The sequence below is a fragment of the Netta rufina genome (assembly GCF_964035555.1).
Source record: "Netta rufina genome assembly, chromosome: 18".
NCBI classification, from domain to species: domain Eukaryota; kingdom Metazoa; phylum Chordata; class Aves; order Anseriformes; family Anatidae; genus Netta; species Netta rufina.
In genome coordinates this window covers 4,899,771-4,965,291 of record NC_140142.1, presented here as the reverse complement: position 1 = coordinate 4,965,291, position 65,521 = coordinate 4,899,771, and the positions used below count along the sequence as shown (strand labels likewise).

Genomic DNA, 65,521 nt, shown 5'->3' with positions numbered 1-65,521 from the left:
TGGCTTTAGGAACAGTGGTGGAGATGGAGCCAAGGTCGAGGAGGGCAAGGTTGAGGAGGAAGAAGTACATGGGGGTGTGGAGGCGGTGGTGGCAGGCTACGGCGCTGAGGATGAGGCCGTTGCCCAGGAGGGCAGCCAGGTAGATGCCCAGGAAGAGCGCGAAGTGCAGGAGCTGCAGCTCGCGTGTGTCTGCAAATGCCTGCAGGAGGAACTCACTCACAGAGCTGCTGTTGGGCATTCTCTGACCTAGAAAATGGCTGTCTGTTGAAGAGGAGAAGGCAGAGCAAAGTTAGAACAGACTATTAAACTAAAACCTCTTGCAAGCTGTCGTGGTTTAACCCGACAGCTAAACTCCATGCGGCCGTTCGCTCACCCTCCCCCCTCCCTCTCTGGGACGGGGGAGAGAAATGGAAAGTGAAGCCCGTGAGTTGAGATAAAGACAGTTTAATAAGACAAGAAAATAATAATAACAAAAATAATAATAACAATAATAATAATAATAATACAATGGTGATAATAGGAACGTAATAATAATATGTACAAACAAGTGATGCACAATGCAATTGCTCACCACCCGCTGACCGATGCCCAGCCTAACCCCGAGCAGTCCGGCCCCCTCCCCCCGGCTAGCCACCCCTATCTATTGTTTAGCATGACGTCAGATGGTATGGAATACCCCTTTGGCTAGTTTGGGTCACCTGTCCTGGGTCTGTCCCCTCCCAGCTCTTACTGCACCCCCAGCCTGCCTGTTGGCAGGACAGAGCAAGAAGCTGAGATGTCCTTGGCTTGGTATAAGCACTGCTCTGCAACAATTAAAACATCGGGGTGTTATCAGCACTCTTCTCATCCTAAGCTAAAACACAGCATTCTACCAGCTCCTAGGAAGAAAATTAATTCTGTTCTAACTGAAACCAGGACACAAGCCTAAGAGCACCCCCAGCCCAAGCCCCTCTTTTTGCAGCAGAACCTCAAAACTCTCAAAGCCTACTGCATTGCCCACTGCCCTCCCAAAAACAAGACCCAGGAGGGGACCCTTTCAGGACCTGCAGCTGCATGGCCCTGCAGCCAGGCACTTACCTTGTCAAGGGCTGTGCAGGTTTCTCCTGCAGGCAGCTCTCAGCATCCTCCCACTGCCAACTGCCTCCAAGCCCTCTCTCCTTCTCTCCTCTGTGTGTGCCAGCTGCAGTCAGAGCCCCCAGCCCTGCTGCGCTGTGCAGAGGAGCTGCTCCTGGGCACAGCTCTCTCTCTGCTTCATGGGAATTTTAAAAAGTGTTTTCTCTGTCCCACGAGCCCGGCCCAGCTCAGCAGCACAGCACCAGCCCAAGGCACTGCAATCACCCCTCTGGGGGTTTTGCTGATGAACCCACAAACCTCAGGCACTCAGAGACAATTGAAGACATTTTGACAGAAGTCCAAGTCAGAGGCAAGTTTCCTGCAGTGTCCCCCTGAGGGCCAGCACTGACACAGCCTCCCTTGGAGCTCGTTAGAGCAGAACCCTGGAGGCAGTGAGGACAAGGAGACAAAGGCAATATGAAGGTGACACTAATGTGTAAAAAAACTGGATGTGTGTCACCAAGTACAAGGGCCAGGCCTTGACCCCTGTCCTCTGGGAAGGGAGATCCTTACCCTTCAGACACTACTCAGGGATCTTTGTGGGGCAGTAGGAGATGGAGATGTGCATGGCCAAGTGTGGAAGAATGGTCCGACCCCTGCCTGGTTCATGGGAGGGGGTGAGCAGGCAATGAGGCCCTGGAGCTTTAACGATCAGCTGTCTCCTCATAGGCCTCAGTGGCAGAGACAACAGCCATAGCCATGGACACAAAGACCTGGGTTCTTTTTGGACTTTGAGCCTTCCCACAGCACTTGATCCTCTCCACACCTGGCTGCACTAGGGAATCCCAGACCTGTACCTCTTTCCCTGTACCTGTATACAATTTTGGGGGGGTTGTCTCACTGAATATGAACTGAGTATGACAACTCAGATCTTCTTGGTGGCCATGTTGCTCATAAGGCAGCTCTGTAGGAAGCTGGCCTTGCTTCTGGTTAGCAGACACCACTGCTCGTATGGCATCCCTCGTGGTGCCCAGGCCCTCCTCCTCCTGGCCACTGCTCACTCAGCAGGGTCCCAGTCTGCCCTGATGTGTGGGGTTCCTCTTCTTCTGGTGCAGGACTGGGCTCTTCAGTTTGAATAATACAGCAGTTACTAGTTGAATGGAGATACAGCACAGAATAACTGAAGGGTAGGGGATTGGAGGCTGCCGGATTCCACTTTTTCTGTTCTTCCTTCTCATGTATGCTGTTATTTTGTCTGGAACTGCATCCTATATACAAAACAATGCACTGTACCAGCTAATAGCAAGAAAACTAAGGCTGTCCTAGCCAAAACGTGGACAATATCCAGCCCATATTCCATACCATCTGCATCATGCTCAGCTCCAGTACTTTCCAATTAAGCACAACCACCTTTTCTCTTTTGATATACACAGAGGGATATCATGCCCTTAGACTATGGGTGTCCTGGAGTTGGCTAGGATAGAGTTAATTTTCCTCCTAGGGGCTTTTATGATGATGTTTTTTTGGATTCAGCATGAAAAGAATGCTGATTACACACTGATGGCTTAGTTGTTGCCCAGTAGTGGAGGGCTGGGGGTGCCTTCAAAGCTGGTGGGGACAGAAGCAGGACAGCTGACTCCAACCCCAAGTGGCCAAAGGGATATTCCAGACCACACGACGTCATACTGAACAATCAATATGGGGTGGCTGGCCAGGGTAGGGGGTACCACTACTGTGGGACAGGCAATCACCATCATGATCATCATCATCATTGCTCGTATTATTTCTCTTCCCTTTCTGTCCTATTAAACTATCTTTATCTCAATCCAAGATTTATTTATTTATTTATCTATCTTATCTTATCTTTTTTTTTCCCCTCCTCATTCTCTCCTGCATCTGCTCGGGGTGTAGCAGGGTGTGTGTGTGAGGGAATGGCTGTGTGGTGCTGTTCTGTGCTGCCTCCCGGGTCAAACCACACCCTTTTGGTGCCCAACATGGAGCCCAAATTTTGAGCAAATGACAGATCTGACCACAACATGTTAAAAGAAAGCTATTATAAGCATTAGTTGATTTTAATAGTTGGTGATCACAAAGTTAATTTCCTTCCTTCCTTCCTTCCTTCCTTCCTTCCTTCCTTCCTTCCTTCCTTCCTTCCTTCCTTCCTTCCTTCCTTCCTTCCTTCCTTCCTTCCTTCCTTCCTTCCTTCCCTTCTCTCTTTCTCTCTTTCTCTCTTTCTCTCTTTCTTCTTTCTCTCATTCCGTCTTTCTCTCTTCCTATTTCTTTCTTTCTTTCTTTCTTTCTTTCTTTCTTTCTTTCTTTCTTTCTTTCTTTCTTTCTTTCTTTCTTTCTTTCTTTCTTTCTTTCTTTCTTTCCTTCCTTCCTTCCTTCCTTCCTTCCTTCCTTCCTTCCTTCCTTCCTTCCTTCCTTCCTTCCTTCCTTCCTTCCTTCCTTCCTTCTTTCTTTCTTTCTTTCTTTCTTTCTTTCTTTCTTTCTTTCTTTCTTTCTTTCTTTCTTTCTTTCTTTCTTTCTTTCTCTCTTTCTCTCTTTCTCTCTTTCTCTCTTTCTCTCTTTCTTTTTCTTTTAAGCTCAGATATGTTGTGCTAAATTTCAGAATTGTGTTGTATTGATGATTACTTACTGTATGTCTCCCCTGTCATGATGTTTATCTTTTCTGATGGCTGCGTCAAGATTATTCTTTTGATGTATTGTTTAACACTGGTTTATGATATGGAAAAATTCCTCGTCATGAGACTAATCTAGTACTTGTAGTCTGCATTGCCATTACCTCCAAACCTTGGGAGCCATCTCTCAGAAACTATTAAGAATTACACTCTGGACCTTTTCTCCTCAGGAAACCAAGCCATGGGGGACACAGGGGAGGTCACTTTTCCCCACTTGTTCACTCTCCCTTTCTCTTTCACCTCACCCTTCTCCTCAAGGATATTTACACTGGCTCTTCAAAGTTTTGAATATCCTTGGGATGGTCAAACCAGCACGCTCCTATTGTTTTGTCTCCTGAATGTGTTTCAGGACTACTTAAGAATACCATTCAGATTTCTGTCTGGTGGCAGGAGAGTTTGGAGTGGCAGGGAGTGAGGGAGGATCTGGGCGGGCATCTACAGCAGTGGGCACCTCCAGAACTTTGGAACTTCACCCCAAGCAAATGCAGAATCCTAAAAAAAAAATGGTTAAATGCTTGAAAAGGAGGTGTTATCACTCTGGCATTTCCAAAGAGACACATGCCACTGCAGTGTTCTGGGTCTTGGCCTGTGCTTACAGAGCCACAATCAATGCCACTCCAGCCTCTGTGAAAAGCCCTGCAGTCACTCCAACCCCTCTGACAGACCCTGCAGCTACTACAGCATCTGCAAAATGCCCTGCAGCAACTCCAGCTCTTTTTCTGGGCCCTGTGTCTGAGCCAGAAAACCAAGCTCTGTCTGTATCACTTGCTCCTATATGCAAGAAAAAACAATGGATATGAAAGTCAGTTAGTCAGAAGTTGAGGCAGGCTTCAGAAAAGCTGGGCCATCCTGTGAGTAGGAGGATGAAGAGAAAGAAGCCATAAGAGCATCAGTAATCACGCGATCCCCATCCCTATGCTGCTCTGGTGCTGGGAGAAATGGGGCCCCTCCCTGGAATTAGAGGACATGAAAGCGGATATGGTGGGCACACACTATGTGCCACCCTGTGGTTTTACCGGTGTGACCATGGAGAGCACATGAGAAAGTGGGATGGACAATCTAGAGGCACGGGTATGTGAGTGGCAAGGAAAAACAATCACTAAAAGGGGTTCTTAGAGAACTGCTGCTCCAATTTGCAGCGGGCTGTCCTGCAGACACAGTACTGAATACTATGAGCAGGACTAGAGGGGCTGTGCCTCCAGCCAGGGGGAGGAAGGGGACAGTCGGGTTTGTTGGACTGTGGGGATTCCATGGCCTTGCACATCAGACCCACAGAAGTATCAGGAGCTAGTGGGCACCACTGCACAGTGAACCCTAATGCCATCAAGCTAAGAGGGTCGAACCCATTTGTATGTCTGCAGTGACAGGGGGATCCCAACTCTGAACTGTACTGGAGGCTGAAGTGTCTAAGTGGGAAGGAGTGGCAAAAGCACCCCATTAGCACTGGCCAAGAGACACTGTGCATCCTTGGAAGAGACTGCTTCAGGAGAGGATAGGTATCTCAGGGACCCAAAAGGGTATCGGTTGGCTTGAGGCATAGCTGCCTTGGAGACAGAGGACATTATACTGTTGTCTGCCTTGCCTTGGTCTCTCACAGGACCCTTCTGTTGTGGGGTTGGTGAGGGCTGAAGGACAGCTGGTGCCAATCCCTACCACAGCTGTGCACCTGAGTCAGTATAGCACCAACCGAGTGCACTAACAGAGGCCTATCGTGGCCTGAATGAAGTCCCACAATGCTGAGTGCTGCCATGCCAGCAGCATGATTAAGACTGCCCTGGAAGAGGAGGAAGCTCCTGAGCACCTGCACTACGTCGATGGCATCACTGGGTGGGGTGACACAGCAGAGGGAGTATTAGAGAAAGGGAAGAAAATACTCCAAATTCCTCCGAGAGCTGATTTTGCACGAAAAGAAATTAAGGTCAAGGGACATGCACAAGAGATCCCGATGCCGGCTGGCCAGGGTCAGTGGGACCAATGCTCAGGGATAGGTTGAGCATCGGTGAGGGGTTTCTCAACAATTGCATGGTGCATCACTTGCCTTGTACATATTATTATTAATATTATTATAGTTATTGTTATTATTAATATTTTATCTTCATTTTCTGTCTTTTAAAATATTAAATCATTCATTATTGTCTGCGCCCTTGTGCTTGGTGACACACATCCACTTTTCCTACACATCAGTGTCACCTTCACATTGCCTTTGTCTCCTTGTCCTCACTGCCTCCAGGGTTCTGCTCTAACGAGCTCCAAGGGAGGCTGTGTCAGTGCTGGCCCTCAGGGGGACACTGCAGGAAACTTGCCTCTGACTTGGGCTTCTGCAGAGATGTCTTCAATTGTCTCTGAGTGCCTGAGGTTTGTGGGCTCATCAGCAAAGCCCCCAGAGGGGTGATTGCAGTGCCTTGGGCTGGTGCTGTGCTGCTGAGCTGGGCCGGGCTTGTGGGACAGAGAGAGCTCGTGGCAAGAGGGTCCTGGTGCAGAGAGACAGCTGTGCCCAGGAGCAGCTCCTCTGCACAGCGCAGCAGGGCTGGGGGCACTGCCTGCAGAGACACAGTGCTTAAAGGCAGGCAGAAGTGGCAGGATGCACAGAGCTCACTGGGGGAGAACATTTCCCAGCCCTGAACACAGTAAGTCTCTGGATGGAGGGCAATGCAGTGGCAGGTCCTGGAGGAAGGAGAAGCCGGGGGTGCAGGCAGGGGTGCGCAGGGCTGCGGTGCAGAGCAGGGTCCCTGCTGTGCCCCAGGGGATGTGTGCCAGGGCAGGGCCTGTGCTGCTTGCCAGGCTCAGCACTCAGCCTGCCTGGGGAGCTGCCCAGGGGCTTGGGCAGAAGAAGGGAAGGGCAGGAGCTGCCTGCAAAGAGAAGGCACTTTCTGCACTCTCTGCCTGCCTCTTCCTGCTCTGATTGTGGGGTAGGCTCTATATTAACAGGGTAGTGGGGCAGCCTCTATGCTATCGGCGTAGTTGGATTTGCACTGGTGACTGAGCTTCCTATTCCATTGAATTGAGACACAAACAAGTTAGTGATGCACCTGAGAATATCCCTTCTCTTCTCTCTGCTTACAGACTGCACCAGGGCTTTTCTGAGCTGTTCTTTAGGACTTGCAGACAAGGGGATGTGGTTTTTCAGCACAACCTCTGTGTGCATCCATCCCGCAGGTGAGTGCTGCAAGCAGCCAGCAGCTGGGTACCAGGGAATGGACAGAGCAGCCCTCCTGGATGTGCCCTCTGGTTTAGGTGTGCCTCCACAGCAATGACATTAACCATTTCACTAGATTAGAGATGTCCCACTGGGGACTGATGGGCAGAAGTGGTTGCTGTGTACAGGACGCTCAGCAAGCAGAAAGCAGGACTCCAGACAAGGAGATAGACAAAGGTCCTCTTGGAAACGGGTAATGTAAGGCTTTTACTGGGAATTTTAGTCAGAGACTTTACTCATAAGAGTTTATACTTTATATTTTCTTTCATTTCGCAGGCTCTATGTCCAAAGTCAGCAAATGCCCAACATCAGCTCTGTGAGCGAGTTCCTCCTGCTGGCATTCGCAGACACGCGCGAGCTGCAGCTCCTGCACTTCGCGCTCTTCCTGGGCATCTACCTGGCTGCCCTCCTGGGCAACGGCCTCATCCTCAGTGCCGTAGCCTGTGACCACCGCCTCCACACCCCCATGTACTTCTTCCTCCTCAACCTCGCCCTCCTCGACCTGGGATCCATCTCCACCACTCTGCCCAAAGCCATGGCCAATGCCCTCTGGGACAACAGGGCCATCTCCTATCAAGGGTGTGCTGCCCAACTCTTTCTCTTTGCTTTCCTGGTTGGAGCAGAGTATTCCCTTCTCACTGTCATGGCCTATGACCGCTACGTTGCCATCTGCAAGCCCCTGCACTATGGGAGCCTCGTGGGCAGCAGAGCTTGTGCCCAGATGGCAGCAGCTGCCTGGGGCAGTGGCTTTCTCAGTGCTGTCCTGCACACGGCCAACACATTTTCCCTGCCCCTCTGCCAAGGCAATGCTGTGGACCAGTTCTTCTGTGAAATCCCCCAGATCCTCAAGCTCTCCTGCTCAGATGCCTACCTCAGGGAAGCTGGGGCACTTGTTCTTACTGTTTCTTTATGCTTTGGTTGTTTTGTTTTCATTGTTTTCTCCTATGTGCAGATCTTCAGGGCTGTGCTGAGGATGCCCTCTTCTCAGGGCCGGCACAAAGCCTTTTCCATGTGCCTCCCTCACCTGGCTGTGGTCTCCCTCTTTGTCAGCACTGCCATGTTTGCCTATCTGAAGCCCCCCTCCCTCTCTTCCCCATCCATGGATCTTATTGTGTCAGTTCTCTACTCAGTTGTTCCTTCATCAGTGAACCCCCTCATCTACAGCATGAGGAACCAGGAGTTCAAGGATGCAGTAAGGAAACTCTTTGGATACATGCTTCTTTGCAATCAATAATGTTTGTGAGTTCCATGATTATTTCAGGAACTGTGAGGAAAATTTTTGTTACTATATTTCTCTATAAATATTTTCTACATTTTTTTTCTTTTGATTTATATTATGTTATCCTTAACCTGCTACCTGATTTTCTTATTTCTATTTTTTCATTTATAGTGACCCAGTCATCTAATTATTGAAAGAAGCAGGTTATGTAGAGAAACATAATAAATTAAAAACAAAAACAAAACAAAACAAAAAAAACCATCAGAACTACATTTTATCAGCTGCCATCTCTTTCCATCCCCTCTGGAGCTGGGGTAGCAGCCCCAGCACACAGGAGGGGCTCAGGGCCAAGAGCCCAGCTGCTACATGGAGTTTGGGTGGGGGCTGTTGCTTCTCTGGAGCCATGGCCATGGCCAGCAGCAGGACGTGGCCTTGTCACTGCTGCTGTCTTTTGGCTTTCAGTGTGTTCTCCTGTGCTCTTTTATTCGGATAAGCTGTCAGATCTCATAGGCCTTGGTGACAGTCCTGTTCTCTCTGCAGTGGCATCCCTGTGACTGCAGGAAGCAGCAGGCACTGTGCAGCCCTGGGTTACAGCTGGCCTCCCGGATAGCACCACAGTAACAGGAGGGTCTTGCTCTGGGCAAACCCAGAAGCCTGGACGCCTCTCCAAAGCTGCTGCCAGGAACATAGCCAAGAGGTTGCTCCCTGCTCTTCTGTTTTCTGGGGTTCTAGTGCCAGGTTTTTCACCTGGGGCTCAACAACCCCAAGCAGAGCTACAGGCTGGGAGATGAGTAGTTGGAGAGCTGCCTGGCAGAGAAGGACATGGGAGTACTGGTTGATAGTCGGATGAATATGGGCCAGTAGTGTGCTCAGGTGGCCAAGAAGACCAACAGCATCCTGGCTTGCATAAGAAGCAGTGTGGCCAGCAGGTCCAGGGAAGTGATTGTCCCCCTGTACTCAGTTGAGGTACTGAGAGGAGAGTGATGTAACCACTTGAGAAGCTAAAGTCAGAAGGAAAAGCTGAAGTGACTTGGAGTATTAATGGGCCCCACTGAGGGCTGTTACTAACAAAGCCTCCCCAGGGCCTTGTTAGGGCAGAAAATTGGAGGCCATGGTTACAGACAGGCAAAGCACTGTGCTGAGAAAAATCTTGGTTGGTTTTAATGAAGCTGAAGGGCCAAGGCCTGACCACGGCCACTGGGAGAGGAGACCCTGCACACCCATGTCTGGCTCAGGGCTAGTCTTGGGGTCTGTGGGATGTGGTGGGTACTGTGATGCTACTAGAAGAACTTCATTTTGACACCTCCGCAGCCCTGCACAGTGTTGCAAGGAAGCAATGCCAACTGTCAGCATGCCAAGCAGGTGCCTTCTGCTGGCCTAGCAGGGCCACTGCCAGATGTCAGCCCAAAAGTGGAGATCCCAGGGAGAAGGCAAGGCTGACCTGCCACCTCCAGACACAAGTGACCTCCCAGTCCCTTTCTGTGACACGTTCCTGCTGCTGCCATATCAAGTGCAGAGACAGAAGTGACCTCACAGTCCCTGCCACAGTTATGATCCTCCTCCTAGGGCAGGAGATGCTGAGGCAGAGCTGAGCTCCTCAGAGCATTCCCACCAATCTCCTCCTTGTGGCCCACAAGCTGATCAGATCAGGATGAGCAAGAGAGTAAAGATAAGGAAAAGGGGCTATGGGCTGAGTTTTGGCTTGAAGGGATACTTTGACATCAGGCATAAGAGTAGTGGATTCCTGTCAGGGTGTGGAGTAGCATTTAGAATTGACAATTAATGTCAGTGATTAAAGTAGTGCAAGGGCTTTACATGACTATTTTAAGTCAGCGTTACAGCAAAATTAACATTGCCTGAATGTTCGAACCTCACAGAAATCATTCATTTCTGCTGGCCAAACTCCTTTTCCCTCCCTCAAATCTCACATCTCTCCTGGCCAGGCTTCTCCTGACTTCCCCATATCAGTCATTTTCTTAGGGGCAGCTTTCTGATGGCTTTCATGATCTCAGAGTATCTGTCTCATATCTGTTGGTTACTCCTTTCTTGAGATTGACGTGGCACCTAAGTCAGGATGGAAAAGAACACAAAGGCTGTAGGTAAACCGTGCACAATGTGCCCAGCAGCTCTTGTACCACCCCAAAATTTTGTTTCCTGCCTCCAACTTTTGGATATGGAATGGCTTCCTTGCACCCAGGCTATCTTTTTCCAAACCCTCATGCATGGTTCAGTTTGCCGCAAGCGTCTTGGAGGCAGTGGCCCCCTCTGTGTCAAAAACTGAAAGCAGTCCTAAAGGATGACTTCAGGCAAAAGCTGACACCTCTGACATGACAACCCCTACCCAAGACTTATTCCACTATGGGGCCTACCAGGTACTTAGAAGGAGCCGATCTCAGAAACTACATGCACAGCAAGTGCCTTCTGCTGCCCAAACCATGGACACTGGCAGATGTGAGCCTAAAGGCACAGATCCCAGCCAGGAGTCAAGGGTGACCTGTCAGCTACTTCAGAAAGCAGTCACCTCACATGCCATTTAACAGCCATTCACTTCCTGCTGGACTTAGTGTTTCTGAGGCACCACTGAGCTTATAATACCACACCTACAAAACACCCCCTTTTTGGGCCAGGACCTGCCCAGGTAGAAGTGATCTGGTTGTGATCCTCCAAGCTCATGGCACACCTGCTGGGCTCCCAGCCTCTCTGACACTCAGAAGCCAGTTCCGTGCCAGTCGTGGGAGGTGCTAGGGCAGGAGGGACCTTGCAGGCAATGTTCCAGCCTCATGCCTGTTGGCAGTCTCTCAGCTCCTTGGGCACAGTGAAGATCATGTTTTTATCCAGAAGCCATGAGACTGAAGCTGACATTCAGGGGAAGCACCCTCCAAGCCCCAGCCCCAGTCCCAGCTGGCAGTGGTGCTCTGCTGAGCGAGGGGGCTGTGGTGCCCAGAGCATGGGGACACTCTGCAGGGCCATGCTGGGCAGGCTGGGAGGCAGACCCAGCTCATGGGGTCACTGCCATTGCCCCAGGGCTGCAAGGAATCCCTCACCAGGCTTCTTTGCTGGGGCTTTTGTGTGCCCTGGGGCTGCAGAGCTCTCCTCTGCCTGCTCACACCAGATTGAGCACTTGAGCTCTGCTCAGTCCACCTCAGACAGGCTCACGCTCCGTGGGCTCCATTCACTGCTCTCTCCTGGGCTCACACAGCCCCAGAAAAGAAGTCTGGTGAGTGATTTTTTGCAGGCCTGGGGCAATGGCAGTGATATTTCCTTGTTTCTCATGGTCTTCTCACATGTCTTTCTCATAGCCTTTCCCACTGCCCAGCACTGCCTCCCAGGTGGGAATAAGCCAACCTTCAGATGGGCCTTGGTCTTCTTCAGTCTTCCTGCTGCTTCTTAGGACCTTCCAGACTCCCCACAGAGCTCAGAGGGAGCCTTCTTGTCCAGTGTGTGGCCCTGCACTGGCTCTGACTGTGACGAAGTAATTCTCTGCAGAGCAGCCCCTGTGGTGCTGTGTTTTCAATATGTGAGCGTACTGGGCCTGGCTGGGATGGAGTTAACTTTTCCTGTAGAAGCCCACACAGTGCTGTGCTCTGCTTGAGTAGCTAGAACAGCACTGGTATCACGGTTGTGTTTTGTCTACTGCTGAGCAGTACTGTCATAGCATCAGGAATCCCTCTAATCCTCCCTCCCCAAAGAGCCAGCAGGCTGCGGGTGCACAAGAGACAGGGAGGGGACATCACCAGGGCAGCTAACCTAAACCAACCACGGAGATATTCCATACCATATGATGTCACACTCAGCAATAGAAGGTGGAAAATGGAAGGAGAGGGGAGAGGTGGGCTCCCGTTGTGAAAACGTCTGTCCTCCTAAAAATCTGCTGCATCTATTGAGGCCCCGTTTCAAGGAAGTGGTCAAGCATCACTGTCACAAACAGTTTTGCTATGCTTTTGTTTTTAAATAGCTTCTTTGCTAGTTCACAGGAGATGGGAATGCACTGCAGCTGAGACCTATGAATTTCTGCTTGCTTCTTTATTGTCTATAGCTACACAGAAAGCCTGGCTTTAGATATACATGAGATAATTATGAAAAGTAAAGAGATAAATGAACAGGTAGGAGGCTAACATGACATTAATTAAATCGACACCACAACTTGGAGAACATATTTATCAAGAAAAATAAAACCAAATTGCTTTCCTAACTGTTTCTGAGATAAACTCAGAACGTAAAGGCACATAATTTTTTTTTTTAACAAATATGTATTCAAACAATTTCCTCAGTGCATCCTTGAGTTCCTGGTTCCTCATGCTGTAGATGAGGGGGTTCACTGCTGGAGGTAACATGGAGTACAGAAAAGATACTGCAAGGTCCAGGGATGGGGAGGAGAATGAGGGGGGCTTCAGGTAGGCAAACATGATAGTGCTGACAAACAGGGAGACCACGGCCAGGTGAGGAAGGCACATGGAAAAGGTTTTGTGCCAGCCCTGCTCAGAGGGCATCCTCAGCACTGCCCTGAAGATCTGCACATAGGACACCACAATAAAAACAAAACAACCAAAGCCTAAACAAAAGCTAAAAGCAATAAATACAACTTCCCTGAGGTAGGCATCTGAGCAGGAGAGCTTGAGGATCTGGGGGATCTCACAGAAGAACTGTTCAAGGACATTGCCTTGGCAGAAGGGCAGGGAAAATGTGCTGGCCGTGTGCAGGACAACATTGAGAAAGCCACTGCCCCAGGCAGCTGCTGCCATCTGGGCACAAGCTCTGCTGCCCAGGAGGCTCCCGTAGTGCAGGGGCTTGCAGATGGCAATGTAGCGGTCGTAGGCCATGACGGTGAGAAGGGAATACTCTGCTGTGATAAAGAAGACAAACAGAAAGACCTGTGCAGCACATCCTTGATAGGAGATGGCCCTGTTGTCCCAGAGGGCATTGGCCATGGATTTGGGCAGAGTGGTGGAGATGGATCCGAGGTCGAGGAGGGCAAGGTTGAGGAGGAAGAGGTACATGGGGGTGTGGAGGTGGTGGTCACAGGCTACGGCACTGAGGATGAGGCCGTTGCCCAGGAGGGCAGCCAGGTAGATGCCCAGGAAGAGCGCGAAGTCCAGGAGCTGCAGCTCACGCGTGTCTGTGACTGCCAGCAGGAGGAACTCGCTCACTGAGCTGATGTTGGGCATTTGCTGGTTGTGGCCATGGGTTTCTTCCAAGGAGGGAAAAGGCAGTAAGAAAATACAACAAAATTATCTGTTGATATCTGATTCAATTTCAACCTATTAAGCAGACTTTAGTCAGGTCCATTTCATGAGCTCTGACTGATGTAGCCTGAGGGTGTCCCTGGGAGCAGGAGACTCTGTTGTGGGCAGTGTAGTTAACAGTCCTTACTTATAAAAAAAAGTAAAGAGGAACATGGGGTATTCTCAGATTATTTCAACTCTTGATATGAACAAATTGCTGCTCCCAAGTCCCCTAGCAGCAAAGAAGCTCTGTGGCAATTTCTTTTTTCCATACTGTCATTCCTGGTGCAGTAGAAGTGAAACCTTGTGGACCCTCAGAGTCGCAGATACTATTCCTCTAGTGCAGAGTGTACTACAGAGAGCACAGCCAGTCCGTCCATCCGTTCTGGTCTCAGTTGCCCTGTGCTGGTGGGAGAGAAGAGCAGCGATTGTCCCAGGGAAGTGCCTGAGCCCTCCTTCACACAGCATTTCTGGCAGGAGCTGCCTCTCACTGCCTGCCCATGTCCTTGCTGGGAACTGGTTCTCTGTCCCCACATCTCTTCCCTGTTCATGCTAACAGACCCCATCGCACAAGCTGTGTGCTCAGACTCACTCAGATTCCACTCCACTGCAAGAATCTTAAAGCAGAGAATCCAAAAAAGCCTTCGTCTTCAGACTAACCAAGCCACAGTCTTCCTCTTCAAACGCCCATTCATAAATGCCATTCTCTAAAGTATCTCCTAGTCCAAATTACAAGTACAGTGAGGCCCACCCTGACAGATACTATCAGCCATTGGATGTGCCAGCTGTAGAAGACCCCTCTTGCAACCCCACCTGCAGTGCCCTGCTGCCAGAGCCTCACGGTGTCAAGAGCCTGCAGATGTGTCCTGCCACACGCTGCCCTCTGTTGTTGCGCTCCTCAGTGCCTCCAAGCCCTCTCTCCTTCTCTCCTGTCTGTGTGCCAGCTGCTGTCAGAGCCCCCAGCCCTGCTGCACTGTGCAGAGGAGCTGCTCCTGGGCACAGCTGTCTCTCTGCAGCGCTTGCCAGGAGCTCCCCTTGTGCCCAGGAGCCCAGCCCAGCTCAGCAGCACAGCACCCGACCATGGCATCACTTGCTCTGTGCCCTTGGGCTCCCTCGAGGTGTCCCCAAGGCCTCAGGGCTGACAGCTCCCGAAGGCAGCAGGGTCTCTGCTGAGGTGTGGTGTTTGAAGCACACTGAACACATCACCAACTGCCCTTCTCTGAACACAGGGGAAATGACTTTTGAAAGGGTGATTAGTGCTTTTAAACTGTGGTTGTCAAACATGATGTGCTTTAACCTGGCAGGCAGCTCGGCACCACATGGCTGTTATCTCACAACCACCCCTAAAAAGACAATGGGTTGAAATGCAATACAAGCTTTCAGAAGGATTCGGAACATTTGCTTCCCTTTCTCAAATACTTCTTCTGCTGTGGTGCCCCATGTGATTATGACACCAGCATGCTGGAGTTGTTCAGGAGCTTCCCTGTGTTCTTGAGCACTCTGGGTCAGCCCATGGCAAATGGTAGGGCTGTGTTTCCAGCCCTGGCGCAGTTGATTACAGGTGGACAGGACACCCCTCCATGTGAAAGCAAAGTGTGGCTTGTGTACTGCTGTGAAAGGGATGGACAAAAATGCATTAGGAATATTAATTGTGGCATAGCACTTGACTGCCTTTGACTCCAGTTCATACTGAATGAAGTTCTAGCATACCCGGCACAGCAGCAGCCAGTGGTGGTGGGACTTGATTCAGGCCACAGAAGTCCATCGTTATCTTTGACTCACCATTAGAATTTTGCACTGTCCATATGGGACTATTAAAGGGTGAGAGAGTCTTATTGATCAGTCCTTGGCTCTCCAGTTGATGAACCAGCTCATGCAGGGGAATCAGGGAGTCTCTGTTAGTGTAATACTGCCTCAGGTGCACGGCTGGTAGTGATTGGCACCTGCTGCTCATTGGCCATCAGCACCTCCAGAGCAGAAGGGTCCTGTGAAAGAGTGGGCAAGGTAGACACAACTGGTTAATGTCCTCCATCTCCCAGGCAGCTATGCCAAAAACCCACCAGTGAAATTTGGATCTTGCTCTTTGAAGCAGTCTATGCCAAGGATGCACAAAGGCTCCAGGATAGTCTCAGTGGGATGCTTTTGCCACTCTTTCCCTGTGAGACTCACTTCAGCCTCCAGCACTGTTAACTGCTGGGATCCCCCTGTCACTCCAGAAATACAAATGGCTTCTGGCCCTTGATGACATCACAGTACACTGTGCACCGCTGTCCACTAGAGCCTGATTCTGCTGTGGGCCTGATGTGCCAGCCATTAAATCCTTAAAGTCGAATAGCACACAATTGTCTGTTTTCTCCCCCTGGCTTGAGGCAGGATCTCTCTAGTCCTGCTCATAGTATTCATTAGTGTGTCTGGAGGACTATCTGCTGGAAACTGGAGAAACAATATTCTCAGAACACCTTTTTGCCAATATTTTTCCTTTCACTTCTTGTAGCTGTGCCTCTAGAATGGCGGTAGATTTTTCCATCCCTTTTTCTTAGGGCTTATAGGGTTATCATCATGGGGGACTCCCTTCTGAAAGGGACAGAGGGCCCAATATGACAACTGGGCCCAACCCACAGACTTCTCACGGAGAAGAGACATTGCTAAGAAAGTTAAGTGCATGGTACAGCCCACCGGCTACTACCTGTTACTGGTCTTTCAGGCTGGAAATGAAAAGGTAGCAAAGAGAAGCCTGAGAGCAATCAAAAGGGACTTTGGGGCTTTGGGGAGACTACTTAAAGGATCAAGGGCACAGGTTGTGTTTGCCTCTGTCCTTCCGATAAGGGGGGATCAATGCTGACAAACAGACTCATCACATTAATACATGGCTTCGGGACTGGTGCATTCAACAGAACTTTTTTTTCGATCACAGGAAAGTCTATGTGACACCGGTTCCACTGGCACCAGATGGGATGCACCTCTCTCAGAGAGGGGTAAGGATTTTGGCTCAGGAGTTGCCAGGGCTGATAGATAGGGCTTTAAACTAGAGTCGAAGGGGGAAAGGGATAAAACCAGGCATGCTGGTGATGAGCTGGTGATGGTGCACTAGAATCAGAGGGACTGTGTGCCAGTGAGGCCTTTCGGTCAGCTCCACAAGGTGCTGCATGCAATGAAGTGCATTTGAAGTGCTTCTACACAGATGCATGCAGTATGAGGAATAAAATGGATGAGTTAGAAGTCTTGGCCCAGTCCCACAGCTACGACATCATTGGCATAAGCAAAACCTGGGGGGATGAGTCCTATGGCTGGTGTGCTGCAATAGATGGCTCCAGGCTCTTCAGGAGGGACAGGCAGGGCAGGTGAGGAGGTGGGGGTGGTGGTGATGTATGTGAAGGAGGGGCTAGACTGTAGGGAGCTTCAAGTTGGGGATGGCAAAGTTGAGAGCCTCTGAGTAAGGATTAAGGGATGAACAAATGAAGGGGATGTCATCGTGGGAGTCTATTACAGACCACCCAACCAGGATGATGACACCGATGAATTATTCTTTGAGGAACTAAGACATACCTTGAGATCAACTACCCTTGTCCTTATGGGGGAATTCAACTTGTCAGAAGTTAATTGGGTATATCACACAGCCAACACGAGCAGGTCCAGAAGGTTCTTAAAGCACCTAGATGATAACTTCTTGGTGCAGGTGCTAAGAAAGCCAACCAGGAAAGGTGCCTTCCTTGATCTGTTGCTGGAAAACAGAGAGGGTCCTGTGGGAGACATGGCAATTGGCGGCCGTCTTAGTCATAGAGACCATGAAGCAGTTGAGTTTAAACTTTTTTGGTGACAGAAGGAAAACTGCCACCAAAACTTCAGCCCTGGATGTGGGGAAAGCAGACTTCAGGCTGCTCAGGGAACTAGTCAGCAAGGCCCCTGGGAAGCTGCTTTTGAAGGTTTTGGCATCCATCAGTGTTGGACAGCCTTTAAGCACTGCCTCCTAAAAGCACATGATCAGGGAATTCCAAAATATTGGAGGTCAAGCAGGCAGTGCAGAAGGCCGGCCTGGCTGACCAGGGATCTTCTTCTGGAGCTTAGGCATAACAAGAAATTGTATGGCTGCTGGAAGCAGGGTCAGGCAATGTGGAAGGAATCCAGGGACACTGTTCGCGTTCGTAGGGAAAAAAATTGTGTGGCCAAAGCTCAACTAGAGTTGAAGCTGGCCACATCTGTGGGAGACAATTCAAGATGTTTTTTTAGATATGTGAACAAAAAAAAGGAGAACCAAAGAAAACATAGGTCCTTTACTTGACGGGCAAGGTCTCCTCACAGACGAGGACATAGGCAAAGCAGAGACGTTTAATGCTTTCTTCACCTCTGCCTTCAATGCTGATGATGGGCTTTGGGACCCTGGGTGCCCTGAACTGGAGAACCATGCCAATGTGAATGACAAACTCCCAACAGACCTTGAGCGTGTGCAGAATTTCCTGCTCCACCCGGATCCATACAAGTCCATGGGTCCAGATGGGATCCATCCCAGGGTGCTTAAAGAGCTGGCTGATGTCATCGCATGACCTCTCTCAATAATTTTTCAATGGTCTTGGGAATCTGGAGAGGTCCCAGTAGATTGGAAGCTGGCAAACGTTGTCCCAGTTTTCAAGAAGGGCAAGAAAGAAGACCCTGTCAACTACAGGCCTGTCAGTCTCACATCAGTTCCTTGTAAAATTATGGAGATTATCCTAGGAGTTATTGAAGCGCACCTGGGAGACAAAGCAGTCACTGGTCCCAGCCAACATGGGTTCATGAGGGGTAGGTCCTGTTTGACAAATTTGATTTCCTTTTATGAGAATATCACCCATCTAGTCGATCAAGGGAAACCAGCTGATGTGATCTTTTTGGATTTCAGTAAGGCTTTTGACACAGTTTCTCAAAGGACCCTACTGGACAAAACGTCCAGCATACAACTTAACAAAAACATCATGCAACGGGTGAGCAATTGGCTGAAGGGTAGGGCACAAAGAGTTGTGGTAAATAGGGCCACATCAGGCTGGTGGATCGTCACCAGTGGGGTCCCCCAAGACTCCATTTTAGTGCTAGTCCTCTTCAATGTCTTTATAAATGATTTGGAGGTAGGACTAGAAGGTGTTCTGAGCAAATTTGCTGACGACACCAGACTTGGAGAAATTGCAGATTCTGCTGAGGGTAGAAAGGCCTTGCAGAGAGACCTGGACTGATTGGAGAGCTGGGCAATCACCAACCGCATGAAGTTTAACAAAGACAAGTGCTGGGTCCTGCACCTGGGATGGGGCAACCCTGGCTATACATACAGACTGGGTGATGAGATGCTGGAGAACATCCCCACAGAGAGGGATCTATGGGTTGTGGTTGAAAGGAGGTTGAATATGAGCCAGCAGTGTGCCCTGGCATCCAGGAGGACCAATCGTATCCTGGGGTGCATCAAGCACGGCATTGCTAGTCGGTCGAGGGAGGAGATTGTATTGCTCTACTTTGCCCTGGTGTGACCTCACCTTGAGTACTGTGTGTAGTTCTGGGCACCACAGTACAAGAAGGACATTAAACTGTTGGAGAGTGTCCAGGGGAGGGCGATGAAGATGGTGAAGGGCCTAGAGGGGAAGACGTATGAGGAGCGGCTGAGGGCACTGGGCCTGTTCAGCCTGGAGAAGAGGAGGCTGAGGGGGGACCTCATTGCAGTCTACAACTTCCTCATGAGGAGGAGCAGAGGGGCAGGAGCCGATCTATTCTCCGTAATCAACAGTGATGGAACCCAAGGGAATGACATCAAGCTGAGGCAGGGGAAATTTAGGGTGGACATCAGGAAGAAGTTCTTCACTTATAGGGTGGTCGCACACTGGAACAGGCTCCCCAGGGACGTAGTCACTACACCAAGCCTGTCAGAGTTTAATAAGCATGTGGACTGTGCCCTTAGTCATATGGTTTGAATTTTTGGGTAGACCTGTGTGGTGCCAGGAGCTGGACTTGATGATCCTTATGAGTCCCTTCCAACTCAGGATATTCTATGATTCTATGGCTTTTTTTTTTTTTTGTGACTTTTTCCCATTGTAACAGAAGAGCTGTAGCTAACTGCTTCTGGAAGACAACTGGAATAGCTTCTTCAGTGCATGCTTGAGTTCCTGGTTCCTCATGCTATAGATGAGTGGGTTCACTGCTGGAGGTATCACCGAGTAAAGAACTGTCACCACCACGTCCACGTGTGTGGAGTAGATGGAGGGGGGCTTCAGGTGGGCAAATGTGGCAGTGCTGATAGACAGGGAGACCACGGCCAGGTGAGGGAGGCACGTGGAAAAGGCCTTGTGCTTGCCCTGCTCAGAGGGCATCATCAACACAGTCCTGAAGATCTGCACATAGGACAGCACAATGAAAATGAAACAACCAACACCTAAAAAGAAGCTAAAGGCAATGAGCCCAACTTCCCTGAAATAGTCTGAGTCTGAGCAAGAGAGCTTGAGGATGTGGGGGACTTCACAGAAGAACTGGTCCACAGCATTGCCTTGGCAGAGGGGCAAGGAAAATGTAGTGGCCGTGTGCAGGACAGCATTGAGAAAGCCACTGCCCCAGGCAGCTGCTGCCATCTGGGCACAAGCTCTGCTGCCCACGAGGCTCCCGTAGTGCAGGGGCTTGCAGATGGCAACGTAGCGGTCGTAGGCCATGATGGTGAGAATATAAAATTCTGACCCAATCAAGAAAACAAACAGAAAAACCTGTGCAGCACATCCTTGATAGGAGATGGCCCTGGTGTCCCAGAGGGCATTGGCCATGGCTTTGGGCAGAGTGGTGGAGATGCAGCCCATGTCGAGGAGGGCGAGGTTGAGGAGGAAGAAGTACATGGGGGTGTGGAGGCGGTGGTGGCAGGCTACGGCGCTGAGGATGAGGCCGTTGCCCAGGAGGGCAGCCAGGTAGATGCCCAGGAAGAGCGCGAAGTGCAGGAGCTGCAGCTCGCGCGTGTCTGCGAATGCCAGCAGGAGGAACTCGCTCACACAGCTGATGTTGGGCATTTGCTGACTTTGGTCAAGGAGACTGCGAAATGAGAAACAAAACATATATAGAGAGTGAGACGGTGTGTTATGAGTAATGACTGTGAGCAAAAATCAGTTAATACCCAATTAAAATCTCACATTCCCTCTTTCTAAGAGGATCTTTGTGTCTCTCCCTGTCTGGAGCCCTGCTTTCTGCTTGCTGAGCGTCCTGTACACTGCAGCCTCCTCTGCCCAGCAGCTCCCAATGAGCCTACTCTGCTCCATTCGAGGTTCCAAGAGGGAAGGTTCCTGGGCAGTGGCTCCCTCTGCTGAGTGAGGGGTGTTTGGCTGTGTGCCTCTGTGTGCATCTTCCCTGTTCAATACCCAGGAGACAAAACCAGCAGGTGGATCATGCGTGTCTGGCTGGAGAAAACAGGGAGCATCTCCTCCTGCTTCACCCGCCGTGCACAGCACTCCCTGTCAGAATCAGGCTCCACCAGCTGGCACCCTGGGCAAGGGAGAGAAGCAGGCATGGGCAGGCAGGGCGGATCCAACCCAGTGCAGAGGCTGCGGTGTCGGTGAGGTAGAGCCTGTTCTCATAGCCCTGTGCCATCTGCCCTGCACAGACAGCAGAGGGACAAGAGCTCTGGAGTTTAAGAAGCATTTGGAATGTGCTTCTGGTCATATGGTAGGAGTTTGGGGGTAAGACCTCTGTGGAGCCAGGAGTTGGACTCGATGATCCCTGTGGGTCCCTTCCAACACAGGGTATTTTATGATTCTCCGATTCTGTGCCTTCTTCCACAGAGGAAGGTAGAGGGGGTCTGCAGCAAATGTGTCTACTGACACAGAGATTTAGGGTTCAGACACCCCATATTCTCAGCCCCCCAGGTTATACATGCCATGACAGAAGCTGTGAGGGGAAGAGAGGAGACCAGGGGCTGCTGCAAGGAAGGCGCCTGCACTTCAGGGGATGGCAGGGAGGGAGCAGCTCCCTCTCACTGCCTGCCCATGTCCCTGCTGCCTGCAGCTGTTCTGCCAGCAGCTCTTTTGCTGTCCCTACGTCTCCTCCCGTCCATGCTCACAGCCCCCATCCCACCTGCTGTGTGCCCAGCTCTGCCCTGCAGAAACCTCCTGGGGATGGGGACAGCTCCGGAGACATCTCCCTGTCTGCAGCTCCTAAAGAACAGCTCAGAAAAGCCCTGGTGCACCCTGTAAGCAGAGAGAACTGAAGGGATATTTTGAGGATCTTCACTAATGTGTTCATGTCTCCGTTCAGTGCAATAGGAAGCTCAGTCACTTGTGCAAATCCAACTACCCCGTTAACATAGAGCCGACACCACAATCAGAGCAAGATGAGGCGGGCAGAGAGTGCAGAAAGTGCCTTCTCTTTGCAGGCAGCCCTTGCACTGCCCTTCCTCTGCCCAAACCCCTGGGAAGATCCCCAGGCAGGCTGAGTTCTGAGCCTGGCAAGCAGCAGAGGCTCTGCCCTATCACACAGCCCCTGGGGCACAGCAGGGACCCTGCTCTGCACTACAGCCCTGGGCAACCCAGCCTACACTCCCGTCTTCTCCTTCCTCCAGGACCTGCAGCTGCATTGCCCTCCAGCCAGAGACTTACCGGGTTCAGGGCTGGAAAGTGCTCTCCCCCAGTGAGCTCTGTGCATCCTGCCACTTCTGCCTGCCTTTAAGCACTGTGTCTCTGCAGGCAGTGCCCCCAGCCCTGCTGCGCTGTGCAGAGGAGCTGCTCCTGGCCACAGCTGTCTCTCTGCACCACGGCCCTCTTGCCACGAGCTCTCTCTGTCCCACAAGCCCGGCCCAGCTCAGCAGCACAGCACCAGCCCAAGGCACTGCAATCACCCCTCTGGGGGCTTTGCTGATGAGCCCACAAACCTCAGGCACTCAGAGACAATTGAAGACATCTCTGCAGAAGTCCAAGTCAGAGGCAAGTTTCCTGCAGTGTCCCCCTGAGGGCCAGCACTCACACAGCCTCCCTTGGAGCTCGTTAGAGCAGAACCCTGGAGGCAGTGAGGACAAGGAGACAAAGGCAATGTGAAGGTGACACTGAGGTGTAGGAAAACTGGATGTGTGACACCAAGCACAAGGGCCAGGCCTTGACCCCTGTCCTCTGGGAAGGGAGATCCTTACCCTTCAGACACTGCTCAGGGCTCTTTGTGGGGCAGTAGGAGATGGGGATGTGCATGGCCAAGTGAGGAGAATGGTACAACCCCTGCCTGCTACATGGGTTGGCGAGGAGTTAATTAGGCTTTGTTGCTTTAGTGATTAGCTGTCCCCTCATAAGGCTCAGTGGAAGAGACAACAGCCATGGCCATGGACACAAATATCTCATAAGGCAGCTCTGTAGGAAGCTGGCCTGGTTCCTGGTGAGCAGGCATCACTGCTCCTATGGCATCCCTCGTGGTGCCCAGGCACTCCTCCTCCTGGACACTGCTCACTCAGAAGGGTCCCAGTCTGCCCCGATGTGTGGGGTTCCTTTCCCTCTGCTGCAGGACTGGTTTCTTCTCCTTGCAAATGTCAAGAGGTTTTTGTAGACAAAATTTGCGTTTTCTCTATGTTAGCTCACACTGATGCTCCATTCTGTCAGCTCTTCATGTCTGCAGGCAGACAATTCAACCTTCCTGTGATTGTGCTCTCTCGGACAAGACAGCAGCATCAGGACTCACAGGAAAGTTTGGATAATACAGGAGTAACCAACTGAATGCAATTGCAGCACAGAGCCACAAAAGGGTAGGGGATGGAAGGCTGCCAGGTTCCATCTCTTCTGTGCTTCCTTCTCATGCATGCTGTCAGTTTGTCTGAATCTGGGTCCTGAATGTTACGGGGTTGTGCAGGTGAAAACTGGAAGGGCCAAAGACCAGGTGGAGCTCAATCTCTCTATGACTCTCAAAGACAATAAACACTGCTTATAGAAATACTTTAAATAAAGGAGGATAAAGGAGAGTCATCATCCTTTATTGGATGTGGGGGAAATCTGGTGAAGATCTCAAGATAAGGTGAAGGCTGAGGTACTTAATTTCTTCTTTGTCCCAGTCTGTAGCAGCAAGACCAGTTGTTCTTCTGGACATTTTTTCCTCCTCATGGCCAGTGCCAGCATTCCAACGCACGCTTTGTGGGTGTTTCTCTTCTCCTTCTCTTTCCTAATGCCACAGAAAGCTCCATCAGGGTGGAAACCACTCCTGAAGTAGGCATCCCAACCCAGCAGGCTCCTTGCGGCCTCTCAGCCAACCAGACACAAGTCACCTCAGCAGCAGCTTCCAAGCTAGGGGCCTGCTGCTGGCCTTGCAGCTTCTTGTGGAGACACAGCCAAGCCTTGTGCCTGCTGCTGCCCAGTCATGGACTCAAGCAGAAGGGACAGGACAACCCATATGGGGGTCTTCTTTCTGTCTGGGTCCTCCAGGCTCTGGAGGCAGAGGGGATCCCCCAGTCAGCATGCCAAGCAGGTGCCTTCTGCTGGCCTAGCAGGGCCACTGCCAGATGTCAGCCCAAAAGTGCAGCTCCCAGGGAGAAGGCAAGGGTGACCTGCCACCTCCAGACACAAGTGACCTCACAGTCCCTTTACGTGACACGTTCCTGCTGCTGCCCTATCACGTGCAGAGAGAGAAGTGACCTCACAGTCACATTGCTCCTGCTGGGTCAGGACATCCTGAGGTAGGGCTGACCTCTCTCTAGTCCTTCAGGGACTAGGGCTCACCATTCTAGGTTAGAGGATAAACACAGGTTTAATGGGAATCTTTGGTGTTCTTCTGTGGCTATCAGGTCTGTCTCAAGGGTATGGGCAAGCCCTGTGGTTTAGGCTTTTTTTAGGCCTGCCAACAACTTCTCTAGGGCTAAATAGTGCATTTTAATGATAGTGTTAAAGGAAGTGAATAGGGTAAGGAGGAGAGTAAAGGTAAGGGAAACAGGCTGAGTTTTGCTTCAATGGATACTTTGAGTTCAGGCATTAGAATAGTGCATTCCTCTCAGAGTGGTGGAGTAACATTTAGGTTTAAAGATTAAAATTACCGGTTCAAATAAGGAAAGGGCAATACATGACAGTTTTAAGTCAGTGTTACTGTAGCATCTACATTAAATGACCCCTCTTACCTCTACAGAATCATTAATTTCTGCTGGCCATGCTCCTCTTGCCACCCCAAAATCTCACATCTCTCTTGTTCAGGCTGCTCCTGACCTCCCCATATCTTATTAGGATCAGCTTTCTGATGACGTTTAACATCTCAGTGTATCTGTCTCACCTCTGTTGGCTCCTCCATTTCTGAGAAGGTAGTGGCATTGTAGTCAGGAGGGAAAAGGACACAAAGGTCTTTAGGCGCATCCTGCACAATGTGCCCATCGGCTCTGCACCTCCACAAAATCATGCATCCTACCTACAAGTTTTGTTTCCCAAGTGGCTTCTATGCATCCAACGTTACTATTCCCAAGCCCTCAAGCATGTTTCAGTTAAGGATGTGGACAGATGGGAAAAGGAAAGCAATGCATGGATGGAACTGATCTTGGCAAGGAATGAAAAGAATAACAGGAAGAGATTCTGTAGGCACCTTGCTCAGAAAAGGAAGGCCAAGGACATTGTACCCCCTGTGATGAATGAGAAGGGTGAACTGGAAATGACAGACATGGAAAAGGCTGAGGGACTCAACAACTTCTTTTCTTCAGTCTTCACTGCCAGTACGGCTTCTTAAGTCTTTTATTTCCCTGAACCCATAGTTGGTGGCTGGGGGTGCAAATTCCCACCTGCTGTAAGTGAAGAGCATGTTTGAGACCACCTGCAGAAACCCAACAAGTACAAGTCTATGGGGCTTGATGACATGCAACCCAGGGTCCTGAGGGAACTGGCTGATGTAGTTGTCAAACCTCTCTCCGTCATATTTAAAGAGTCCTGGCAATCAGGTGAACTCCCTGGTGACCTGAAAAGGAAAACATCACTCCCATTTTTAAAAAGGGTAGAAATGAGAAGCCATGGAACTATTGAATTGTGAGCCTCACCTCTTTGCCTGACAAGATCATGGAAAAGATCCTCCTGGAATCAATGTCAAGGCACGTGCAAAACAAAGAGGTGATCTCAGACAGCCAGCATGGCTTCCCCAAAGGCCAAATTGTTCCTGACCAATGTGCTGGCTTTCTACATTGAGTGACCACATCAGACAACAAGAGAAGACAGACCTACGTCATCTACTTGGACTTCTGTAAGACCATTGACACTGTCCCATATGACATCCTGATCTCCAAATTAGAGAGATATGCATTTGATGGGTGCACCATTCAGTGGATAACGAGTTGGCCTGAAGATCACACCCAGAGAGTGATGCTCAACGCCTCTATGTCCTATGGAGGCTGGTGACAAGTGTTGTACCTCAGGGGTCTGTCCTGGGACTGGTGCTGTTTAATATCTTTATCTGTGACATAGACAGTGAGATTGACAGTGAGAGTGCATTCTGTACCGGTCACTTCTATTTCTACTCCTTCTACTCTGCCCCTGTGAGGCTCCACTTGGAGTCCTGCATCCACGACTGGGGCCCGCAGCACAAGAATGATGTGCATCTGTTAGAACAGGTCAAGAGGAGGGCCACAAAGATGATCAAGGGGCTGGAGCACATCTCCTATGAAGAAAGGCTAAGAGAGCTGGGACTACAGCCTGGAGAAAAGAAGGCTCCGGGGTGACCTCTTTGTGGCCTTTCAATACTTCAAGGGGTCTTATAAAAAAGATGGAGATTGACTCTTTGTTCAATTAGATAATGATAGGACAAGGGAATGGTTTTAAATTAAAAGAGGGGAGATTTCGATTAGATGTTAGGAGGAAACTCTTCACTCAGAGGGAGCTGAGGCACTGAAACAGGTTGCCAAGAGACTTTAGAGGTGCCCCATCCCTGGAACTGTTCAAGAGCAGGGTAGATGAGGCCCTGGGCAACCTGATCTCATAGGGGGCATCCCTGCTTATGGCCAGGGGGTTGGAACTAGATGACCTTTAAGGTCCTTTCCAACAGGAGCCATTCTCTGATTCTATGGTCTCAAAATCTGTACCTCAAGCATGACTCCCATCCCATCAGCCTTCCTGTGGTCTATCACATGACCAAAACAGAAGATGCCTCGCCATCATCTTCAATGCATTGTGCATGCTTCTGCCCTTTATGGTCCCTGTCTGTGCCACATTCCTGCTGCTGGTCCATCAGCTCCACAGACAGAAGTGACCTCACAGCCTCCTTCACACCTATATGCATCCTGCAGGCCCAGCACATCCTGAGGCACACCTGACCTCATCCCAGCATTCCCAGCCAGCTCCTCCTTGTGGCCTGTGATCTGATCACATACCTGTCACCTCACATGCCTCTTCCAATGCCATGGGACTGCTGCAGGACCTCACAGTCCCTGCCCTACCCCAAGCATAAAAGCCACACAAGGTAGGGGTAGGAGTGGGGTTGAAGCTGAGATGTGCTGTGTGCATGGTGGAGAGCTTTGGGAGTTAGGTGTTCGGGATAATATTTAGGAATTAGAGGTCACATTCCAGGGTCAAAGGAATGGCAAGGGGTTCAAGGAATTATTTAGTGTTGTGCCTAAGGATCCTGCTCAGGGGTTAGAATAAGGGCAAGCTTTGAGGACTTCAGTTTAGGTCTGGTTTGGGGCCTAAGGCTAAGGCTGGCATTTTACTCCTTGGTTAGGCTTCATCATCCTTCTGGTTGCCCCTCTACTAGAAGATAGGTTTGTCATCTGCTTTTTCCAAGTCCCGAGAAAATTCTTTGATCCATCTGTCCTTTCCAAGGTATTTGAGATAGGTCTTATGACAATGTCAGCATCTCCACTAGCACCTCTCTCACCCTTCCCACACAACCGCTAAGAAACCTGAGGATTCACCAGGGGATGATGAAGGTTTGGAAAGAGCTTGGTTAAGATCTGTGAGGTGGGCTGTTCTGTGCTTCCCACAGAAAATGATGATTGTGCCATAGAAAACTGTGACATTCGTGAGGACAGAAGAGCAGGTGGATAAGACCTTGGGCCTGCCAACACAGGAAACACACACATGAAATCTGCATGATTAGGAATAGGAAGATTGGATTCAAATGCAAATTTTGAAAGCAAAACCAGGAGAATTACTCTGGCACTGCAGGACTGCTCCAGCAATGGGGCAAAACCACACAAGGGGTGCTTGACACAGGGGCCACAGAACTGTAGCTGGGAGGAGGAGAAAGAATTCCTGTACATGAGAGAAATTCACCCGGTTCAGGTACAGCTGCCTTCTGGAGTCAGGCCTTCCACTTCCCAAGCCTTATAGAGAACAGGGATGGCATACAGCCCAGGGCTGACCATAGGACATGGCCCCCAGCAGGAAGCACTGCGGTCATGCAGAAGGTGCAGCTGAGAGTGCTGCCACCTCTGTGAGCAAAGGGGGTGCTGTCTCCAGCCAGGAAGCTGGCCAGCATCTGGCGCAGGGTGGTGGAGCTGTGCAAGGAGGACAAATCTCCCACGGGAAGAAGGCCACGGTCATCTGCAGGTGTTTGGTGTCAGGCACCAGCACAGTGATGAGGGTGTTCCACATTCAAGTCACCGTGCTGGTCAAGCAAGAGAGGAAGAAGAGATTAGTGTATGGGTAGAGGATCTCCCAGATAGGAAATTGATGAGCTGGTTCATCGACGGGAGAGCCGAGATGTAGATATAGAGCTTGGGAGCGTAGTTTAGTGATGTCCTTGTCAGCACTAAGGTAAAGTTGCCTGACCTGGGTGACACGTCCCAGAGTAGTGTCAGGCACAATGCAATTCTTTTTACCTTCTGCATCTAAAGACCAGGAAGTAGTACTCTGCCTTTCTCTATTGACTGGGCAGGTCTTTTCACATTACTCAATTTAGGTTTTCCTGTCTGAAAGGGGCAATTTCCCAAAAGCAGCCAAGCTCATGGGTATAGCTACAGCAACTTAAAGATATATTTTCTTTCGTTTTCATACTGAGTTTTCCACAGAAGACCCAAGAGATACCATGGATATCTAGGTGTCTACTGCGATTCAAACAGAATTTCTCAGGTTCCAAAAGTCACTTAATATTTATTTTACTTTATTTCATTTTAGATTTCATTTTTTTTTTTTTTAATTTTAGGTTTCATTTTATTTTATTTTATTTTATTTTATTTTATTTTATTTTATTTTATTTTATTTTATTTTATTTTATTTCATTTTATTTTTGGTTTTATTTTATTTTATTTGTTCTCAAGGAACCCAAGTTGTCTTAGAAAGGGTTTCATGTGTGGGCTGGGCTGCAGTTACAGGGACAAAGACCACTGCTGGCAGGGAGGGTGTCTGACCTCCAGACTCTGCTTTTCCTCCCGTAGAAGAAGGTCTCCAAAGAAGTTACCCTGGATGAACAGTAATAGGAGAACGATGCTCAAAACTGAACTGCAGCAAAATTCAGCCTTTAAAAACTGAAAATATTTTTTATGAGCTGCGTTTTGAAATTTTCTTCCTTAAGTACGCCATGTAAGCTCTGTAATTAGCTGTAGAAGGCATGAAGGCTTGAAGAAACTATTGAAGAGATGTTAGGAGTTTCTGCATTTTAATGAAGTCCATTTTGGTGCTCAGTCTATGAAGCTCAGGTACTTGGAAGAGAGTGATGCAACCGCTTGAGCAAGAAAAGTCAGGAGGAAAAGCTGAAGTGACTTGGAGTATTAATGGACCCCACTGAGGGCTGTTACTAACAAAGCCTCCCCAGGGCCTTGTTAGGGCAGATAATTGGAGGCCATGGTTACAGACAGGCAAAGCACTGTGCTGAGAAAAGTCTTGATTGGTTTTGGTGAAGCAGAAGAGCCAAGGCCTGACCCCTGGAACTGTGAGAGGAGATCCCGCACCCCCACATCTGGCTCAAGGCTTTTCCTGGGGTCTGTGGGATGTGGTGGTCAGTGTGATGCCATGAGAACAACACTGGTGTGACACCTCCGTGGTACTGCACAGGGTTGCAAGGAATCTATGAGGCCTCATCACAATGAATATAGCTATCTCCTCCTAAGCTCTAGCCAAGAGGACAGAAATTTCAGGGCTGTTGGGCCTGCCATTTCTACCAGCACCCTCTGCCTTGTCCTCTGCAGGCTTTCCTTTGCTGTCCCGTAGTCTGACCTAATTTTTTGAAGTCTGCAGACACCCATCTCTGTTCATCACCTTGCTTTCATCCCTTGCTTTCACCCATGTCTCGTCAGCCCTCACCAGATGTTACATGAAAAAACAAAGCGACGGTCTAATCAGAGGGTGACCTCTGGCACCACAGCAATATACTTTGAGGGACATTTCTTCCTCCTTGTGGCCAATGCTTAACATCCAAGGTGCATTCTGTGGAAGTTTTTTCTTCTGCTCTTTCCTACTGCCAAAGGAAGCTCCATCAGGGTGGAAACGACTCCTGAAGTAGGCATCCCAACCCAGCAGGCTCCTTGCGGCCTCTCAGCCAAGCAGACACAAGTCACCTCAGCAGCAGCTTCCAAGCCAGGGGTCTGCTGCTGGCCTTGCAGCTTCTTGGCTAGACACAGCCAAGCCTTGTGCCTGCTGCTGTGCAGTCATGGACTCAAGCAGAAGGGACAGGACAACCCATGTTGGGGCCTTCTTTCTGCCTGGGTCGTCCTGGGTCTGGAGGCAGAGGGGATCCCCCAGTCAGCATGCCAAGCAGGTGCCTTCTGCTGGCCTAGCAGGGCCATTGACAGATGTCAGTCCTCACTTGGTTTTGAATGCCATGAGACCTCATGGCAACCTCATGGTTCCTGCCCTGCCTCAAGGGGCCAAGCACCTAAAGTTAGAGGGCTTGAAGGTGGGGAGGTTAATGCACAGGAAGAGGGGCTTTAGGTGTTAGATGTTCATGTATGGTGTTAGGGACTAGGGCTCATCTTTCTGAGTTAGAGATTAAGGCAAATTTAGTGGAAGTGTTTGGTCTTCTGTTTAAGGTGTGCTGTCTGTGCTTAGGGTATGGGGAAGCTCTGTGGTTTAAGGTTTTTTTTAGGTCTGTAAAGATGTTGTCTAGGGTTAAACAGAGCATTTCAATGCTAGGACTAAGGGCAGGGATCAAGGTAAACAAAAGAGTAAGGGTAAGGGAAAGAGGCTATGGGCTGAGTTTTGGCTTCAAGGGATACTGTGAGGTCTGGCATTAGAGTAGTGGATTCCTGTCAGGGTGTGGAGTAGCATTTAGGGTTAGGGATTGAGTTTACAGGTTGAGACCTTGGAAGGACCTCACATGAATTTTTGAAGTCAGTGTTAGAACAGCATGAACATTACCTGAACATTTTTTCATCTTCCAAATCATGAATTTCTGCTGCCCTAGCTCCTCTTCCCTCCCCTAAATCCCACATCACTCTTAGCCAGGGTTCAGCTGACCTCCCCATAGCAGTAATCTTGTTGGGATTAGCTTTCTGATGGCTCTCATGATCTCAGAGTATCTGTCTCACCTCTGTTGGCTACTCCATTCCTAAGACAGAAGTGGCGCTTAAGGCAAAATGGAAGAGGACACAAACATGTCTAGGAACACCCTGCACCATGTGCCCAGCAGCTCTGCACAACCACAGAAGTGAGCTTCCTGATGTTAAGTTTTGGTTCCAGAATGGATTCAGGCTAATTTTTTCCAGGCCCTCAGGCATGCTTCATTTTCCCCCAGGGATCTTGGAGGCACTGGCTGCCTCTGTGTAGAAAACTGAAAGCAGCCGTGGAGGATGACTTTAGGCAAAAGCTGAAATCTTTTGATTTTGACATGACAACCAGAGGTGCTGCTCTGCAGAGCGAGGGGGCTGTGCCTGGGGCACGGGGGCACTCTGTAGGGCTGTGCTGGGCAGGCTGGGAGGCAGACCCAGCTCATGAGGTCACTGCCATTCCCCAGGGCTGCAAGGAATCATTCGCCAGGCTCCTTTGCTGGGGCTTATGTGTGCCAAGGGGATGCTGAGCTCTCCTCTGCCTGCTCACACCAGACTGAGCACTTGAGCTCTGCTCAGTCCACCTCAGACATAACATGGTGCTTGGCAGTAAATATTGGGGTCATCTTTCCAAGACAAGGTAGCAGTTTCTCAGAGACTGACAGCACAGCAATCTGCTTGTGAGAACTGATGAGTTACTAAATATTCCTCATGTTTGGGGTTGCAATTCCTCTTTCTTTATTTTTTCTTTTCCTTTCCCTTCCTTATGTGTCTATCTTTCTGTGAGTTTTTATGTCCTTTCACTTCTCTCTCTAGATGTGTTTCCTCCTCTCCCTCTAGAGGGGGAGGAAGCAGGCAGCTCACGCATGTGTAGTTTCTGGTTGAGTAGAGAAACAAGGAGGCTGGCTATGGTGCAGCTGCAGGAGCCCTGCTCTCTTGCCTGGGAGATCCCCAGCACACAGTGTCTGTGCCCCGCAGAGCCAGCCCCGCTCCCCAGGCCAGCACAAGAGGCCTGGCCCAGCCACAGAGCAGCTCCAGAGTCCTCTCCAGGATGCCATTTGCCATCAGACCCAGTAACTGCAGGATATGCCAAGGCCATGCCACTTATCACTGTTTGTTGGGCCATGTGCTACCAAGAAGTCAGATCCCAGTCCAGCCCTTTGTCCTTCAGCTATCACTATGGGACTGATCCATCCTGAAGCCCAGAAAAACAAGAAGCCTGTCCAGGGAGGAGCTCCTTGGGTGTATTTCTGACAACTGCTTTAGAAGAGGTGTACAGAGATGTGGAGGAGATGCCACTCTAGGGACATCAGGAAAGTCACCAAGGTGCATGAGATCTGATGGCTAACCCACGTACAAGAGCACAAGAGAACAATGTGGAGACCAAAAGAGAGTAGCAGTGAAAAGGCCACGTCCAGCTGCTGGCCATGGCCATGGCTCCAGGGAAGCAGCAGCCCTGACCCGAAGGCAGCAGAGAGGCAGAGCCCAGCGGGCAGTGAGGGGCAGCCCCGAGGGCCACTGGGGCTGCTCCTCCATGTAGCAGCTGGGCTTTTGGCCGTGAACCCCTCCTGTGTGTTGGGGCTGCTCCCCCAGCTCCAGAGTACATGGGAAGAGATGGCAGCTGAGACCAGTGAATTTATGCTTTATTGTCTATACCTACAGAGGATGCCTAGTTCAATAGGTTGATTAGAAGATGTACTCAAAGTAAAAAATTACTAAATAAATTCAACCAATATCAGAAGTCATGAAAATAATAAAAAGAAAAGAAAAATGATATGAAAATCTGTCATGTTCGTTTCTCAAATACAATAGTAGTCCTGACAGTATTATTATTAATGTTTATAATATGATAATAATACTAAGGATAAAAATAATATGATAAAAATCACAATAATATTAACAATATTGATGTTTAATAAGCACATACAAAAACAGTTTCCTCACTGCATCCTTGAGCTCCTGGTTCCTCATGCTGTAAATGAGAGGGTTCACTGCTGGAGGCAACACTGAGTACAGAAGTGACACCAATAGATCCAGGGATGGGGAAGAGATTGAGTTGGGCTTCAGGTAGGCAAAAATGCCAGTGCTGACCATCACGGAGACCACGGCAAGGTGAGGGAGGCACGTGGAAAAGGCTTTGTGCCGGCCCTGTTCAAAGGGCATCCTCAGCACTGCCCTGAAGATCTGCACATAGGACAGCACAATGAAAGCAAAACAACCAAATGCTAAAAATGCGCTAAAGACCAGAAGACCAGCTTCCCTGAGGTAGGCATGTGAGCAGGAGAGCTTGAGGATCTGGGGGATTTCACAGAAGAACTGGTCCACAGCATTGCCGTGGCAGAGGGGCACTGAAAATGTGTTGGCTGTGTGTAGGACAGCATTGAGAAAGCCACTGCCCCAGGCAGCTGCTGCCATCTGGGCACAAGCTCTGCTGCCCAGGAGGCTCCCGTAGTGCAGGGGCTTGCAGATGGCAACGTAGCGATCGTAGGCCATGATGGTGAGAAGGAAATACTCCGATGACATCAACAAGACAAAGAGAAAAACCTGTGCAGCACATCCTTGATAGGAGATGGCCCTGGTGTCCCAGAGGGCATTGGCCATGGCTTTGGGCAGAGTGGTGGAGATGCAGCCCAGGTCGAGGAGGGCGAGGTTGAGGAGGAAGAAGTACATGGGGGTGTGGAGGCGGTGGTCACAGGCTACGGCACTGAGGATGAGGCCGTTGCCCAGGAGGGCAGCCAGGTAGATGCCCAGGAAGAGCGCGAAGTGCAGGAGCTGCAGCTCGCGCGTGTCTGCGAATGCCAGCAGGAGGAACTCGCTCACAGAGCTGATGTTGGGCATTTCTTGCCTCTGGCCAAGGTAGTCTGTCTAAAAGAAGCAAAGACTTTGCAAAGTTTAAGGACTTCTCTGACCAAAATCCATTGCATGTCTCAACAAACACCACACATACAACGTACTGCCTCATTCCTTTCAGGAAGATCTTTCTGTCACTCCTTGTCTTTTCTCTGGTTGGTGTTCTGAGGGTGCCACAAGAAGCAGGGAGCTGTGCTGTGGGCTCTGCAGCAGTCAGTCCTAGGATACAGCAACAGGTAAAACCTGGAGTGATCTGTGAAGTCCACGGATCACAGACATGAGGAGAAGGTCAAATAATTCCCTAAGAAACAACAAAGGTGATGTCAGTACTGTCTCTGTGCTGAGGTGTGTAAGGTGCCTCAGAGCAACAGCAATGTTCAAGGAGCCTTAGTCTCTGCTACAGATATTCCAACTCCACGACCATCCTTCTGCCTCAGCACATGGGCAGGAAAATGAAGCAGATTCTAAAAAGTGCACTGCCTTCAGGTAGCTCTTGCCGGGCGGTTCTGCAATGCAGTGCCCTGGGGAGGTGCGGGGCTGTGAGCAGCCTGCCCCAGGCAGCACGCTGTGGGCAGCAGCAGGATCCTGCCCTGCCCTGCTGGGGGGGCTCCTTCCACCCACAGCTTCTCCCTGCAGCCCCTGGGCAGCTCCCCGGGAAGGCTGAGTGCTGAGCCTGGCAGGCAGCAGAGGCCCTGCCCCAGCACACAGCCCCTGGGGCACAGCAGGGACCCTGCTCTGCACCACAGCCCTGGGCACCCCTGCAGCTGCCTTGTAGCACCTTCTCCTCCACACCGCACAAGCCACGAGAGGCATCCTGGCAGCTCCTGGACAGGCAGAGACATCCCGAATCCAGGAGCCGCTTCCAGGAACCTGCCCTGCACCATCCTGCAGCCAGAGACTTACTGTGGACAGAGCTGTGAAGGTTTCTCCTGCACTGAGCTCTCCTTTGCCCACAGCCTCCAGGCTGCCTGGAATCTCTTTCTGCCTGGGTGCCTGCGGTCAGAGCCCCCAGCCCTGCTGCGCTGTGCAGAGGAGCTGCTCCTGGGCACAGCTGTCTCTCTGCACCAGGGCCCTCTTGCCACGAGCTCTCTCTGCCCCAGGAGCCTGGCCCAGCTCAGCAGCACAGCACCAGACCAAGGCACTGCAATCACCCCTCTGGGGGCTATGCTGATGAGCCCACGAACCTCAGGCACTCAGAGACAATTGAAGACAGCTCTCCAGAAGTCCAAGTCAGAGGCAAGTTTCCTGCAGTGTCCCCCTGAGGGCCAGCACTGACACAGGCTCCCTTGGAGCTCGTTAGAGCAGAACCCTGGAGGCAGTGAGGACAAGGAGACAAAGGCAATGTGAAGATGACGCTGATGTGTGGACAAATTGGATGTATTTCACCAAGCACAAGGGCCAGACCTTGACCCATGTCCCCTTGGAAGGGAGATCCTTGCCCTTCACACCTTGCTCAGGGCTCTTCATGGGGCAGTAGGAGATGGGGATGTGCATGGCCAAGTGCAGGAGAATGGTACGACCCCTGCCTGGGTCATGGGTGCATGCACAGAGATAATGAGGACCTTGTGCTCATTATCAAGATGTCTCTTCACAGGCCTCAGTGGCAGTGAGTTTCAGTCAGGCCTCAGTGTTGGGACTTTTAGCCTTGGTAGAACCCTTGCTCCTCTCCACACCAGGCTGTCCTAGGGACTCCCAGACTTTCACGTCTTTACCAGCTAGTTGTAGGCACTTGTCCGTTTGGTGTCACACCGGGTCTGAGCTTAGTCTGATAACTCAGATCTTCTTGGTGGCCATGGTCTTCATAAGGCAGCACTGTAGGAAGCTGGCCTGGTTCCTGGTGAGCAGGCACCACTGCTTGTATGCACCGCACTGATGTTTCATTCTGTCAGGTGTTAATGTCTGTACACAGATGGTTCAACCTTTCTGTGATTGTGCTGTCTCTGACAAGACAACAGCAGCAGGAGTTGCAGGAAAGTTTGGATAACATAGGAGTAACCAGTTGAATGCAATTGCAGCACAGAGTCACAGAAGGGTAGGGGATGGAAGGCTGCCAGGTTCCACCTCTTCTGTGCTTCCTCATCATGCAAGCTGTCAGTTTGTCTGGAGCTGTGTCCTGAATGTTATGGGGCTGTGCAGGTGAAAATTAGAAGGGCCAAAGCCCAGCTGGAGCTCAATCTGTATATTTATGTCAAAGAAACAAGAACTATTTATATATAAACTCCAAATAAAGGAGGATTAAGGAGAATCATCATCCTTTATTGGATGTGGGGGGAAAGCTGGTGACAAGAAAGGAGGTAAAGGCTGAGGTACTTAATTCCTTCTTTGCCTCAGTCTCCATCAGAAAGACCAGCTTTTTCCCCTGGAGATTTCTTCCTCCTCATGGCCAGTGCCAACCTTCCAGGGCATGATTCATGGTAGTTTTTTTCTGCTGCTCTTTCCTACTACCAAAGAACACTCCATCAGGGAGGAAACCACTCCTGAAGTAGGCAGCCCAACCCAGCAGGCTCCTTGTGGCCTCTCAGCCAACCAGACACAAGTCACCTCAGCAGCAGTTTCAAAGCTAGGGGCCTGCTGCTGGCCTTGCAGCTTCTTGTGGAGACACAGCCAAGCCTTGTGCCTGCTGCCGAGTCATGGACTCAAGCAGAAGGGACAGGACAACTCATCTGGGGGTCTTCTTTCTGTCTGGGTCCTCCAGGCTCTGGGGGCAGAGGGGATCCCCCAGTCAGCATGCCAAGCAGGTGCCTTCTGCTGGCCTAGCAGGGCCACTGGCAGCTGTCAGCCCAAAAGTGCAGCTCCCAGGGAGAAGTCAAGGCTGACCTGCCACCTCCAGAAACAAGTGACCTCCCAGTCCCTTTCTGTGACCCATTCCTGCTGCTGCCCTATCAAGTGCAGAGACAGAAGTGACCTCAGAGTCCCTGCCCCAGTCACATTGCTCCTGCTGGGGCAGGAGATCCTGAGGCAGAGCTCACCTCTCTCTTGTCCTCTATGGACTGGGGCTCACCTTTCTGGTTTAGAGAGTAAACAAAGTTTTAGTTGGAAGGTTTGCTGTTCTGTTTGTGGTGTCAGGTCTCTGGTTAGGGTATGGGCAAGCATTATGGTTTAGGGTTTTGTTTAGGTCTGGCAAGAGGTCTAGGGATAAATAGAGCATTTAATGTTAGTGTTAAGGGCAAGGATTAGGGTGAGCAAGAGAGTAAACGCAAGGGAAAGGGGCTATGCGCTGAGTTTTTCTTGAGGTGATATTTTGAGTTCTGCTTTACAATAGTGGATTCCTGTCAGGATGTTGCACTAATGTTTAGGTTGAGAGATTATTGTTATTGTTTACAGGCCTTGGAAGACTGAAGTCAGTGTTACAGCAGCATCAACATTACATGAACCCTCTTACCTCTACAAAGGTAAGCTTCCGAGCTCCTCTTCCCTTCCTCTTCCTTCCCCCAAATCTGACATCTCTCCTGGCCAAGCTACTCCTGACCTCCGCATATCAGTCATCTAACTGGGATCAGTTTACTGATGGTTGTCATTATATCAGAGGGTCTGGGGTCTGTGGGGTAGGGCACGATGCCCTTGATATCATGTGAAGGACAATGATATGACACTTTCCAGTGTTTGCACAGGGATAAAGGAGAAGGCAGCTGACAGAGGTTGCTAAATCATCAGCTCTTGTACTCGTGGGGGACTTCAACTTCCCTGACATATCCTGGAAGCACAACACAGCCCTGAGAAAGCAGTCTAGGAGGTTTCTGGAGAGCGTGGAAGATAGCTTCCTGACGCAGCTGGTTAGTGAACCTACCAGGGGTGGTGCCCCGCTAGACCTTCTCTTCACAAACAGAGAAGGACTGGTGGAGGACGTGATCGTCGGGAGCTGTCTTGGGCAGAGTGACCACGCAATGGTGGAGTTCACTATTCTTGGCGAGGCCAGGAAGGGGACCAGTAAAACCGCTGTATTGGACTTTCGAAGGGCTGACTTTGAGCTGCTCAGGACACTGGTTGGTGGAGTCCCTTGGGAGGTGGTTCTGAAGGGCAGAGGGGTCCAGGAAGGCTGGGCGCTCTTCAAGAGGGAAGTCTTAATGGCGCAGGAACGGTCTGTCCCCACGTGCCCAAAGACGAGCTGGCGGGGAAGAAGACCGGCCTGGCTCAACAGAGAATTGTGGCTTGATCTTAGGAGGAAAAAGAGGGTTTATAAGCTTTGGAAAAGTGGGCAGGCCACTAAGGAGGACTTTAAAGAAGTAGCGAGGCTGTGCAGGGACAAAATTAGGAAGGCCAAAGCTCATCTGGAGCTCAATCTGGCTACTGCCGTTAAAGATAACAAAAAACGTTTCTATAAATACATCAACACAAAAAGGAGGACTAAGGAGAATCTCCATCCTTTACTGGATGCGGGGGGAAACTTAGTTACAAGAGATGAGGAAAAGGCGGAGCTGCTTAATGCCTTCTTTGCCTCAGTCTTTAGCGGCAATACCGGATGTTCTCTGGATACTCAGTACCCTGAGCTGGTGGAAGGCGATGGGGAGCAGGATGTGGCCCTCATTATCCATGAAGAACTGGTTGGTGACCTGCTACGGCACTTAGATGTGCACAAGTCAATGGGGCCGGATGGGATCCACCCAAGGGTACTGAGGGAACTGGCAGAGGAGCTGGCCAAGCCGCTTTCCATCATTTATCAACAGTCCTGGCTATCAGGGGAGGTTCCAATCGACTGGCGGCTAGCAAACGTGACGCCCATCTACAAGAAGGGCCGGAGGGCAGACCCGGGAAACTACAGGCCTGTCAGTTTGACCTCAGTGCCAGGAAAGCTCATGGAGCAGATCCTCCTGAGAGTCATCATGCAGCAATTGCAGGGGAAGCAGGCGATCAGGCCCAGTCAGCATGGCTTTATGAAAGGCAGGTCATGCCTGACGAACCTGATCTCCTTCTATGACAGAGTGACGCGCTGGGTGGATGAGGGAAAGGCTGTGGATGTGGTCTACCTTGACTTCAGCAAGGCTTTTGACACCGTCTCCCACAACATTCTCCTCAAGAAACTGGCTGCTCTTGGCTTGGACTGGCGCACGCTTCGCTGGGTTAGAAACTGGCTGGAGAGCCGGGCCCAAAGAGTCGTGGTGAGTGGAGCCAAGTCCAGTTGGAGGCCAGTCACTAGTGGCGTCCCCCAGGGCTCGGTGCTGGGGCCGGTCCTCTTTAATATCTTCATTGATGATCTGGACGAGGGCATCGAGTGCACCCTCAGTAAGTTCGCAGATGACACCAAGTTAGGTGCGTGTGTCGATCTGCTCGAGGGTAGGAAAGCTCTGCAGGAGGATCTGGATAGGCTGCACCGATGGGCTGAGGTCAACTGCATGAAGTTCAACAAGGCCAAGTGCCGGGTCCTGCACCTGGGGCACAATAACCCCAAGCAGAGCTACAGACTGGGAGAGGAATGGTTGGAGAGCTGCCAGGCAGAGAAGGACCTGGGAGTGATGGTGGATAGTCAGCTGAATATGAGCCAGCAGTGTGCTCAGGTGGCCAAGAAGGCCAACGGCATCCTGGCTTGTATCAGGAACAGCGTGACCAGCAGGGCGAGGGAGGTGATCGTCCCCCTGTACTCAGCTCTGGTGAGGCCGCACCTCGAGTACTGTGTTCAGTTTTGGGCCCCTCGCTACAAGAAGGACATCGAGGTGCTTGAGCGGGTGCAGAGAAGGGCGACGAAGCTGGTGAGGGACCTGGAGAACAAGTCCTATGAGGAGCGGCTGAGGGAGCTGGGCTTGTTCAGCCTGGAGAAGAGGAGGCTCAGGGGTGACCTTATCGCTCTTTTTAGGTACCTCAAGGGAGGCTGTAGCGAGGTGGGGGTTGGCCTGTTCTCCCACGTGCCTGGTGACAGGACGAGGGGGAATGGGCTTAAGTTGAGCCAGGGGAGTTTTAGGTTAGATGTTAGGAAGAACTTCTTCACTGAAAGGGTTGTTAGACATTGGAACAGGCTGCCCAGGGAAGTGGTGGAGTCACCATCCCTGGAAGTCTTCAAAAGACGTTTAGATGTAGAGCTTAGGGATATGGTTTAGTGGAGGGCTGTTAGCGTTAGGTTGGAGGTTGGACTCGATGACCTTGAGGTCTCTTCCAACCTAGAAATTCTGTGTGATTCTGTGTGTGTGATATGACACTTTCCAGTGTTTGCACAGGGATAAAGGAGAATACATGGTCCCAATGCCATGAGTATAATACATCTCCTCACAACCCACAGCTAAGGGGACAAAGATGTCAGTGCTGCTGCAGCCTTCCATTCTTGTCAGAGCCCTCTGCCTACTCCTCTGTACGCTTTCCTGTGCTGTCCCACACTTCCCTGAAGGCTGCAGACAGACACTTCTCTTCCCCACCTTGCTCTCACTCTGCTGTTCCCATGATTTCACTGCTGCTTCTCCACTCTCGCCAGCTGTTCCTTCAAACACAAGGGCATGGGCTGATCCAAACCCCCCCTAGGTGACCTCTGGACCCACAGCACAAGTGCCAGTGCCTCACCTTTAAGTCAAGAATTTCATCTGACTATCGAATCTAAATCTACCCTATTTAAGTTTAAAACCATTCCCCTTGTCCTATGATAGAATCATAGAAATCATAAAAACACAAATTTGGAAAGGACCTACAAGAACATTTAGTCCAACCTTCCCATCGTTAATACTACCCACTAAGCTACTGAGCCATATCTCCTAGCACCCTGTCCTGGTGCTTCTTGAACACTGAGGGTCGGTGACTCCGCCACCTCCCTGAGCAGACCATTCCAGTTCCCGACTACTCTTTGAGAGAAAAAGTTTTTTGTGATATCTAATCTAAACATCCCCAGGCATAACTTGTGGCCATTTTCTCGAGTCCTATCATTAGTTATCTGAGAGAAGAGGCTGACCCCCGCCTTACATCAACCTCCCTTCAGGAAGTTGTAGAGTGCAATGAGGTCTCCCCTGAGCCTCTTCTTCTCCAGACTAAACAATCACAGCCACTCCTCATAAGACCTGTTATCCATACCCTTCAACAGTTTGGTTGCCCTTCTCTGGACATGTTCCAGGGCCTCGATGTCCTTCTTGTAATGAGTGGCCCAAAACTGAACACAGTGCTCGAGGTGTGGCCTCACCAGAGCTGAGTACAGGAGGACGATCACCTCCCTGCTCCTGCTGGCTGCACTATTTCTAATACAGGCCAGGATACCCTTGGCCTATTTGGCCACCTGGGCACACGGCTGGCTCGTGTTCAGCCGAGCATCCATCAACACTCCCAGGTCCTTTTCCTCTTCACAGTCTTCTAGCCACTTTGCCCCAAGCCTATAGCATTGCATGGAGTTATTGTGGCCAAAGTGCAGGACCCTGCACTTGGCCTTGTTGAACCTCATCCCATTCACCTCAACCCAGCAATCCAGCCTATCCTGATCCCTCTGAAAGGCCACCCTTCTCTCATATGGATCGTCACTACCTCCCAACTTGGTGTCATCTGCAGATTTAGTGAGGGTACACTCAATCCCCTCATCTAGGTCATCAATAATGATATTAAACAAGACAGGTCGCAGTACCAACCCCTGGGGGACACCACTTGTAAGAGGATGCCAGCTGGACTAACCAAAAATCTTGGTTAAAATCTCTGAGGAGAGCCTTTATGAGCTTCACAAAGACAACGGTAGCAGTGTCACAGATAATCATAGAAACATGGGATCATAGAATCATACAAGTAGAATGGTTTGGGTTGGAAGGGACCTTAAAGATCCTCTTATTCCAACCATTCTCCTACTAGACCTGGTTGCTCCAAACTCATTGCAACCTCCTTGAACACTTCCAGGGATGGGACATTCACAGCTTTTCCAGGAAACCTGTTCCAATGCCTCACCATCCTCAGAGGAAAGAATTTCTTCCATATATCTAATTTAAACCTGCCCTCTTTTAGTTTAAAGTCATTACTCTTTGTCCCTTCACTACACTCCCAGACAAAGACTGTCTCCCCAGCTTTCCTGTAGGTCCTCTCTAAGTACTGGAAGGTTGCTCTAAGGTTTCTCAGGTGCTGAGTAGTACCAGTTCTCTCAGCACGCCTTCATAGCAGAAGTGCTCCAGCCCCTTGATCGCCTTTGTGGCCCTCCTCTGGACCTCTTCAAATAATTCCATGTACTTGAACTGCCGCGTTAAACCACAGCAGTCTTTTTGGCACCCAGTGTGGGGCACGAAGGGTTGAGATAATGACAGATCTTACTACAGACTACTAAAGATAAATTGTTATAAGCATTAGACCAGTTTAATAGTTGCTGATCACAAGGTCGACATTTTGGATTTCGGGTCTGTTGGGCTTTCATTCAGAAATGTGTTGTATAGCACATTACTTACTGCCTGTGTTCCCATTGTGCTGTTTGTCATCTCTGGGGCTGGTTTAAAGATATTTTGCTATGTTGTGTAACACTGGCTTATGAGTCTATAAAATTATTGGTCATGTGACAAATCTGTTCTTTGTACTGAGCATTGCCATCATGTCCATTCCTCAGGAACCATTACTCAGAAACTTAAGAATTACACTCTTGACCTTTTTGCTTTAAGGAGCCAATCTAGGAGAGGAAGAGGGAGGGACACTTCTTCACTTCTTCACCTCCCCCTTCTCCTCCAGGCTAATTACACTAACTCTAAAAAGCTTAAAATATCCATGGGATGGTCCTACTGTGATGTCTCCTGAATGTGTTTCAACTGTTGTTTAAGGATAAACAGCTCTTGAAGAATGCCCTCCAGAGACCTGCCCCAAGGCAGGAGAGTTAGGAGTGGCAGGGAGCATGGGAGGATCTGGGCAGGCACCTAGAGCAGTGGGCACCTCCAGTGCTTTGGAACTTCCCCCCGAGCACGTGCAGAATCCTTAAAAACTGCAGAAGTGCTTGAAAAGGAGGGGTTATCACCTTGGCAATTCCAAAGGGAATTCCAAAGGAAGCCTCAGTCAGTGTCACTCCAACCCCTGTGATGGGCCCTGCAGCTACTCCAACACCTCTGACATGTCCTGCAGCCACTCCAGACCCTGTGACAGACCCCAGGTCTAGTCTGGGACCTAGACCAGACACCCCAGGTCTGCTCTTGCTAGGCCAGAACACCAACCTTTGCCAGGTTCCACTGCTTCTACATGCAGGAGAAAACAGTGGGGGTGAAAATCAGGCTCCTGAGAATGGAAAAGAACTACTGCCCAGAAAAGAAAGGAGGGAGAAGAATGTTGATCTATGAAACCTTGACATAAACTTCCCCATGAGAGGGTACTTCCAAGATCCAAAAGGGTACAGGTGGAGTTTTGGGATAGCTGCCTCGGAGACAGAGGATGTTAAAGAGTTGTCTCCCTCACCCAGTCCCTGGGAGGACCCTTCCATTTATGCAGTGGTTGAAGGTCAAAGAAGAGCAGGTGCAGATGGTTAATGCAATGTTCTATCAGTTGGGGACAGGCTGGAGATCAGTCAGTAATGAGCAATTGCACTGTGTATAGCTTGCTTTGTACATAACGATAATAGTAATAAAAATAATTGCTATTATTATTCCTCTTCCCCTTCAGTACTTCAAACTGCCCTTACTACAACACATAAGCATTTGGGGCTGGGAGGTGTTGGTGTGAGCTAACAGCTGTGTGGTGCTGAGCTGCCTGCCAGGTTAAAGCACATCATGTTTGACAACCATACTCTAACAGTAGAAATAACATTTCTAAAAGTCATCTCTCCTGTGTTCAGAAAAGGCCAGTCGGTGATGAAATCAGTCGGCTTCAGACACCACACCCCAGCAGAGACCCTGCTGCTTTTGGGAGCTGTCAGCCCTGAGGCCTTGGGGACACCTCAAGGGAGCCCAAGGGCACAGAGCAACCTATGCCACAGTCGGGTGCTGTGCTGCTGAGCTGGGCCGGGCTCCTGAGCCCAAGGGGAGCTCCTGGCAAGAGGCATCGCTGTAGAGAGACAGCTGTGCCCAGGAGCAGCTCCTCTGCACAGCGCAGCAGGGCTGGAGGCTTTGACCACAGGTGAGAGGAGAGAAGGAGAGAGGGCTTGGAGGCACTGAGGAGCGCAACAACAGAGGGCAGCGTGTGGCAGGACACATCTGCAGGCTCTTGACACCGTGAGGCTCTGGCAGCAGGGCACTGCAGATCGGGTTGCCAGAGTGGTCTTCTGCAGCTGGCACATCTGATGGCTGATAGCATCTGTCAGGATGACTTTTACTCTACATTTAATGTGGAATAGAATGTGCTATACACAATGGCATTTATAAAAGGGCATTTCCAGAGGAAAACTGAGGCTTGGTTAATCTGAAGAGGAAGGATTTTTTAGTTTCTGTGCTTTCCGAATCTTGCAGTGCAGTGGAAGCATGGATGGGGTCTGTGAGCATGGACAGGGAGATGTGGGGACATAGAACCATCTCCAAGCAGAGAAATAGGAAGGCAGCAGGGACTTGGGCAGGTGGTGAGAGGGAGCTGCTGCCACAAATGCTGTGCGAGGGAGGGCTCAGGCACCTACCTGCAACCCCCTGCACGGCAGGAGCATTCCCTGGGACACACCGTGCTCTCCTCTCCCACCAGCACAGCCTCTGCCCTCAAGCCCCCGGTGTCCCCAGCAGGAGCTGCCTCCTCTGCAGGCAGAGCTGCAGCACAGGAGGGTCTGCTGAGTGTCCGTCTGTCCCTCCCTGGCCTTGCCTCCCCTGGCAGCAGCACGCTGGCATTCCTCCTGGCTTCTCCAGCTGGCTGTGCTGCTGCTGGTCTTGTTCCCAGGCTGGCTGGGGATGGGGGTTTCACATGCCCATTCCATGAGCCCTAGGAGTGTTTGGCTGGAAGAGGAGTATGGGGACAGGATGAGGGGTCTGGAGATGGGCACTTTGTGCCTGGATTCCTCTACTCTCAGCAGTGTTCAGGTTCTTCTCAGGTCAACCTCTGAGTACAACTTTCCTGCAACACTCACATGGTGGCTGAGACCAGTATTGATGGACAGATTATCTGTCCTCACTAAAGGACACTGCACTATAGGGCCAGTCCCTTTTTCCCTTAGGATGCACAACATTTCCACTTATGTGCTGGAGAAATGCCCGGGATTTCTGTTTTAGAAAAACTCAGCAGGTGTGGTAGGTCAGTAACAACAAAAAATCTGACCCTATAAAATGAAAATTAAAAAAAATCATATATATATATCTGCTGTGAAGTTGGGTAACCAGGGAGCAACACTGGGGCAAGGTTCTTTATTATCAGGAGTGAAGTGAGTCTGAGATTGCCCCATGTTCCACCTTACCTCTGGCTATTGGGCATAACTGACTCTTGCATTGAATACAGAGGAGTCCCCTGCTCCCGGGGATACCCTCAGGCATCAGGAAGAACTCAGGAAAGATACCTACCAAATGTCTTCCTGGAAATGGACAATTTTCTGGCAATTCTAAATGAGAAACGGGATGAGTTTTTCTCTGATGAATCTGTTGTACATTGTTACTATTCTTTCTCTTCTTTGTTCAGGATCACATCCCCAGAAAAGCAGATGTCCAACAGAAGCACCATCTCCGAGTTCCTCCTGCTGGCATTCGCAGACACGCGTGAGCTGCAGCTCCTGCACTTCGCGCTCTTCCTGGGCATCTACCTGGCTGCCCTCCTGGGCAACGGCCTCATCCTCAGTGCCGTAGCCTGCCACCACCGCCTCCACACCCCCATGTACTTCTTCCTCCTCAACCTCGCCCTCCTCGACCTGGGATCCATCTCTACCACTATTCCTAAAGCCACGGCCAATGCCCTCTGGGACACCAGGGCCATCTCCTACCAAGGATGTGCTGCACAAGTCTTCTTTTTCGTCTTCTTCTTTGGTTCAGAGTTTTCCCTTCTCACTATCATGGCCTATGACCGCTACGTTGCCATCTGCAAGCCCCTGCACTACGGGAGGCTCCTGGGCAGCACAGCTTGTGCCCAGATGGCAGCAGCTGCCTGGGGCAGTGGCTTTCTCAATGCTGTCCTGCACACGGCCACTACATTTTCCCTTCCCCTCTGCCAAGGCAATGCTGTAGACCAGTTCTTCTGTGAAATCCCCCAGATCCTCAAGCTCTCCTGCTCAGATGCCTACCTCAGGGAAGTCTGGGCACTTGTGTTTAGCGTTTCTTTAGTCCTTGGTTGCCTTATTTTCATTGTGGTGTCCTATGTGCAGATCTTTATTGTGGTGCTGAGGATGCCCTCTGAGCAGGGCAAGCACAAAGCCTTTTCCACGTGCCTCCCTCACCTGACCGTGGTATCCCTTTTTGTCAGCACTGTCATGTTTGCCTACCTGAAGCCCTCCTCCATTTCCCCTGCATCCTTGGACATGGTGGTGTCATTTCTGTACTCGGTGGTGCCTCCAACAGTGAATCCCCTCATCTATAGCATGAGGAACCAGGAGCTCAAGGATGGCTTGAAGAGACTCATGACTGGAGATGTTTCACAATCAAAAACATAGCCCATTTTTTTCTGCCTATGACCCACAATACATTGCAGGCTCAAGGTTTGTTCTGTTATCTTGTTGTCATTTTTCTTACTCTGCAGGGCATCACCACCAGCTCAGAGATATACAGTGCATCGAAGGAGGTTCACCAATGGCTGGCCAGTCCACTGCTCATTGCTCATCTCATAAAGGCTCCCTGGGAAGTAGGATGTCCAGGAGAAGAGCAGGGCCCCCTGCAGGTTCATGGGAGACGTATAAAGGGAAACCCGTTGCTGCTGGTGCCAGCAGGCACATCATACACTCACAGAGAGATGAACACGAGCGAGCACAAATGCCATCAGCCATTCCTACAAGTCTCATGAAGGCCAGTGGGGCAGACAGTGTCACAAGGTTAAGTAACATGCCCTGGGAAGGCACCTGAATCCAGCTCTGAGATGTGCTTCCTTGAAGCAAGGTCCCTGTGACCACTCCTCATGCCGTGGGGCATCTCAGAGGAGGGCAGAGCAGGGCAAAGCACTGCAGGGCTGAGGTGCCTCCCAGCCTCTGGCAGTGGCTGCAGGAGCCAGAGGGACACTGCAGACACTGCAGTGCACTGTGCGTGGTGTGCAAGGTAGAGACTCATGTCTCGCAACAGCCCCGTGTGTATGAGGAGCGTGGGAGGCCAGCTCAGATGCGGACACCTCACAGAGTGCTGCCGTTGCCCTGTGTGACTCTAGAACCAACCCCCAGTGTCTCTGTGAGATTTCTGTAACCCCCCTCTCACAGGCTCATTACAGATGCCCCTCTCTGCTATGTCACACTACCCTGCCTTTCTGGACCAGGCCATCAAGCATTTGGATCAGAGAGATTTCTGGGGACTTGGAAAAAACAGACAGCAAACTTGTCTTCAGGAAGGACAAGAAAAATGACTGGGAGATTTGCAGTTGTCACCTCTGCCCATGGGAACGTGATGGGGAAAGTCCTGCCGCAGGTGAAGCAGTAGAGGAGGGGAGAGAAGGGAATGTGGTGAACCTGGATTTGGCAAGGCCTTTGCCATAGTCTCCTGGAGTCTCCCTTTAGCCACATTGCTGATATTCACACTGAAGAAGGGGATGAAGTTGGGGGGGGGAGAAGTTGGCTGGACATTAGTGATACCAAGTCCTCCTGCCAGCTAGTTAGCAGCAGCACCCTTCAGTCATGGGCACTTGGGCCAACACAGTTGACCCTCTTTTTTATCTCCCTTTATGATGTCATGGAGCACATTTCCCAGTCTTGATCTTTTCAACATGAGTTATTCTTTAATTCAGTGACTTCTTCCCTTGGAGTTCTGCTTGAAGAGTGGGAGGTGGAGGAAGAAGGAAAAAAAAAAAAAAAAAAAAAAGTTGGGAAATGTCTTTTGGTAAATGTTTGCATACGACTATTCACAGAAAAAGCCTACTTTGGTAGATAATCCTTGTCCACAGTGCTGTCAATAGTAAATAATAAATAAATAAATAAATAAATAAAATAATAATAAAAAACCTATGAGACTAAATCAAGAGATTCATAGAAAAAAAAAAAAAAAGCTGGTGGTGTTGCCATAAAAGACTCTTTCAGCTGTTACTTAGAGTCCTTTTATGCACAGGTTTCCATTTTTTCCTAGATCTACTTTCATGGCTGGTTTCCATTCTCTATTCAGAGGTGGCCACTGCCTTCAGGATGCCCTGGGGTAGCTGAGGAACGCAGATGGGACAAGTGATGTGAGGGAGCACTTTTGGAGCACAAGCTGAGGTGCACGAACTGAGGCTAGGCCCTACAGGGGCTGTACAGGGCTGCTAAGCACAGAATCATAGAACAGCTCATGTTGGAAGGGAACTTAAAGATCCTGTGGTTCCATAATGTTCACATACACCCAAATCTCAAGCCTGTGCCACACCGGTGCTGGCCTAGGCCTTTTACTTCAGACGTAGGCCTTTTCCTGCAGCATATACCACGTTGGTCATGGCACAAAAATACTGTTTCTACACCAGTGATCTGGAACCTCCTTCATGTTAGGCCACATTTCAGTGTCCTTTGTGCTGCTTGCAGGGTTTTGTCTCATGGATGAACTGGATCACAGAATCCCAGAATCATCTAGGTTGGAAGAGACCTCCAAGATCACCTAGTCCAACCTCTGACCTACCACTAACAAGTCCTCCACTAAACCATATCGCAAAGGATCACTGAGTATTCTGAAACTCAATATCATGCTTTTATTATTGTTATTGTTATTGTTATTACTGTTATTACTGTTATTATTACTTTCCCTCTGAAGCACAATCACAGAATCAGAGAATCATACAACGGTTGAGTTGGAAAGCACCTCGACGATCATCTAGTTCCAACCCCTCTGCCATAGGCAGGGACACCACCCCCTAGATCAGGTTGATCTGGGCCTCATCTAACATGGCCTTGAACACCCCCAAGGATGGAACATCCACAGCCTCAGCCACAGCATTCCACACCCTGAAAGGCAAGTCATCAAGCCCCATAGACTTGTACTTTTTGAGCTTCTTCAGGTGGCCTCAAACCTTCTCTTCACTTACAACAGGTGGGAATTTGCACCCCCCAGCCTCTGTCTATGGGTTCAGAGAATGAAAGACTTGGGAAGCCTGACTGGCAGGGAAGACTGAGGCAAAGATGTTGTTGAGTCCATCAGCCTTCTCCATGTCTGTCATTACCAGTTCACCCTTCTCATCCACCAGAGGAGGTACAATCTCCTTGGCCTTCCTTTTCTGAGCAAGGTACCTACAGAATCTCTTCCTGTTATTCTTTTCATCACCTGCTAAGCTCAGTTCCATCCGTTCCTTGGTTTTCCTTATCCCATCCCTCCACATCCAAAAGAGAAACATGTGAGAGGGCCTGGGAAAAGTGGACTGGGATCCACAGAAGCCACTTGGGAAACAAAACTTGTACATAGGAAGCGTGATTTTGTGGAGGTGCAGAGCTGATGGGCACATTGCTCAGGATGCGCCTAAAGATTTTTGTGTCCTTTCTTTCCTGACTACAATGCCACTTCCTTCTCAGGAATGAAGGAGCCAACAGAGGTGAGACAGATACACTGAGATGTTAAATGTCATCAGAAAGCTGATCCTAATAAGATATGGGGAGGTCAGGAGCAGCCTGAACAAGACACGTGAGATTTTGGGGTGGTAAGAGGAGCATGGCCAGCAGAAATTAATGATTTCATAGAGGTAAGAGCATTCATGCAATGCAGGTAGTGCAGTAAGACTGACTTAAAACAGTCATATATGGCCCTTTACTTGAGCTAGTAATTTTAACGCTAAATAAACCTAAATGCTACTACAACAAACTGAAAGAAATCAAATTTCTCTCTTGAAAACTGTAATCCATTCACTTAACACATACTTTAAAATGCCTTATTTAACCCTAGACTCCTTGACAGACAAAAAACACCCGTAAACCACAGAGCTTGTCGATACCTTAACCACAGACCTGACAGCACAAGCAGAACACCAAAAAAACCTACTAAAACTTGGGTTAATCTCTAACCCAGAAAGTGAAAAAGAGATACCGAAGGGGCTAGAGAAAGCTCAGCTCTACCTCAGGATCTCATGGCCCAGCAGGAGGAATGTTTCTGTGGCAGTGACTGTGAGGTCACTTCTGTCTCTGCCGTTGGTAGGGCAGCAGGAACGTGTCACAGAAAGGGACTGTGAGGTCACTGCTGTCTCTGCACTTGATAGGGCAGCAGCAGGAACGTGTCACGCAAAGGGACTGTGAGGTCACTTGTGTCTGGAGGTGGCAGGTCAGCCTTGACTTCTCCCTGGGAGCTGCACTTTTGGGCTGACAGCTGCCAGTGGCCCTGCTAGGCCAGCAGAAGGCACCTGCTTGGCATGCTGACTGGGGGATCCCCTCTGCCTCCAGACCCAGGAGGACCCAGGCAGAAAGAAGGCCCCCAGATGGGTTGTCCTGTCCCTTCTGCTTGAGTCCATGACTGGGCAGCAGCAGGCACAAGGCTTGGCTGTGTCTAGCCAAGAAGCTGCAAGGCCAGCAGCAGGCCCCTGGCTTGGAAGGTGCTGCTGAGGTGACTTGTGTCTGGTTGGCTGAGAGGCCACAAGGAGCCTGCTGGGTTGGGATGCCTACTTCAGGAGTGGTTTCCACCCTGATGGAGCATTCTGTGGTAGTAGGAAAGAGCAGGAGAGAAAAAATTCCACAAAGTTTGCATTGGAAGATTGGCACTGGCCATGTTGTGGAAGAAATGTCCAGGGGAAAAACTGGTCTTGCTGCTAGTAACAGAGGCAAAGAAGGCATTAAGTGCCTCAGACTTTACCTCATCCCTTGTCACTGGGTTTTCCCCCCAGAATCCAATAAAGGATTATAATTCTCCCTAATCCTCCTTCATTTAAACTATTTATATCTTTTTATTTTATCTTATTTTATTTTTTTAATTGTCTTTGACAGTAATAGATGGATTGAGCTCCAGCTGGGCTTTGGCCCTTCTAATTTTGACCTGCACAGCCCCTTAACATTGAGGACACAGCTTCAGACAAACTGACAGCATGCATGAGAAGAAAGCACAGCAAATGTGGAACTTGACAGCCTTCCATCCCCTACCTTCTGTGACTGTGCTGCAATGCCATTCAGATGGTTACTCCTGAATTATCCAAATTTCCCTACAACCCTTGCTGCTGCAAGGTATCTCTGGTCAGAGATAGCACAGTTACACGAAGGTTGAACTGTCTGCCTGCTGACATTAACAGCTGATAGAATGGGGCATCACTGTGGGTGAACCTTGAGAATCTGCAGGATTTTGACTTCAGAAAACTTTTGACTTTTACATGGAGAAGAGCCCAGTCAGTTACCAGAGGGAGAGAAACCCCACACATCAGGGCAGACTGGGACCCTGCTGAGTGAGTAATGTCCAGCAGGAGGAGGGCCTGGGAACCATGAGGGATGCCATACGAGCAGTGATGCCTGCTCACGAGGAACCAGGTCAGCTTCCTACAGAGCTGTCTTACGAGGAGCATGGCCACCAAGAAGATCTGAGTTCCCAGACTCAGCTCAGACTTGGTGTGACACCACACGGACAAGGGTCTGCAGCCAGCAGTGAATGATGTGCAGGTATGGGAGTCCTTTTAAGACCCAGGTTTAGACAGGATAGAGGGCTGTGGAAAGGCTGAAAGTCCCAACAGGACCCAGGTCTTTGTGTCCACGGGTATGGCTGTTGTCTCTGCCACTGAGGCTTATGAGGAGACAGCTGATCGTTAAAACACCAGGGCCTCATTGCCTCCTCGCCTGCACTAATGAAGAAGGCAGGGGTTGTACCATTCTCCTCACTTGGCCATGCACATCCCCATCTCCTACTGCCCCACAAAGAGCCCTGAGAAACCTGTCAAGGGAAAGATCTCCCTTCCAAGGGGCTGAAGGTCAAGGCCTGGCCCTTGTGTTTGGTGACAAACATCCACTTTTCCTACACATCAGTGTCACCTTCACATTGCCTTTGTCTCCTTGTCCTCACTGCCTCCAGGGTTCTGCTCTAACGAGCTCCAAGGGAGGCTGTGTCAGTGCTGGCCCTCAGGGGGACACTGCCGGAAACTTGCCTCTGACTTGGACTTCTGGAGATTACTTCAATTGTCTCTGAGTGCCTGAGGTTCGTGGGCTCATCAGCAAAGCCCCCAGAGGGGTGATTGCAGTGCCTTGGGCTGGTGCTGTGCTGCTGAGCTGGGCCGGGCTTGTGGGACAGAGAGAGCTCGTGGCAAGAGGGCCCTGGTGCAGAGAGACAGCTGTGCCCAGGAGCAGCTCCTCTGCACAGCACAGCAGGAATGAGACACAGAGGCAGACACAGAGAGAAGAAAAGGAGAGAGGGGCTGAAGGCAGTTGTCAGTGGGAGGATGCAGAGAGCTGCCTGCAGGAGAAACCTGCACAGCCCTTGACAAGGTAAGTGTCTGGCTGCAGGGCCATGCAGCTGCAGGTCCTGGAAGGGTCTCCTCCTGCTGGGTCTTGTTTCTGGGAGGGCAGTGAGTAATGCAGTGGGCTTTGAGAGTCCTGCTGGGTTGCAGTGTGAGTTAATGAAGTCTGGCAGAAGCCCCTTGGAATGTCATAACCTAGCTACCCCTGGTCAGCCAGGAGTGTGCTGGCTGAGCCTCCTCCAGACACTGCAGGGGATGCAGTTTAAATATTGGGATACCCCAGCTTTTGAATATCCAGAGCAGTCTGAGGGGTGTCCTCCTGGTCTGCAGGCTGCTCTCCAGCAAGATGCAGCTCTCTCGTGGCATCCTTGTGCCCTTGCAGCATCCAGGTACCCGAAGGAGGAGACACCTCCGTGTTAAGGCCATGCCTGGATGTGCTGCTGGATGGCTGTCTCTGGGAAGCTGGAGTGAGGTTTCTGCAGCCCTGGTTAGGAGGGAAGAGCTGAGATCCTGCTAAGACCCTGTGAGACAAGGTGAGGATTCTGTCCAGATACACTTGGACTCAGGCTTTTCTGCTCTCAGTTTTCTTTTGTTTCTTCTCAGGGAAACATCTGAGTGGGATGGTCCTGCCGCTCAGAGAGGTGACACAGAGCAACTGAGAACAGGACCACTGGGCAGAGCTGCTCTGCTCAGTCTTCACCTAGGGACAGCCCTTTTGCCTCCTGGCAAACACAGAATTTCACCGTGAGTGTGCAAGTAATGTCAGGGAGTTTCAAAATCCAATACCTCAACTAGGATAGGGCAACTAGAATAAAATAAAGTGAGGGAAATAGTTGCAGCTCTGCTTTGCATTCAGCTCAGTTTTTTGCAGCAATACTTCAAAGCTCATTGATCTGACATTTGTCTGAATATGAGTTAGCCAGCCTTTTGTTTTATTTCCAATTTTCTTCATAGAAGTTTGTTCTAATGTTTTTCTGCCTTCTCCCCTTCAACAGACAAGCAAGTACAAAGTCAGAGAATGCCCAACAGCAGCTCTGTGAGCGAGTTCCTCCTGCTGGCATTCGCAGACACGTACGAGCTGCAGCTCCTGCACTCTGTGCTCTTCCTGGGCATCTACCTGGCTGCCCTCCTGGGCAACGGCCTCATCCTCAGCGCCGTAGCCTACGACCACCGCCTCCACACCCCCATGTACTTCTTCCTCCTCAACCTCGCCCTCCTCGACTTGGGATTCATCTCCACCACTCTGCCCAAAGCCATGGCCAATGCCCTCTGGGACACCACGGCCATATCCTATCAAGGCTGTGCTGCTCAAGTTCTCTTTTTTGTCTTCTTCTTTGGTTCAGAGTATTCAATTCTAACTGTCATGGCCTACGATCGCTACGTTGCCATCTGCAAGCCCCTGCACTACGGGAGCCTCCTGGGCAGCAGAGCTTGTGCCCAGATGGCAGCAGCTGCCTGGGGCAGTGGCTTTCTCAATGCTGTCCTGCACACGGCCACTACATTTTCCCTGCCCCTCTGTCGAGGCAATGCTGTGGATCAGTTCTTCTGTGAGATCCCCCACATCCTCAAGCTCTCCTGCTCAGATGCCTCTCTCAGGGAAGTTTGGGCACTTGTGTTTAGTATTTTTTTGGCCTTTGGTTGTTTTGTCTTCATAGTGGTATCTTATGTGCAGATCTTCAGGGCAGTGCTGAGGATACCCTCTGTGCAGGGCCAGCACAAAGCCTTTTCCACATGCCTCCCTCACCTAGCTGTCGTCTCCCTGATGGTCAGCACTGCCATGTTTGCCTACCTGAAGCCTCCCTCCATCTCGTCGCCATCCCTGGACTTGGTGGTGTCACTTCTGTACTCAATAGTACCTCCAGCAGCGAACCCTCTCATCTACAGTATGAGGAACTGGGAACTAAGGGATTCCATCAGGACTCTACTTGAATACACACATCTTCAGCAAATTCACCTATAATACTATGCCTAATATTAGAAATCCTAGTTTTTCTCAGAAATAAAATAATATCATGTCTTCTGTTATTAAATGTCTGTATTATTATTTTCTCTAAGTATTTCACTTTTGAATTAAATAATATTATTTTTAACCCCCCCTAGAATCAATTATTTTCCTATTGAAGACGGCTCCCTGTGTAGATAAACCCAATAATAAAGCCATTAGAACTTCACTGGTCTCGGCTGCCATCTCTTCCCATCTCTTCTGGAGCTGGGGGAGCAGCCCCAGCACGCAGGAGGGGCTCAGGGCCAAGAGCCCAGCTGCCACATGCAGGAGCAGCCCCGGTGGCCTCGGGGCTGCCCCTCACTGCCTGCTGGGCTCTGCCTCTCTGCTGCCTTGGGGTCGGGGCTGCTGCTTCCCTGGAGCAATGGCCATGGCCAGCAGCAGGATGTGGCATTTTCACTATTGCTCTTTAGGCTTCCACATTGTTCTGGGTAAACCCTCAGATCTCATGTACCTTGGTGACAGTCCTGTTGTCTCTGCAGTGGCATCCCTGTGGCTGCAGGCAGCAGCAAGCACTTTGCAACCCTGGGTCAAAGCTGCCTCCCTGCTAGCACCACAGTAACAAGAGGGGCTGCTGAGGGCAAGCCCAGGACCCTGGACACCTCTTCCAAATGTGCTATCAGGAACACAGCCAAAGGGTTGCTCCCTTCTCTTCTGTATTCTGGGTGTTCATCATAGAGTGAAGGACACAGGCTGAAAGTCCCAGGGTGGTCCCTGAGGAACCAAGGGCAGCACTAGGAGCTCCTGTTATGGCAGAATTTGCCTAAGGAAATGACAACTGATCTTAAATTTATCTGCATGGGACTGCACCCCCTGCAGCGGGGCAGGCAGCAGATTCCGGCCTGTAGAGGAATCTGGAGCTGCCAGGAGATGTCAGGGGATCTGCAGGGACAGGGTGCTCAGTGGGTAGTGATTAGAACCTCATAAAATGTGTGACCATGCAAAGAAGGGTCTGGTAAAGGAAAAGGGGAATCTGAGGAGTCCATGGGCTAAAGGAGGTCTCTGCAATGACATCAGAGGTGTTGAAGAGCCAGCAGGCAAAGGCCCATAAGACTGCAGTGTAACTGAGGATAAGCATTTTGAAGTGCCGTGGACAAGGTCTGGTGCAGCACTTGCCTGCCCTTTCTACCCTCGGACACATCCCATGGCCCTGCCCAGCACTGCCCTGTGCTGCTGAGCCATCAGGGCAGATGGAAAGGGGCTCAGCAGCTGAGATCCCCATGGACGTAGGTCTGCTGCTCACCCTGAGCAGCATGGGCAGGGGGGGAGACCCACGGGGATTCCAGGGCACCACAGCCCCTGGCTCTCACAGCAGCACCGCCAGCTTGGGGCCCTGCAGGGATCACAGAGAAGGAAGCAGCAATGGCCAGCCAGGCTAGCACAGACACACTGCCCTGGGCAAGGCTCCCTGGGAGCAGGGATGGCCCTGGGGAAGAGCAGGGCAACGTTGCTGGGCCTGCACTGATGGGGAAAGGGCAAAGGGAAAGCTCTTTGTGCAGGCCCCTGCTCGGGACAGGCTGCTCTGTGGCTGGGCCAGGCCTCTTGTGATGGCCTGGGGAGCAGGGCTGGCCCTGCGGGGCACAGGCACTGTGTGCTGGGGATCTGCCAGGCAAGAGAGCAGGGCTCCTGCAGCTTCACGGACCTCCATATCCTGGCACCACGGACACCTCCTTGCTCCATGCATCCAGCAGATAAACACCTATCAGCCACCTGCTTTCCCTTCTTCTAGAGGAACTGGGGACAGAATAGCGAAACCAAGTAAAACTCAGAAATTGTGAGCCACAGAAGGCCCTGATGCTGTGCAAGAAATGCTCAAAAACAGCAACCACAACTGTGGGTGACCATCACTGGTTACACAACCAAAACACAGTACCACAAGGGGCTGCTTTGCAGAGAGTAACTCCGTCCCACCAACAGCCAGTACAGGGTCCCTGATGGACAAGAAGACTCCCTCTAAGCTCTGGAAGGAGCCAGGAAGGTGCTAATAAGCACCAGAACAATTGAGGAAGCCCAAAAGCCCTTCTGAAGGGTCACTGAGTGCCACCTGAGAGGCAGTGCTGGGCAGTGAGGAGGGCCAGGAGAAAGACTTGTGAGAAGGCTGTGAGAAACAAGGACACTCAGGGCTTTAGCAGGTCCTTAAAGTCCTGCCTGAGTCCCCAAATGGAAAGCAATCAATGTCTGTGGGTTGACGAGAAGGAAGTGGTGAGTCCCGAATGGGGGACAGGGCTGAAGGGCCCTGCATAAAGCTGGGATGATGGAGAAGTGTCCACCTTGCATGTCTGCCTCAGCCTGGGAGCAGGGGCCTGCCCACGGTGCGGGATAGCTGGGCTGTGCTCAGCCATGCCCCAGGAGATGACCTTGCTCTCTTCCTCCCCACCACTCCCCACACGGGGCAGGCCCTCAGGAAACACCCCTGAGCCTGGAGATGCACCAACCTGCTGCACTGAGGTGCCACTACTGCAGGGGAGGAGGGGAGGGTTGGAGAGACATGTGGAGCCTGCAAGCAAGGGTGGTTTGGCCTGAGAAAAGTTACCCTGGAGCCATAGGAGCCATTCTGGAAAGGAAACTTGTAGGGAGGAACCACACTTTTGTGGCACTGCAGAGCTGCTGGGCACATTGTGCAGGCTGCTCTGATGGACATTTGTGTCCTTTTCCATCGTGTCTTAAGTGGCGCTTTTCTCAGGAATAGAGCAGCCAACAGAGCACTGACAGATAGTCTAAGATCATGAAAGGCATCATAAGCATGCCCCTAAAAAGACAGCTGATATGGGGAAATCAGGAGAAGCCTGGCCAGGAGAAATGTGAGACTGAGAGGAGGGAATAGGAGCTTGGCCAGCCGAAATTAAGGATTTTGTAGAGGTAAGAGGGTTCAGGTTATGCTGATGCAGCTGTAATTGTGACTAAAAATAGTCATACAAGGCTATTCCCCAGCTTTAACCTGTAAACTTCTTTCCTAAACCTAATTGCTACTCAGCACCCTGACAGGAATCCACTACTCTAATGAGTGACCACAACGTATCCCTAGAAGACAAAATTCAGCTCATAGCCGCTTCCCCTAGCTCTTAATCTTTTAATCACTCTGATCTCTGCCCTTAATACTAGCATTAAAATGGTATATTTAAAACTAGAAAACTGCTTAAGAGATCTAAACCAAACCCTAAATCCAAATAAATGTGAGGGGCCATGGATCTGATCAGCTTGTGGGCCACAAGGAGGAGATGGGTGGGAATGCTCTGAGGAGCTCAGCTCTGCCTCAGCAACTCCTGCCCCAGCAGGAGGAATGTGACTGTGGCAGTGACTGTGAGGTCACTTCTGTCTCTGCACTTGATAGGGCAGCAGCAGGAATAGAAAGGGACTGTGAGGTCACTTGTGTCTGGAGGTGGCAGGTCACCCTTGACGTAGACCTGGGATCTGCACTTTTGGGCTGACATCTGGCAGTGGCCCTGCTAGGTCAGCAGAAGGCACCTGCTTGGCACGCTGACTGTGGGATCCCCTCTGCCTCCAGACCCAGGAGGACCCAGGCAGAAAGAAGGCCCCAACATGGGTTGTCCTGTCCCTTCTGCTTGAGTCCATGAGTGGGCAGCAGGAGGCACAAGGCTTGGCTGTGTCTAGCCAAGAAGCTGCAAGGCCAGCAGCAGGCCCCTGGCTTGGAAGCTGCTGCTGAGGTGACTTGTGTCTGGTTGGCTGAGAGGCCGCAAGGAGCCTGCTGGGTTGGGCTGCCTACTTCAGGAGTGCTTTCCACCCTGATGGAGCTTTCTTTGGCAGTAGAAATGAGCAGAAGATAAAACTTCCACAGAGTGCACCTTGGAAGTTTAGCATTGTCCACAAGGAGGAAGAAATGTCCCTCAAAGTATATTGCTGTAGTGCCAGAGGTCACCCTGTGATCAGACCCTGGCTTTGTGTTTCAAAGAAAATCTGGTGAGGGCTGACGAGACATGGGTGAAAGCAAGGGATTAAAGCAAGGTGGTGAACAGAGATGGTATCTCCAGACTTCACGGAAATAGGTCAGACTGTGGCACATGATAGGAAAGCCTGTAGAGGGGAATGCAGAGGGTGCTGGTAGAAATGGCAGGCCCAACAGCCCTGAAATTTCTGTCCTCTTGGCTAGAGTCTATGAGGAAATACATTTTATTCATTCTGATGAGGCCTCATTGGTTCTTTGCAACCCTGTGCAGCAGCTCAGAGGTGTCATACCACTGTTCTTCTCATGGCATCACACTGCCCACCACAGCCCACAGACCCCAGGAACAGCCTCGAGCCAGACGTGCGGGTGCAGGATCTCCTCTCACAGTTCCAGGGGTCAGGCATTTGCTCTTCTTCTTCACTAAAACCAACCAAGATTTTTCTCAGCACAGTGCTTTGCGTGTCTATAACCATGGCCTCCAATTATCTACCCTACCAAGGCCCTGGGGAGGCTTTGTTAGTAACAGCCCTCAGTGGGGCCCATTAATACTCCAAGTCACTTCAGCTTTTCCTTCTGACTATTTTTTCTAGTAGTTGCATTATTCACCTCTCAGTACCTGAGCTTCATAGACTGAGCACCAAAATACACCATGGAACTCATTAAAATGCTGAAACTCCTAACATCTCTTCGATAGTTGTCTTCAAGCCTTCACACCTTACGCAGCTAATTGCAGAGCTTGCAAGATGAAATTAAGGAAGATTTAAAAAAGCAACCAATAAAAATATTTTCTTGTTTGAAAGGCTGAATTTTGCAGCATTTCAGTTTGGAGAATCATTCTCCTATCGCTATTCATCCAGAGTGACTTCTTTAGAGACCTTCATCGGGAGGAAGAGCTGAGTGTGCTGGTCTGACACCTCCACTGCTAACAGTGGTCTTTGTCCCAGTAAATGCAGCCCAGCCCAACACATGAAATCCTTTCTAAGATAAGTCAGGGGTGCCTTCAAAAAATAATAAAATAAAATAAAATAAAATAAAATAAAATAAAATAAAATAAAATAAAATAAAATAAAATAAAATAAAATAAAATAAAATAAAATAAAATAAAATTGAAATGACTTTTGGATCCTGAGAAATTCAGCCTCAATCTCAGTAGACACCTGGACATCCATAGTCCCTATTGGGTCTTCTGTGGAAAACTCAGGAAGAAAATTAAAGGAAATATATGTTCATTGGCTGTAGCTCTACCCATGAGATTGGCCACTTTTGGGAAATTGTCCCTTTCCAGACACAGAAACGTAAATTGATTAGAGTGAAAAGACCTGCCCAGTCAATAGAGTAGGGCAAAGTCCTACTTCGTGTGCTGTTGATGCAGAAGGCAAAAAGAATTGCATTGTGCCCGACACTACTCTGGGATGTGTCACCCAGGTCAGGCAACTTTACCTTAGTGCTGACAAGTCCATCACATAACCACACTCCCAAGCTCTGCATCTACACCTTGGCTCTCCAGTCGATGACCCAGCTCATGAATGGCAATCAGGGAGTCTCGGTTAGCGCGACGCTGCCTCAGGTGCTCCACCATGGTAGCCATTGACACCTGCTGTTCTTCACCCCTCAGCAAACCCCCAACAGAAGGATTCTGTGGAAGGCCAAGCAAGGTAACAACTGTTTCATGTCCTTTGTCTCCAAGGCAGTTCTGCCAAAGCCCCACCGGTGGTGCCCTCTTGGAACTCTGAATTCCCTCTCCTGAAGCAGTCTATGCCAAGGATGCACATAGCCTCTGGGCCAGTCCCAATGGGGTGCTTTGGCCATTCCTTCCCAGTTAGACTCACTTCAGCCTCCAGTACAGTTAACTGTTGGGATCCCCCTGTCACTCCAGAAATACAGGTGGGTTCTACCTCTTTCTAGCTTGATGGCATTAGGGTACACTGTGCACCAGTGTCCAGTAGAGCCTGATACATTTGTGGGTGTGATGTGCCAGGCCATTAAATATACCCAGTCCAGTAAACCCGATTGTCCCTTTCCTCCCTGCATCCCCAGTCCAGCCCAGCCCCTGCCCACCTCTCCCCTCCTCCCTGCCCTCTCCCTAGTACGGACCAGCCCAGCCCAGTGCAGCCCGGCAGCCCAGGCTGGGCTGGCCCCAGGGCAGTGCCCACCGCAGGCTGCTGCAGGGCTCTGGGCACGGCCACCACAGCCCCAGCCCCTCGCAACCCCCGCGCAGGGGCCAGCCCCAGCTCAGGCGATGGAGGTCCGTGAAGCTGCAGGAGCCTTGCTCTCCTCCCTATGAGATCCCCAGCACGGGGTGCCTGTGCCCTGCAGGGCCAGCCCCGCTCCCCAGGCCAGCACAAGAAGCCTGGCCCAGCCACAGAGCAGCTCCAGATTCCTCTCCAGGATGCCATTTGCCATCAGACCCAGGACAGTCCCAGGCCAGTCAAGGCCAATTATTGTTTGCTGACCATGAAGGGAGCAGATTGTTTGCAACCTAAGAAGGGAGCTCTTAGTCCAGCACTACACTGAGCACTCTTAAATTCTGATCCATAGTGAAGCCCAGTAAAGTTCCCGTTCATGCATCAGTTCCATGGGTATATTTCTATCAGCATCTTTGGAAGAGCTGTGTAATGGAAGAGATGCCACTGTACAGACAACAAGACTGTCACCAAGGTACATGCGATCTCAGGACTTAGTTGAATGTGAGAGCACAAGAGAACAATGTAGAAACCAAAGGGAGCAGCAGTGAAAAGGCCACGTCCTGCTGCTGGCCATGGCCATGGCTCCAGGGAAGCAGCAGCCCCGACCCGAAGGCAGCAGAGAGGCAGAGCCCAGCGGGCAGGGAGGGGCAGCCCCGAGGACCACCGGGGCTGCTCCTGCATGTGGCAGCTGGGCTCTTGGCCCTGAGCCCTTCCTGCGTGCTGGGGCTGCTCCCCCAGCTCCAGAGGAGATTTGAAGAGAGAGAAACTGAGATGAATGATATTCTGAGGGATTTGTTATTGTCTTTACATATTCATTAAGCTTGCTTCTTTAGCTATATTAGATGACTGGATAAAAGAAATTAAAAAAAAAAAAAATCAGGATGTTAAAAATACATTTATTTAAATCAAACCCAAGAAACTTACATTAATTGTAAAAACAAATTAACAAAAATATTTCCTAATAAATTCTTTAATAAACTGGGAAATGAAAGACATTACTGACTCTGAAGAAGCATGTATCCAAACAGTTTCCTCGTTGCATAATTAAGCTCCTTGTTCCTCATGCTGTAGATGAGAGGGTTCACTGCTGGAGGTACCACTGAGTACAGAAATGACACCACCAGGTCCAGGGATGGGGAAGAGATGGAGGGAGGTTTTAGGTGGGCAAATATGATAGTGCTGACAAACAGGGAGACGACGGCCAGGTGAGGAAGGCACGTGGAAAAAGCTTTGTGCCGGCCCTGCTTAGAGGGCATCCTCAGCACTGCCCTGAAGATCTGCACATAGGACAACACAATAAAAACAAAACATCCAGTGGTTAAACAGGTAGTAAACATGAGAAGCCGACCTTCCCTGAGGTGGACAGATGAGCAGGAGAGCTTGAGGATCTGGGGGATTTCACAGAAGAACTGTTTCACAGCATTGCCTTGGGAAGGGGGCAGTGAAAATGTGTTGGCTGTGTGCAGGACAGCATGGAGAAAGCCACTGCCCCAGGCAGCTGCTGCCATCTGGGCACAAGCTCTGCTGCCCACAAGGTTCCTGTAGTGCAGGGGCTTGCAGATGGCAATGTAGCGGTCGTAGGCCATGACGGTGAGAAGGGAATACTCCGCTCCAATGAAGAAGTCTAAAAAGAGTACTTGGACAACACATCCTTGATAAGAGATAGCCCTGGTGTCCCAGAGGGCATTGTCCATGGCTTTGGGGAGAGTGGTGGAGATGCAGCCCAGGTCAAGGAGGGCGAGGTTGAGGAGGAAGATGTACATGGGGGTGTGGAGGCTGTAGTGGCAGGCTACGGCGGTGAGGATGAGGCCGTTGCCCAGGAGTGCAGCCAGGTAGATGCCCAGGAAGAGCGTGAAGTGCAGGAGCTGCAGCTCGCGCGTGTCTGCGAATGCCAGCAGGAGGAACTCACTCACAGAGCTGATGTTACACATTTGCTGTTTCTGGGCAGTGGTCCTGTCTAAGGAGGAAAAATACAGTAAGGATATACAACAGAATTATCCTATTGTAAGGCCTAATTCAAGGACATGTTTGGCAAGTCCCTTTCATGAGCTCTATCCAATTCTGCCTGAGGGTGTCCCTGGGAGCAGAGGATTCTGCTTTGGTAATGCAGGAGGTATTCCTACTCTACAGTAACAGATAAAGAGGGACATAGGGTAATGCCAGATTCAATTCTTTACCAATATGTGATTATCCACAGTTTTGCTCCCAATTCTCCTAAGAGGAAGCAGTGTTGTAGGATTTTCTTTTCTGTATATTTTCCTTCCTGCTACACTCTAGGTGAAACCTGGATCTTCAGAGAAAGGGACACCCCCTTTAGTTCAGAATATAATTCAGAGGGGAAAGACAGTCTGTCCATCAAGTCTGGTCTCCTCTGGCATCTCTTTGAACGGTATGACAATGACATTCACATCCTTACCTGAAAAGAACCAGGACACTGCTGAGAGCAGAGGAATCCAGGCTCAAAGTGCCCATCTCCACACCCCTCACCCTGTCCCCGTACTCCCCTTCCCCCAGGCACACAGAGGGCTCACTCCATGGGCGTGTGAAACCCCCATCCCCAGCCAGCCTGGGAACAAGACCAGCAGCAGCACGGCCAGCTAGAGAAGCCAGGAGGAATGCCAGCGTGCTGCTGCCAGGGGAGGCAAGGCCAGGGAGGGACAGACGGACACTCAGCAGACCCTCCTGTGCTGCAGCTCTGCCTGCAGACGAGGCAGCACATGCTCATTGCAGGTGATCTGTACTCACCTCAAGCCAGCAGAGACCTCCCAAAGACAGGGCACTGGTCACTGGAGGATTTGCAGCTCCAAAAGATCAACTAGGATAAAACCTGAGAGGACCAGAATGATGATGTTGGTGTAGTTCCTGGGCTGAAGTGTGGGAAGGGACTTTATGAAGTTCATTGATTAAATATTGATCCCCCACTGCAATGTTCTAGGAGTCTCAGTCTTCAGTACACACCTGACCACCTACTACCATGAAACCAGCCTCTGCTCTATCGCAGGTATCTGCAAGCACAGGCTACAGAAAAAGTCTTGCCTTTCGGGTAGCCCCTGCCTTGGTCTTCCTTTTCAAATATCCAATCATAAATGTCATTCTCTAAAACATTTTCTACTCATTTCTGGAGAAACAGAGAGACCCATCCTGACAGATGCTATCAGCTGTCGGATGTGCCAGCTGTAGAAGACCCCTCTGGCAACCTGTCGTGGTTTAACCCGACCGGCAGCTAAACACCACGCAGCTGTTCGCTCACCCTCCCCCCTCCCTCTCTGGGACGGGGGAGAGAAATGGAAAGTGAAGCCCGTGAGTTGAGATAAAGACAGTTTAATAAGACAGGAAAAAAGAAAAAAAAAAAATAACAAAAATAATAATAACAATAATAATAATGATGATACAATGGGGATAATACGAAAGTAATAATAGTATGTACAAACAAGTGATGCACAATGCAATTGCTCACCACCCGCTGACCGATGCCCAGCCTAACCCCGAGCAGTCCGGCCCCCTCCCCCCGGCTAGCCACCCCTATATATTGTTTAGCATGACGTCAGATGGTATGGAATACCCCTTTGGCTAGTTTGGGTCACCTGTCCTGGGTCTGTCCCCTCCCAGCTCTTACTGCACCCCCCAGCCTGCCCGTTGGCAGGACAGAGCAAAGGCTGAGATGTCCTTGGCTTAGTATAAGCACTGCTCTGCAACAATTAAAGCATCGGGGTGTTATCAGCACTCTTCTCATTCTAAGCCAAAACACAGCATTCCACCAGCTACTAGGAAGAAAATTAATTCTGTGCTAACTGAAACCAGGACACAACCCCACCTGCATGGCCCTGCTGCCAGAGCCTCACGGTGTCAAGAGCCTGCAGATGTGTCCTGCCACACGCTGCCCTCTGTTGTTGCGCTCCTCAGTGCCTCCAAGCCCTCTCTCCTCTCCTCTCTGTGTGCCAGCTGCGGTCAGAGCCCCCAGCCCTGCTGTGCTGTGCAGAGGAGCTGCTCCTGGCCACAGCTGTCTCTCTGCAGCGCTTGCCAGGAGCTGCCCTTGGGCCCAGGAGCCCGGCCCAGCTCAGCAGCGCAGCACCCGACCATGGCATCGCTTGCTCTGTGCCATTGGTCTCCCTCGAGGTGTCCCCAGGGCCTCAGGGCTGACAGCTCCCCAAGGCAGCAGGGTCTCTGCTGGGGTGTGGTGCCTGAATTAGACTGAAGTCTTCGCTGACTGCTCCTTGCTGAACTTGGGAGAGACTGATTTTAGAAGTGTGATTTATGCTATTTAAGTTTGATTGTCCATCATGAGTAAAATGATTCCCTCCCTTAACTCTTATTGTGTTCCCACTGCATGGCAGGACACCTCAGCCACGACTGCCAGGGATCATTTCACCCCTCTGAATGTGTCCTAACAAGAGAGGGGGGAACTGAATGCTCTAAAAGGTTTTCCAAGAAGGGAGTTGGACACTAAGACACCATTTGTTGAGTTTTCCCAGTAACACACATGGAAGATCCTCTACCCATACACAAATCTCTTCTTCCTCTCTCACATGACCAGCATGGAGACTGGGATGTGGAACACCCTCTACACTGTGCTGGTGCCTGCCACCAAACACCTGCAGATGCCGTGCTTCCTTCTGGGGACCATGCCCTACGGTCAGCCCTGGCTGTATGCCATCCCTGTTCTCTGCAAGGCTCGAGAAGTGGAAGGTCTGGCTCCAGAAGGCAGCTGTACATGAACCAGGGGAATTTCTCTTATGTACAGGAATTATTTCTCCTCCTCCCAGCTACAGTTCTGTGGTCCCAGTGTCATAGACACCTCTTGTGTGGTTTTGCCCCATTGCTGGAGCTGTCCTGCAGTGCCACGGTGATATTCATGGTCTTTGATTTCATAATCTACATTTTGGATCCAATCTACCTCTTCCCTCCCATACAGTTTTCATGTGCGTGCATCCTGTGTTGGTAGGCTCAAGCCCTTATCCACTTGCTCTTCTGTCCTCATGGGTGTCACTGTTTCCTATGACACCATGATATCTCCATGTGAAGTGCAGAACAGTGCATAACATAAGCTACTAATACAATCAGCAAGTCAATAAATAAATAAATAAATAAATAATAAATCAGTATCTTATTCCCTTCAAACATTTGTTATGGCATTTTATTTATTTATTTATTTATTTATTTATTTATTTATTTATTTATTTATTGTGATTGTACAGCAATCATAACATTAGTCCACACAGGAACAGGACATACTCTTAGGCATGAATAAAATTTCTCTTTTATTGAGAAGAACTTTTGGTCTCAGAGATTTTAACCAAGCCCTTTCCCAAACCATCAACATCCTCCCTGTCCGTCCTCAGGTTGCTTAGAGGTGGTGTGGGAAGGGCGAGGGAGGTGCTGGTGGAGATGCAGATGTCACCATAAGACCTCTCTCAAAGACCTTGGAAAAGCCAGATACAGGAGAGACGTTGCTCAGGATTTGGAAAAGGCAGAGGTAAAAGGCATCTTCTACAAGAAGGGTAAACAGAAAGCTGATTAAGCGTAACTAAGGATTAAAATGCCATCCTTAAATCTAGCCTTCAAATCAAATCTAAATTAAAAGCCTCAAAACTTGTCGTTATCCTAAACCGTGAGCAGGCACCTTGAGCAGA

The 65,521-nt window shown here is 50.3% G+C and overlaps 7 protein-coding genes across 7 annotated transcripts in view; 3 read left to right on the top strand and 4 right to left on the bottom strand.

Moving 5' to 3' along the window:
• LOC311216322 (olfactory receptor 14C36-like) overlaps window positions 1-238 on the bottom strand; it is a gene marked incomplete at both ends in the record, with an annotated part of 942 nt that extends 704 nt beyond the window's left edge. Inside the window, one exon of the mRNA XM_084297867.1 lies at window positions 1-238. This exon is cut by the window's left edge and continues 704 nt beyond it. Coding sequence (XP_084153993.1) covers window positions 1-238 — 238 coding nt within the window.
• A 6,990-nt stretch (window positions 239-7,228) lies between these two features.
• Window positions 7,229-8,164, top strand: LOC311216321 (olfactory receptor 14C36-like; the record flags this gene model as incomplete). The annotated part of the gene is made up of 1 exon (XM_084297866.1): window positions 7,229-8,164. The coding sequence occupies one exon, from the start codon at window positions 7,229-7,231 to the stop codon at window positions 8,162-8,164; it is 936 nt and encodes a 311-aa protein (XP_084153992.1).
• Window positions 8,165-10,149: 1,985 nt separating this feature from the next.
• LOC311216320 (olfactory receptor 14C36-like) lies at window positions 10,150-13,314 on the bottom strand (the record flags this gene model as incomplete). Its single annotated transcript, XM_084297865.1, has 2 exons — window positions 10,150-10,213; window positions 12,410-13,314. The coding sequence occupies 2 exons, from the start codon at window positions 13,312-13,314 to the stop codon at window positions 10,150-10,152; spliced, it is 969 nt and encodes a 322-aa protein (XP_084153991.1).
• Window positions 13,315-19,436: 6,122 nt separating this feature from the next.
• On the bottom strand, window positions 19,437-21,996 carry LOC311216319 (olfactory receptor 14C36-like; the record flags this gene model as incomplete). The annotated part of the gene is made up of 3 exons (XM_084297864.1): window positions 19,437-20,394; window positions 20,718-20,841; window positions 21,951-21,996. 3 exons carry the CDS (start codon window positions 21,994-21,996, stop codon window positions 19,437-19,439), a joined length of 1,128 nt encoding a protein of 375 aa, XP_084153990.1.
• A 10,603-nt stretch (window positions 21,997-32,599) lies between these two features.
• On the bottom strand, window positions 32,600-33,541 carry LOC311216318 (olfactory receptor 14J1-like; the record flags this gene model as incomplete). Its single annotated transcript, XM_084297863.1, has 1 exon — window positions 32,600-33,541. One exon carries the CDS (start codon window positions 33,539-33,541, stop codon window positions 32,600-32,602), a length of 942 nt encoding a protein of 313 aa, XP_084153989.1.
• Window positions 33,542-45,008: 11,467 nt separating this feature from the next.
• Window positions 45,009-45,947, top strand: LOC311216317 (olfactory receptor 14C36-like; the record flags this gene model as incomplete). The annotated part of the gene is made up of 1 exon (XM_084297862.1): window positions 45,009-45,947. One exon carries the CDS (start codon window positions 45,009-45,011, stop codon window positions 45,945-45,947), a length of 939 nt encoding a protein of 312 aa, XP_084153988.1.
• Window positions 45,948-52,817: 6,870 nt separating this feature from the next.
• Window positions 52,818-53,759, top strand: LOC311216316 (olfactory receptor 14C36-like; the record flags this gene model as incomplete). The annotated part of the gene is made up of 1 exon (XM_084297861.1): window positions 52,818-53,759. One exon carries the CDS (start codon window positions 52,818-52,820, stop codon window positions 53,757-53,759), a length of 942 nt encoding a protein of 313 aa, XP_084153987.1.
• Window positions 53,760-65,521: the final 11,762 nt, after the last annotated feature.